The sequence below is a fragment of the Microcaecilia unicolor genome, chromosome 11, assembly GCF_901765095.1.
Source record: "Microcaecilia unicolor chromosome 11, aMicUni1.1, whole genome shotgun sequence".
Classification (NCBI taxonomy): Eukaryota; Metazoa; Chordata; class Amphibia; order Gymnophiona; family Siphonopidae; genus Microcaecilia; species Microcaecilia unicolor.
The window spans coordinates 51,229,053-51,301,141 of NC_044041.1; the positions used below are offsets into that span (position 1 = coordinate 51,229,053).

Sequence of the window (72,089 nt, forward strand, 5' to 3'; positions counted from 1 at the left end):
TTCAGATATAGTAGCACGGGCGGCCTCTTATCCGGAGTACCAGATGATCCTAGGAGGGGATTTTAATACCATGGCAGACCCCACCATCGACTGTAAACCAGCCAAAACAAAAACTAAGGGATGGCATCAAAGGGGGATAAATTTTTTGGTGCACCAAATAGGGCTAGTGGATATATGGAGAACATTACACCCCCAGGATGTGGAATTTACTTTCTTTTCCAATCCACACAACTCATATTCCAGATTAGACTACTTCCTAGTATCACAGTCACTGTTCACAGTGGCAAAGGCGGCGCATATAATAGATAACACACTTTCTGACCATTCGGCTATATCACTATCGATAGCATACACAGCGGGCGGAAGGGAGAGGGTGTGGAGATTTCCCCCATCATTATACAGAGATAATGAGTTCAGAACTTTTTTGAAAGGAAAATGGGAAGAATATCAGAAGTTTAATGATACCCCGGAGGTGACTCCGGACATATACTGGGAGGCAGCTAAGGTAGTGATGAGGGGACACATACTAGCTTACACGGCGGGGAAAAAGAAAAAGGTGGAAGCGGAGTTGCTGTCGCTCTCCATTGAGTACCAGCGGCTTCGAAGACAACACGTAAGAAGCACGGATACAGAACACAAGGAAAAACTGACAAAGACAAAGACGCGCATTGATCACCTGCTTAACATGAGGGCAGAGCGAGATATATATTACCAGAGATTTAAATTATATCAATGGGGAAATAAAGCAGGGAGGCTCATGGCTAATTTGGTGAGACCCCACAGAAAGAGACAGGTTGTTACCTCCATTAAAGACGGGGAAGGCCGTTTATATAGACAGGAGGCCCAAATAAAGAGCCAATTTGTACACTATTACAAGTCCCTATATGCTGAAAGGGAGGGGGACGAAGCGCAGAGGGAGATTTTCTTTGAAGACCTCCCTATGCCAACTTTCTCAGACGATCAGGTGCAAGGATTGAGTGCCCCTATAACAGCGCAAGAAGTGAGACAAGGGATAAAAGCACTAAAATTAACTAAGGCTCCGGGACCGGATGGTTATGGACCAGAATTTTATAAAATTCTAATAGAGGAGGTCCCTGGCCCCTTGGCGGGTATGTTTAATAACATGACGGAGGGGGGAGATAGGGGACACAACAGGCCAAATTTAGCACATATAATATTATTACCTAAACCGGGAAAGGACCCGGGACAAGTGGGATCTTACCGGCCAATTTCATTATTAAATCAAGATGTTAAGCTCTTGGCAGCCATCTTAGCTAAAAGAATGAATATTTCACTGGCCGGGGTTATCCAAGAAGATCAGGCGGGATTTGTCCCAGGACGGTATGCCTCGATGAATCTCATAAGAGCCTTAGCGGCAATACATACATTTAAAGGGTCTGGGGGGAGGGAAGCAATAGCGGGCTTAGATATGGAAAAAGCCTTTGATAGCATATCGTGGCAGTATTTATTTTGGGTAATGGGGAAATATGGGATACGAGGTAGATTCCTGGATTGGGTGAGAGCTCTATACAACAGACCGAGTGCTAGGCTAATGATAAATGATTCCCTGACAGAAAGCTTTGATCTAAGGAGAGGAACAAGACAGGGGTGCCCGTTATCTCCACTCCTGTTCTTACTGGCAATTGAACCACTGGCAATAAAAATCAGGCAGAGCGACAAGGTTAAGGGGCTCCGGGTAGGGGGGAGGGAGATTAGAATTAATCTATTTGCGGATGACATTCTACTCTATATTCAGGATGCATCTATACATCTAGACCAGGCACTCCTGATAGTACAAGAATTTGGGGGCATTTCAGGCCTGAAAGTAAATTGCGATAAATCGGAATTACTTCTGCTTTCGGATGGTCAGACAAATCCAGGGAAGGGGAACTATCCTATTCCACCAGTGAAACAATCCATGCGCTATCTAGGTATACACTTGAGTACTAATGCAAAGGTGGTGTATAAAAAAAACATACTGGACCACATAGATAAGATCAAACAACTATGCGGGAAGTGGAAAGATCTTCCGTTGTCCCTGTATGGGAGGATAGCTTTGGTTAAGATGGTGTTGCTGCCAAAGCTGCTATATCCAATCCAGGCCATACCTATTTGGATCAAGAGACAAGATGACAGGTCCTTTAGATCAATTATCCGATCCTTTATATGGAAACAAAAAAGGGCACGAATAGGCCATCATGTGTTGATACGTAACAAGGAGAAAGGCGGACTGAACCTGCCAGATATCCGATTGTACAATGTGGCAGCGTTAATGCGACTCATTCAGGAGGGCATTGGAGGTCAGGCGAAATTTATGCCAGCCCAGTGGTGGGAGGGGTGGTGTGCCCCATACACATTCATAAATTTATTGCACTCAGCCCCAGGGAAGGGCACAATTGCAAATAAGCAATATAGCTTCTTGATACCGCTACGATCTGCGTGGAAATGGTGGAGAAGCAGGCAAAACAAGAGTCCGGTGGCATCACCATTTCTGAGGATGGTGGGCTTGGTAGATTTCCAGGCGGGTATGGGACCCTCAGTATTTAAGAGCTGGGCAAGGAATGGGTGCCAGACATGGGGCGACTTGGTATCTCCAGAGGGACATAACTTCCTATCTTTTACACAGGTGAAGGAGAGGTGGGAGATTACCAATAATCATATGCTACAGTATATGCAAGCTAGACACTACTGGCAGGCGATGTGGGGGAAACATGGAGAGTGCTGGACTTATGGTACTCTGGATAAGATGATGTTGAACATGCCTCCAGAGGGAAACAAGCTCTCTAGTTGGTACAAGATGGTGAAGATGACCTTGCCAGAAGGGAATGAGGAGGGGGTGGTCTCCAAGTGGAATAGGGAATTGGGAACACATTTCGATCAGACACAGTTCAATGCTCTATTTGTGACCCTAGCAGAAATGGTCAAGTCTGCGGACTGGCAGGAAACACAGTTTAAAATACTTCACAGGGCATATATCACTAGAGAGAGAGGGAACACAATGAAGCTATGGGACTCGGATAAATGCATAAAATGCCAAGTAAAAGTGGGTACTTTTTTGCACACTTTTTTGGAGTGCTCTAAATTGACTTTGTGGAAAGAAATCTTTCAGATACAGGCTAAGGTACTTCAAACAACAGTAGAATGGTCTTATCAGGCATTATTGCTGGGGGATCAGGGGGCCCTACTTGAACAGGGGCTCTCCCGACCACAAAGGAGATTTCTGTATATGACCACGCTAGCAGCCAAAAAGGTTATATTGCAACTCTGGACACATGAGGAGCCGGTACCGTATGGATGTTGGTTGACAAAAGTGTCAGAATTGGCACAGTATGAAAAAGCAATGTACAAAGATTCCCCGAACATAGAACATAGGCAATATGCTCAATTATGGTACCAATTTGAAGAACATGTTTTTTCTAATGCTCCCGAAGGGGATTAATTCTCTATACAGGCAGGAAGGGGGGGGGAGGATGGGAGGGGGGTACCGGGGGGGAAAGTTTGGGGGATAAGTCTGATATCAGTACCCATTTGGTGGTAGGAGATCCGGGGAATTTAGAGGGGGGAAAAAAATCAAAAATATCAGTGTGGTCATGTGTGAGAGAAAACGAAATGTACCTTTGTGATCAAAACATGCTGACTGTATAAGATAATGGTGCCTTGTATACATAAGTGTAGAATGTAAGCATGTATTACACTGATGCCAATAAAGATAATAAAAAAAAAAAAAAAGACTCTTGAGGAAGGCATGAATGTGCCGAAACATGGTGCCATGTTGAGTCAGCTTAAATAAACACCTATAATTTCACTTTGGAGTCCTGAGCCTCTGGTTGTCTGTCTTCAGGGGCCACGACAGCAGATGGTACCGGCCTGATTGTCAGCAATGTGGTCAGAAATCCCGCTTTCAGGCACACCAATCTTCCTCTTGTGGGGGCAGGAATTTCTCAGTCGGAGCTCCTAATGTTTCCAGAGCTTTGCATTGATGGGTGGCTGGTCCACTCTTGTCTTCCTATGATGAGCAGACATCTTTAGGAGTTTCGTGAGGAATGGGCCAAAATCACATCAAGAGAAGTGGGTTTTGGGTATTCTTGCAGAAGGCTACAGGTTGGAGTTCCCCCGCCTGATTGCTTTTCTGCAGTCTCCTTGTCGAAAGAACCAAGGCGGTTGAGGTTCAGGCAACCATAGATTCCTTTCTGGCACTCTGGGCCATTGTTCCAGTTCCCCAGGCTGAACGGGGACAAGGCAGATACTCTGTCTACTTACTACTACTACTACTATTTAGCTTTTCTACTTCATTGTCCCAATGAAGGAAGGCACCTTTCATCCGGTCTTAGATATCAAAGGTCTAAACCGCTGCCTCAGAGTGTCCCACTTTAGCATGGAAACATTAAGAGCACTCGTAGATTCAGTTCAAGCGGGAGAATTTCTCACCACCCTCGATCTCAAGGAGGCATACTTGTATATACCCATATGGCCATCACATCAGAAGTATCCACATTTTGTGGTTCTAGGTCATCACTTCCAGTTCAGGACTTTGCCCTTTGGTCTTGCCATGACACCAAGAACATTTACCAAGGTTATGGTGGTGGTAGCAGCAGCAGCAGCCTTCTTTGGTCCCAGTGAATTAGAGTTCACCCATATGTCAGTAACTGGCTCACTTTTGTGTCGTCCTATTTGGGTAGAATGGAGACAACGGACAAAGTTGCCTGTCTTGTGCAGTTGTTTGGGTGATCGGTTTTGAGAAGTGCAGACTAACTCCTTCGCAGACACTGGAGTATCTGGGTGTTCTATTCAACACAGCAAGGGTAAGGATCTTCCTCACAGAACACAGGAGGTTGAAGCTGGTTCAACAGATTGTCTTCTCAATCAAGGCAGGCTCAGGGTCTGGGACTACGTCCAGGTTCTGGGGTTATAGGGCTAATACGCCGACATAGTACTATATAGCACTACAATACAGAGTCTGGCTAATTAAAACTTCTGTGCAAGAGCCTATTGCACTATATACTGTAGATTTTGACTAAAATTGACTGCCCCCATCGTATCGTCTACTCACTTGTCCTTTAGATTGTAAGCTCTTTGAGCAGGGCCTGTCCTTTTATGTTAAATTGTACAGTGCTGCGTAACCCTAGTAGCGCTTTAGAAATGTTAAGTAGTAGTAGTAGTAGATTTTGACTAATGTCAAAATGACTTGGCAAGATTTTGCCAAGGTCTGTGGGAAGGTCCCCTGCATACTTGGCTGATGCAGTAGATGGGCAGTTGTAACAATATCTGTGTATTGTTTATTGGTACAATGACTCTGGGTCGAGTTGACCTTCTTCCAGAGTGACGTAAAAAGGACGGTCTTGTGGTTCGTCAAGTCTATAACGTCTGAAACAGAGACTGTTATGATAACCTTTCAAGTCACTTTCTTACCCAAGAACTGAATATAAGAAGTCTCTTGGGAAGCAAGATGTTATCTAAAGATCTGTTGAGCCTGTGACCAGATGGCAACTGAACTCGCAGATCCAAGCTGCCCGTGCCTTGGAGATCTACACAGTTCGTTAAACCACGGCACTGCCTTGCATCATCCCCAAGAAGAACCCTTCACAACATGCCAGCTGGCCTATACCTACTGCACGTCCAGGTCTCGAGAGAAAGCTGAACTACACAGCTCCTTGCTAGCTCCTCTGTCAGCTCTCCTACTACAGCATCTGAGGGAGGACCATGCTCCAGGCTGTAACTGTTACTATTTTTGTAATGCTAGGGAAGAGAGGTGGCACGAATGGTTATTGGGCCTATGGTGCAGGGTGTGTATTCCCTCTAAGCTATCTGATAGGTACTCATTGCTTTTCCCTAGGTAATCTAGCATTTGTGCATTATTTTCCCATTTATATTAATTTTACCTGCTGCTAGCTTGTCTATTTTTATAATATTTGGGCCTTGTGTCAGTTACTTTTCAGTATAGCTGGGGTTGTGGACTTGGATCCACAGATAAAGGAATGCATAATTGTTTTTCTAATCCTAGAGTGCTAATTTATACTGAGTCCTCGTTCGTAATTGCACTGTCCCAGGTGTGATATGTTTTACCCATACAGGGTCAATGGCGGCAGTAACAGAAGTGGTGCTACGGGCAAGGGCTCATATGAGGCCATAACAGGAGTCTTTTCTCAGTTGCTGGTCTTCGGTGTCACAGAAGTACAAGCTTATCTTCCTTGAACGCTGATTGCCAGACAGAGTATGCAGTAGTAGTTGTTGCCCAGGAATTTGACTGTCGGAGCGCCTTTTCTGATAACACAATGGGAGGTGGTAACAACGGACACCAGCAAGTCGAGTTGGGGAGCTCATTTTTCAAGTTTCATCTGGTACAGAGCACCTGGACATAACAGGAGAGCCTCTGGTCGATAATTGCTTGGAGCTCAGGGCAGTGTGGAATGCCTTACACTCCCTTTCTGGTGGAGGGCCCTGGTCCAAATTTTCTCCAACAATGCAAAGGCGGTGGCTTATATCAACGAGCAAGGCAAGACCAGCAGCTGTCCAGTGGTAGAGGAGGTTTCTGCCTTCATGAGTTGGGTAGAGAAAATCTTCTCTGCTTGTCGGCAGCTCACATCACTGGGTCCCTGGAATGTGCAGGTGGACATTCTCAGGAGGCACTCCTTGGAACTGGGAGAATGGCAACTATCCAGCCCAGGGTTTTCAGCTGATAGTGGACCGATAGGGTTCTCCGCTTCTGGACGTGATGACGATGAAAAGGAATGCCAAAGTGCCCAAGTTCTTCAGCCGTTGGAAAGAACCAGGCTCAATGGGGATCGATGCCCTACTGCAACCTTGACCAGAGACATCTATTGTCATCCCTCCATTAGCTCATGGTAGACTGCATGTTGAAAAATATCGCATTGCACCGGGATCCAATAATTCTTGTAGCTCCAGATTGGCTGCATAAGCTGTAGCATGTAGACCTGATTCAATTGCTGGATAGGGATCCTCTCTGTCTTCCGCAGAATCATGGCCTACTGAAGCAAGGGTATGAAAGGAGCAGATCACACAGGGAAAGGTCCTTTGAAAAATACTTTATTCATTTGAGCTCTATAAAAAAAAAAAAAAAAGCCTGACACTGGCCATGTTTCACCCACATAAGGACTGCGTCAGAAGCTAAAGTAACCAAGTGGTGTTTACAAGGCACTTCACCTCCTTGGTAAAAAGCAATCTGTGCCAAAAGATGGCAGCCTCACACAGCATTTCAGTAATGCAACTAGCATTAGCCAGTGTTTGGCTTTTTTTTAGATCTCACATGAATAAAATATTTCTCAAAGGACCTTTTCCTTTGTGATCTACTTCCTTCATACCACTGTTTTGGATCGCGTGGATCGCTTGCCCTGTTGTTTCCTTGGACCTGTTAAAGCAAGGTCCAGTGTTCATGGAGGATCCATGCCCCTTTGGTCTTATGGCTTGACCATTGAAAGGTCTCACTTGAGATGAAAAGGTTATTCTGATTCGGTCATTGCTGCATTGCTTCAGGCTCAGAAATGTTCTACATCCATGGCGTATGCAAGGGTGTGGAAGATGTTTGAGGGCTGGGGTTCTGAGTGTGGATTTTCTTGTTGTATAACCACACCTCTTCCAGCTCTCCGCCACCCAGCCTACCTTTGCAAGCTCCGTTAAGTCAGTCAGCAGACCCGTTGGCTGAGATTTTGGCAGGCTCCACAGTGCTTCAGATGGCGTGCTCATCCGTGGCCGTCATCTTTGAGGTGCCAGTGCATGGTTCTCCCACTGAATCATTGCAAGGCCCCACAGGTGGAGACAGCTTCTTCCGCTGGCTGTGCAGAGGTTAGATCTGGCCTCCTTAGACACCCCCTTCAGAGTTTTGTGCTTCTCGTGCACCAACTGTTTCTGCTTAAGAGGCCTCTTCCCTTACAGCCTGCCTTTGCAGAAGTGGGGGGGAGGGGGGGTTGCCTGCACAGCAGCCCAAATGGACTCAGGTGGATTTTCAGAGAGAGCTTGATGAGATTTCTTTGCTCTCTGACAGCACGTCTGAGATTTCACTCTCTGGGGCCCCTGACCACTCTTTGCCTGAGCTTTTAGAGGAAGGGGTACTTCCTCCAGAGGAGAAGGATGATTCGATGGCTGCTAGACTCTTCTGTAAGGAAGAGCTGCCTTCGCTCATTTAATTAAAAAAAGCCTTGGAGGTTCTTAATATTTCTTCCCAGAGTCTCCTTTCGAAGGCTACTTCTCACCCAATGATGTCTGGCACCAAAAAGCCACCCAGAACCTTTCACATTCATGCAGCTATATGGGTGCTAATTTCCATGCATTGGGATACCTGATACAGCCTTGAAGGTGGCCAGAGCTATGTCTGTGCTGTATCCTCTGCAAGCTGATTGCTAGGCCCCAGGGGCAGCTCTCCGCTAGCAGAGCAGGACTCCAGATAGGATAGGAGTGGAGGAATAGCCTAGTGGTTAGTGCAGCGGACTTTGATCCTGGGGAACTGGGTTCGATTCCTACTGCAGCTCCTTGTGACTGTGGGCAAGTCACTTAACCCTCCATTGCCCCAGGTAGAAAATAAGTACCTGTATACATGTAAACCGCTTTGAATGTAGTTGCAAAATACCACAGAGAGGCAGTATATCAAGTCTCATTTCCGTTTCCCTTCCCTCTGACGGGGAGGGAGCAGAGTCCATGGCTCCCAGGACAAGAGTCTGTGGGCTGATTCCCTTGGCAGGGACCAGGTGCTGCTAAGCTTTCTAGCTTAGATGAAATGCTGTGCCCAGAGTAAGTTTTGTGAGTTTTCTAACCAGTTTTATTTTATCCTAACTGGGGTGTCACAGTGCCATCACTAACATTTCTACAGCCCTTTGGCAATATTTTGAAATTAACACATTGCCATTTTGGTCCTTTTTTAGTTGCCCACCAGCCTATACAAAAAGGTGCTTGTCATTCTGCATGATTCCATACTGCCTCACATGAGCAAGCCTGTCCTCATGATTGACTTCCTCACCGCAGCATATGAAATAGGTAAGGAGGGTACATTAAGGATTCTTATACCTTCATCCTCTGCAGCTTATAATTTCTAGGCCTTTTCAAACTTGTATTAAAATTCTAGGAGTAATTTTAGATTGTACTCTGAGTATGGAGAGACATATAAATAGTTTGGAAAGTTTTTTTTTTAATTTAAGTTACTTCATAGAATAAAACTATTTTTGGATATTTTTCATTTGAGAACTGCTTCAGGCAATGATTACAAATCAGTTAGACTATTATAACATTGTTCTGCTGAGCCTACCTGACTCATAAATTTGACGTTTACAGCATGTGCAAAATGTGGCAGTTAAATGATCATGCCACCCACTTTTGATTTAATTGCACTGGCTGTCGGTTCAAGCGAGAATTCAATTTAAGCTATTGCAGTTTGTTTTTAAAATTATTAGCGCCAGACTATCTCCATAATATGGTCTCTCTTTACTCAACAGCTAGAACATTTGTGAGGTTGAATATACTGCCAGTTTCAGGGTGTTGAAAGGCTGTTACTAGACAGATGTTTAGTAAGAAGAGATCCGGAGTTATAGAGCAAATTACCAAAAGATATGCAACATATTACCTGTTCTGTATTTAGGAGGGCAGTTAAGGTTTGTTTGACCAATATTTGAAGGGCCCTTGAGTATGGAGTTAATGCAATTCAATGGGTTCTGTCCCATTTTTATTTTGATTGTGATCCACCTTGAGCCTTTTTAGGTAAAGTGGAATAAACACGTCCATATTAGATTAGAATGTCAGCACTCGCAGGCCAGCAACAAGATGCTGGAGAGCAGATCTTATCTTACCATCACTGCCTCATCTGAGTGATTCCTGCTCTGATGGCAGGTTAATGTACAGTGACAATGATGCAGTGCAATTTTATTTCATTACATTTTATTTATTGTGTTTATAGATTGTATATCACAGAGCCTCCCAAACTTGAGTTGTGATCCCAAGTGGGTCATGAAATCTGTGTTTAGGGTTGTGACCTGGATGGGCCCTCCATGAACACACCCACCCAGGTTGCTTTCTGTGGCTGCGTAAATGGGGTCATGGCCACAGAAAGATTGATAAGTACTGGCATGCCATGTTTTCTGTAATACGCTTGAATGTGATACTACATTAATAACGAAACACTTGAATGTGATACTACATTAATAACGAAACATAAAACCAAACTCCCTTGCTGGTGTGGTTCAGCCCCTCACTTCCTTCCTAGATTTAAGAGTGACACATCATTGCCCATAATGACAGAAATTTTGTGCAGAGAACTACAAGTTTTATTTGCTCTACTGTTGATGCATCAGATTGACTTCACATGGTGCACATTTACTAAAGGGCAGTAGGACATCTGTGCAGCTAGCATGGGGCAAAATAACAATACATTGCGCCGATTCCCACGCTAAATAGAAATTATTTCCTAGTGTGGAGAGTAGGCATGCCCTGCGGTAAATCAGGCAGTGCACGGCCATTGCTGCCCAATTACAGCAGGATTAGTGCATAATCCCTTGTTGCCAACTAAATAGGTGGTGGTAAGGACTTAGTTGGGGATGGCTGTGCATCAGTTGTGAAATTATTGCACGTTCATTACTGGTATTAATAACAATGGCATTTTTCCGCTGCACCTGAAAGTGGCTGGAGCATGCGGCAAACCCACACGCGGTTTGGTAAAAGGACCCCATAGTTTTTAACAGCTGGTTATCTTTTGAAAACTGCTGTTAAGGCAGTTTTAAATGATATCATTTCTGGTGAAATTGGCTTTCAGTATTTTAAAGGGCTCTGTATTTGGGATATTTTCTGCCTTTATTGTACTTAATGGGGTACATTTTAAACTGCCTGTGGGCTTCAAGCAGCTTCCTTTGAAAATTTGAGGCAAGCAGTGCTACAGATATTGAAGTAACTGCAGATTTCACATATGCTTTAGAGCAGGTGCGAAGTCTGTGCCATAAAATAACACATTTATTCTGCCCCAACTGTACCTCTTTGCAGGGGGAGGTAATTTTCAGCCACCACGACAGCTGTAGGAAAATTACTTCTCCTTGTCTTGCACTAGAAAGAGGAATTTCTTTTAATGATTTGCAATATTCTCTTGCCTAGGTGGCGCAATAAGTCTTCTGGCTTTGAATGGATTGTTTGTCCTGATTCATCAGCACAATCTGTACGTAAAACTTCTCTCTGTCTTTCTAGCTCAGCTTTTCCTGGGCTTCTGTGACACTGTCCCTTTCCATACAGATTCTCAGATAATGAACAAAACCAGATTTAAGCTTATTTCCTGACAATTTGTGAGCTCTGTGTTTTGTGAAATTAATGGTTAAAGTAAGAAAGACTTGAGTTTTAGGAGACGTTTATAAAAAAATGACCCAAAGCTTTCTGAATTACTCCAGAGGATTTGATTTTGGATGTTTCAGTCCGTGTCAGGTCAAGCTTTGAGTGATGGCCTTGCATTTATGTTTCAGAACTTTGTAAATTATGAGGGTCTGATTCTGAAAACTGCATCTGTTTAAAAGAAAAATTAGTCTTAAAAAAAAAAAAAAACATTTTTACAGCTCTGTTGGTAGTGAATTTAAATAGTATGGTGAGAGTGGGAACTAGGCTGACCATGTGGGCATGGAACTGTAGCAGACTTTCCACAGAAATATGGCTGGAATGTCCTATCTAAAACAAGCCAAATTCCCACTGTTGCAGTCAAATTTTTTTTTTTTAAATTATATAAGTTACCTTTCATGAGTATATATCTTGAAATAAACTCTGCGTAGATGAGACTGCACTTGACTCTTATAAGTCATTTTGGTATGTGAGTGGAACAAGTGATAAAAATATCTCTGAACATAGCAATGGAATAGGAGGAATATAGTAGAATGTCTTAATTAATGACAGGGAACAGTGACTAATGCTATCTGGTGTTGAAAACCCTAGAGGCTGCTCAGATATCTTCCAGCCCACCCTGGAGCTGAGTTGTCAGAGTGAAAGAATATTAAGACCTCAGTTCCTTTGCCAGTTGGGGCCATCATACGTCCTCTGTTCACCTTTTGCAGAATTTGGCCAGCCTCAAACTTTAGATGCATTTTTTTTAAAAAAAAACCTTTGGAGTAATTATTCATTCAGTGTCAGCGTTTGTTTAAAGGCTGGCTGCTGCTAGATAAAGTAAATCTGGATATTCAGTAGCAGCTGCTATGCAGGAACCAGCACTGAGTAGGTGGAGACAGATCAGATCAGACAAGCAAACTTTATTAATAAGGTAAAAACACCTCAGTAAAATGTGCCCTGACACAGGCTGTGTTTCTCTGACGTTGCCTGCATGCTGGGTTTTTTGCCTGCAATTGTTCGTCGTCATATTTTCCCATTTGCTGTTTATGAAGACATTTTTATAGAGCCCTTGACGCAGTCCCTTTGGGCAAAACACAGCCTGTCGGGCACTTTTTATTGAGTTGTTTACCTTATTAATAAAGTTTACTTGTCTGATCTGCTCTGTTTGTTTCCACGTTGGATTTTGTGGATCGTCTGCCTTATTGTTTTCTGGGACCAGCACTGAATATCCAGGTATTTAGCAGCCTGCTGGGAGTTACACGGGTATCACCAATATTCAGCTATCTGGTTGAACTAGAACAGTGGCTTGCTGTCCTACATTAACCGGATAGTTATCCGGAAATCACTTCTGAATATCGGTGATGTCCAGGTAACTCCAGGATAGTGCAGTGGCGGTTTGCTTGAATATTCACCAGCACTCTCTAGGTATGTTCCTGCTGAATATCCAGGTTTGTCCTGGTCAATACTATCTTAACTTGGCAGGAGCCTCTCATGTCCAGTTTAATTGCTTTGAATATTGACCCATTTATTTTTAAAGTAATCATTCAGTATACACCATAGTAAGGAAAAAAAGGCATATTTTAGACACAGGAGTTCATATTTACAAAACAAAAAAAACAAAAAGGCACACAACTGCTTACAAAACAGTAGATAAAAAACAACAAAGCAGTGGAATCAAATGCATTTATTGGAACAATACCCGACGTGGCCACATTTCGCCCTCAGGCTGCGTCAGGGGTATAAACTATAAAAAGTGTATGTAAATATATCATACACACTAGTAGTTCCAAAAATCTAGTTCCATTTATTTGCTACTTCCAACTGAACTGATATGCATTTGATTCCACTGCTGCTTTGTTCATATTTACAATACATCATCAAAGATATCAATTTCACAGGACACACCTACCATCAGAAATCAATTCAGCCCTTCCATTCTGCTTCTTCAGTCCAGGTGGAAGCTTGCCATCATAGCCAAATGGATGCATTTTTAAATTGCATTAATCTGTTGGGTGGTATTTTTTACTGTAAGTAAATTCTGTTTTTTTTTTTTTTACAGGGAATATCCAGACTTTTACAAAAAGTTATACAATCTTTTGGACCCATCTATATTCCATGTGAAATACCAAGCCAGATTTTTCCATTTAACAAATTTATTTTTGTCTTCTACGTAAGTTGAACATTATATTTGTTGATAACTCCTGGAGGCAGGGCAATGTTTTGATCTGTGTACAGGTGGGGAGAGATGTATGTAAGTGAGATTGAGAATGAGTTTACCCCTTACTGTAGTGAACTTCAAAAGTAGTTAATTCTTTGCTCAGAAGTTTTAGTACCACTGTTTAAGAGCTGCAGTCTGGCAAGTTACTTCATTCTGCAGATTTCCTTCCATTCAGTTTCTTTCTCTCTCTTTCTAGTCATTTGCCCCTATATCTGGTGTCTGCCTTTGCAAAGCGTCTCTCACGCTTGTCCCTCTCAGCTCCTCCCCAGGCTCTGCTCATGGTTATTCCATTCATCTGTAATCTCATTCGGCGGCATCCAGCATGTCGTCCTCTCATCCATAGACCTCATGGACCTCATGGTAAGAGATGCTTGCAACAAGATGTACTTTTATTAATCAGACTCTGTATACTAAGCTGCATTTCAGCATACTAATGTGTGTGCCAGAGAGATTCCAGGTGTACATTATCATGGTAGTTGTAGGATGCAGATTTTGGTTGGGTGCATGTCTTTCGTCCCATTGTGTATATAGAGTGTGACACTTAAACACATGAGCCGCCTCTGCTCAGCAGCACAGAGGACATGTGGTATGAGTGTGGACTGTGGAGCCTGGGCAAGTCTTGCTGTGTGCTAGAACAGTAATTGATAAAGTGAATGTTGTCCAGTACCTGGAACCAAGGTGATTCTTGGGTAGTTCAGATAGTAAAGAGGAATGACTCAAGAAGGCTGTTGCAGCATTGAAGAGTGCAAATATTTCTCTGAATTTCATGACTATGAAATGTGAGATGTGACTGGAATGTCATCCATTTTGTGATTAATTAACTGCCCAGAACAGCTGAACTTACAGGAAAATCTCCTCTCCATGTCTATAAAGAAAAGTGAAACCTAGCAATGGTACAGCTACTCATGGCTCCCACAGTTTCCAGGCTGTAAGGCTGCACTGCCTTAATTTGCCATGGTTCATAGACTCTGCTAGCGAAGTCACTTGAGAAGCCAGTCTGCCCATGAGTGCACCAGTGGGAGCCCCTGCTCTGCCTTTGGACTTGTGTGTGTGTATCTAAGAATATAAAGCCTTTTGACATTGGAGAGTTTGGTGCTCTTCCCATGTTTTTTTGTATCTCTGCTTTGCTTGTAGATCTCAGAGACGATCCATACATAATGGAAGAGGAAGATCCTTCTAAAAGCAGAGCTGTGGAGAGCTCTCTGTGGGAACTGCAAGTAAGTTTAAAAAAATCTTTTCATCGTCCGATACCATAAATCTTGTGAGAGTTGTATCATTTCATTTTGCAATCAGTTTTCTCCAGCGAATCATAGAGATTACCTTATACTTCCTGTAGACTATTTTATAATTGTATTTATTTATTTTGTGAATTGAAAGGCACTCCAAAAGCATTATCACCCTGATGTGGCTAAAGAAGCAGAGCTCATCAATCACCCTTTGTCTGACCTGGAAACAGATGTGTCGAAACTGCTGGAGATGTCATGTTATGAGGCAGGTATCGCTATGCAAACATTTATGTGTGTGTTTACAGCACAGTGTGTGAGGGTGGTGTTTAGTGAAAGTGTCATTAGAGGACAACTGAAACCAGGGTTCTCAGTTTTAACTGAATCAGCAGCTGAAATTTGTTGCTTGGTTAAAACGATGTATGCGCTCCCACCCCCACCTGAAAACTCCCTGGGTCTACATTTAAATACCCTGCTGGTCTAGTGGCCTCTTCCAGGCAGGAGTGATGCCCAGTCGCTCCTGCCACTACCAGTTCCTTAGCCAAAATGGCTCCTGAGACTTCCTGCGGCAGTCTTGCAGCCATTTTGACTGAGGAATTGATGGAGGGAGGAGTGACTACTGGGGATCGTCCTCCTTGGAAGAATCAACTAGACCACCTGGGTATTTAAAGGATAGGCCTAGGGAGGGCAGAGGGATTGGGTTAGGATGCCTGGCCTGGTGGGACATGCTCTGTTGTGTTCCTTGTGTGGGGAGGGAGAGCAGGTAGAGTGTGTGTGTGGGGGGGAGGGTTGATTTCAGATGAGGAATGCCAAAACCCAGAATTTGGGTCAGTTTTGGTGCTGAAACGGAAATTTGATTGACCTCTGTGTCGCTTGGAACTCAGGGCAGTTTAGAATGCCTTACATGACTTTGTTCCCTTTCTGGCGGCGACCTCAGTCTGAGTTTTCTTTGACAATGCAATGGCGGTGGCATATATCAACAAGCAAGGCAGGACCCATCTGATGGGGGCGGAGGCAGCCTTCCTCATGAGTTGGGCGAGAAAAATCTTCTCTGCTTGTCAGCAGCTCACATCTCTGGGTCTTTAAATGTGGAGGCTGATAATGGACCAATGGAGTTCTCTGCTTCTGGACTTGATGGGTACTTTGGCATTCCTTTTCATTGCCAAGTTCTTCATCTGTTGGAAAGAACCAGGCTTAATGGGGATCTATGCCCTAGTGCAGCCCTGGCCTGAGATACATCTACTGCATGTCTTCCCTCGGCCCATGGTTGGCCGCTTGTTGAAATGGATCATGTTGTTGAAGTGACGTCACGCTCCACAATGGAGGTCTAGAAGCGGAGCTCCTGAACACCAGCCGAGAAAAACAGAATATACAGCGATAATCTGAACCCTCGAACAATCTGAAACGGCGCATTAATAAGGCGAGAAATTAGTGCTCACGGAAATGTCGAGTGCTAAAACGAAAACGCCAGATTTAAATGCGTTTGCCTACAGCCAGCGGGACTCGGCGCCAACAATGCAGGCCGCAGATCCAGTCACGAGCAAAGATGGCACGCGATCACGGTCCCCGCCGCCAAGGAACGAACGTGGGGAAGAAGGGAATAGTGATATCCCCCCAGATAAATGGGAACAACTGAAAAGCTGGTTCCAAGATATTAATTCAGAGATGAAAGAGATGCGCTTCGAGGAGAAATAACCGAGTTGGGAAATAGTTGCCGAAACCGACACAGGACTAGAGGAATACGCGGACTCCTTAAATAGCATTGAAAACCGCATACTGGAACAGCAAACAGATATACGTTTTCTCACCGACAAAGTCGAAGATCTGGAGAACAGGAGTCGCAGGTCTAATATCAGAATATGGGGGCTTCCGGAACTTCCAGAGCATAACAACTGTGAGCAGGTGGTAAAGGCCCTGGCGGCTCAGATTTAACCACGCCGGAGCGAACAGTGTCGCCCGGCGGCATACAAATAGAACGCGCACACCGGACGCTGGGGCCACGCCAGACCAATGTGCCCAAGGACATCATAGCATGTTTCTCTGACTTCAAAGTAAAGGAAGACCTTATGCACAAAGCAAGGATGAACGGCCCGATCATATGGAATACCTACCCACTGGACCTGTTTCAAGACATATCAACTACAACCCTAAAACGTAGAAGAGTGCTAAGACCACTCACTGAAAGCTTGCGAGCGGAGGGGATCAAATATAAATGGCAGCACCCCTTTGCCCTGATGTTTTACAAAGCAGGCAAACAATGCAGGATAACTTCAATGGAAGAGGCGCGAGAACACATGGAGCAGGGAACATCGGCAGAAGCAACACGCCCTAACCACCCACCAAACGCTCCAAAGTCCAACAAAGCGAAATGGCAGCGGGCCTCGCAGGGGCGAGGGCGTCTAAGAAGATAGTAATCAGGACACGCAGGGACCGATCCCCGCTGATGGATTACCACAGATGGAGTTCGCAAACTGAGGAGAGCGCCAACACCTGACATGGTTGCTATATTCTAGGACAGAGGGACAGACGAGCATAAACGGCTGGTAATGTTCATGGGTTACGTATCGCCTCCCTGCCAGACATGCCACATCTGGCGAGAGGGGCATGTCTAATATGGTTACTGGCGGGGAGGGGGATGGGCAACAGAGGATAGAGGGGGGCGAATATCAGAGGTACTACTGCATGCAGAGATATAATTGAACATGGCCGTTAAAGAATTGAACTGTGTCACACTGAATGTAAGAGGGCTCAATTCACCCATAAAGTGAAAACTTATGTTTAAAGATATGCTACGCTTAAATGCTGATGTGATTTTGTATACAAGAAACCCATTTGAAAAAAATGTCATGAGAAACTAGTTTGCCACCGACGATACCCCATTATAAAATTCTCCTCTTGTATAGAAACACCCAAGAAGAGGGGGGTACTGATTGCGCTTTCGGCATCTAGTCCTTGGCAAATTATAAAAACCATAAGTGATAAAGAAGGCAGATTTGTGTTGATGGTGGTCTCTCTCTGTAATAGCCAATATACCATCCTAAATGTATATGCTCCTAATCAAGGCCAGGGGTCATTCTGGGAAAGGATAGAGCAGCTGCTGCAACAACACCAACAGGGACACTTACTCGTGGGAGGCGACTTCAATGTCACACTCCATCCGCCCATAGACAACTCGACAGGCTCAGCGACATATGCAAAAGCAGATAGGAAACTGCTGAAAATGTTCATAGCCTGATGGGGGTTGATAGATATTTGGAGGGAAAAAACATGGAACTGAGACTACACATATTACTCCCCCAAATTTAAGTCATACTCCAGAATAGACGGCTTGGAGATGTCACTATAGCGAATAAGACTCAGGTAGTACATATAGAACCACGTACATGGGCCGACCATTCCCCAGTAGTATTGGCAATTAACGTGGGGCATATATTTGTAGGCCCGAGATACTGGCGCCTGGATGAAGCCCTACTACATGATGAGAAAAATATCCTGGAGATAGAAAAATATATTACTGAATATCTCCAGTTTAATGATGTAGGGGGGATCTGGGCAGCAAGCCTATGGGAGGGTCTCAAGGTAGTGGTTAGAGGACAGTGCGTAGTGCTATTAACTAGGAGAGGCTCAAGAGATCCCGCAGTCGTGGAGACTGGCAGCAATCACTCTACTCTTAAAGCCAGGAAAGGACCCCAAACAATGCGGTTCCTACCGCCCGATATCCCTGCTTAACGTAGACTATAAACTCTTCACAAAAATACTGGCCCTTAGATTACAAAAGCAGATACCCCATCTAGTACATGCAGACCAAGCAGGATTCATAATCGGGCAACAAACGTTTGACAACATTCGAACTCTTATCCATGCTATTCAATACGCGCGGGATGACCAAATACCAGCACTGCTGCTTTCCATTGATGCAGAAAAAGCATTTGACCGAGTCGACTGGTCATTCCTGTTTGCAGTTTTGCGGCAGGTGGGGATATCGGGAAGATATGTCATGGCTACAGCTAATATACAAACGCCCTCTAGCGACATTAAAAATTAATGGGTCATATACAAATACATTTCCGCTAGGAAGGGGAACTCGGCAGGGATGCGCCCTCTCACCGCTACTTTTTGCCCTATCCCTTGAACCACTAGCATGCATACTGAGGAGCGATGGGGAAGTACAGGGAATAGTGAGGGGACAAAAAGAACAAAAACTAATGGGGATTGGTGGGTGGGAACTGACCTAGAACCAAAATAAGTACCTGTATGTAATTTTTTTAATGCATTGTGAGACGCCTAGATAGTACTGCTGGTTAGCGGATTAGTACATCTGAATAAACTTGAAACTAAACTGCCTTAATTATAACGACAGGCCGTATATCAAATCCAATTCCCCTTCCCTTTCCTAAAGGACTGATAATCTCCCTCTATACCACCCTCAGATCCATCCTTTTTTTTTTCTTCTTTCCCTTCCTCTCTTTTCCTAGATCCATTCTCGCTCTCCCATTGTCCAGCACCACTCCCTTCTCTCCACCCATTGGAGCCGACGCTGTGGGTGCTTGAGCACCCCCAATATTGAGAAAATTCCTTGTATTTGTCCAGGGAGGGGTTATTTTCATTGGGCTTAGCACCCCCAATAATTTTGAAAAGTTGGCTCCTATGTCTCCACCTCCATGAGCAGTGACAAACTTTGTGGTGAGTAGCACCAAGCTCTTCTCATGGCTGCTGGAGCTCACTGCCTTGGCCAAAGCTTCCATCAGTGCCCCCCCCCCCCCCCCCCGCGCAGTTCTTCTTTCAGGTCTGCAGTACAGAGCTGCACATGAATGGAGACTGTGGGAATCCTGTGGAATTCCTGTGTGTGTATGGAAGAAGTTACTGAGGGATTCCTGTGGGAGTGTAGTCAAAATCTCTGGTGACTCCAGAATGAGGCATTGAATGCACTAAGAGAGGCAACTGGAGCACCAGAATGAAGCTTGTAATGTACAGAGAGAGACAGGAATGCAAGAATGAGACTTGAAATGCCCAGAGTCAGCTGCAACACCAGCCTGAAGCTTGGAACTACTACTACTTATTTCTATAGCGCTACTAGACGTACGCAGCGCTGTACACTTGAACAGGAAGAGACAGTCCCTGCTCGACAGAGCTTACAATCTAATTAGGACAGGCAAACAGGACAAACAAGAGATAAGGGAATATTAAAGTGAGGATAATAAAATAAGGGTTATGAACAAGTGAACAAGGGTTAGAAGTTAAAAGCAGCATCAAAAAGGTGGGCTTTTAGTTTAGATTTGAAGACAGAGAAGGAGCTTGAAGTACTGGCTTAGGACGTCTATTCCAGGCATATGGTGCAGCAAGATAAAAGGAACGGAGTCTGGAATTAACGGTGGAGGAGAAGGGTGCAGATAAGAGAGACTTACCCAGTGAACAGAGTTCCCTGGGAGGAATGTAGGGAGAGATGAGAGTGGAGAGGTACTGAGGAGCTGCAGAGTGAATGCACTTATAGGTCAATAAGAGGAGTTTGAACTGTATGCGGAAACGGATAGGAAGCCAGTGAAGTGACTTGAGGAGAGGGCTAATATGAGCATAATGACACTGGCGGAATATTAGTGTGCAGCAGAATTTTGAACAGATTGAACTCGGCGCGGAGCTTCGAGGAGAAATAACCGAGTTGGGAAATAGTTGCCGAAACCGACACAGGACTAGAGGAATACGCGGACTCCTTAAATAGCATTGAAAACCGCATACTGGAACAGCAAACAGATATACGTTTTCTCACCGACAAAGTCGAAGATCTGGAGAACAGGAGTCGCAGGTCTAATATCAGAATATGGGGGCTTCCGGAACTTCCAGAGCATAACAACTGTGAGCAGGTGGTAAAGGCCCTGGCGGCTCAGATTTTAACCACGCCGGAGCGAACAGTGTCGCCCGGCGGCATACAAATAGAACGCGCACACCGGACGCTGGGGCCACGCCAGACCAATGTGCCCAAGGACATCATAGCATGTTTCTCTGACTTCAAAGTAAAGGAAGACCTTATGCACAAAGCAAGGATGAACGGCCCGATCATATGGAATACCTACCCACTGGACCTGTTTCAAGACATATCAACTACAACCCTAAAACGTAGAAGAGTGCTAAGACCACTCACTGAAAGCTTGCGAGCGGAGGGGATCAAATATAAATGGCAGCACCCCTTTGCCCTGATGTTTTACAAAGCAGGCAAACAATGCAGGATAACTTCAATGGAAGAGGCGCGAGAACACATGGAGCAGGGAACATCGGCAGAAGCAACACGCCCTAACCACCCACCAAACGCTCCAAAGTCCAACAAAGCGAAATGGCAGCGGGCCTCGCAGGGGCGAGGGCGTCTAAGAAGATAGTAATCAGGACACGCAGGGACCGATCCCCGCTGATGGATTACCACAGATGGAGTTCGCAAACTGAGGAGAGCGCCAACACCTGACATGGTTGCTATATTCTAGGACAGAGGGACAGACGAGCATAAACGGCTGGTAATGTTCATGGGTTACGTATCGCCTCCCTGCCAGACATGCCACATCTGGCGAGAGGGGCATGTCTAATATGGTTACTGGCGGGGAGGGGGATGGGCAACAGAGGATAGAGGGGGGCGAATATCAGAGGTACTACTGCATGCAGAGATATAATTGAACATGGCCGTTAAAGAATTGAACTGTGTCACACTGAATGTAAGAGGGCTCAATTCACCCATAAAGTGAAAACTTATGTTTAAAGATATGCTACGCTTAAATGCTGATGTGATTTTGTATACAAGAAACCCATTTGAAAAAAATGTCATGAGAAACTAGTTTGCCACCGACGATACCCCATTATAAAATTCTCCTCTTGTATAGAAACACCCAAGAAGAGGGGGGTACTGATTGCGCTTTCGGCATCTAGTCCTTGGCAAATTATAAAAACCATAAGTGATAAAGAAGGCAGATTTGTGTTGATGGTGGTCTCTCTCTGTAATAGCCAATATACCATCCTAAATGTATATGCTCCTAATCAAGGCCAGGGGTCATTCTGGGAAAGGATAGAGCAGCTGCTGCAACAACACCAACAGGGACACTTACTCGTGGGAGGCGACTTCAATGTCACACTCCATCCGCCCATAGACAACTCGACAGGCTCAGCGACATATGCAAAAGCAGATAGGAAACTGCTGAAAATGTTCATAGCCTGATGGGGGTTGATAGATATTTGGAGGGAAAAACATGGAACTGAGACTACACATATTACTCCCCCAAATTTAAGTCATACTCCAGAATAGACGGCTTGGAGATGTCACTATAGCGAATAAGACTCAGGTAGTACATATAGAACCACGTACATGGGCCGACCATTCCCCAGTAGTATTGGCAATTAACGTGGGGCCTATATTTGTAGGCCCGAGATACTGGCGCCTGGATGAAGCCCTACTACATGATGAGAAAAATATCCTGGAGATAGAAAAATATATTACTGAATATCTCCAGTTTAATGATGTAGGGGGGATCTGGGCAGCAAGCCTATGGGAGGGTCTCAAGGTAGTGGTTAGAGGACAGTGCGTAGTGCTATTAACTAGGAGAGGCTCAAGAGATCCCGCAGTCGTGGAGACTGGCAGCAATCACTCTACTCTTAAAGCCAGGAAAGGACCCCAAACAATGCGGTTCCTACCGCCCGATATCCCTGCTTAACGTAGACTATAAACTCTTCACAAAAATACTGGCCCTTAGATTACAAAAGCAGATACCCCATCTAGTACATGCAGACCAAGCAGGATTCATAATCGGGCAACAAACGTTTGACAACATTCGAACTCTTATCCATGCTATTCAATACGCGCGGGATGACCAAATACCAGCACTGCTGCTTTCCATTGATGCAGAAAAAGCATTTGACCGAGTCGACTGGTCATTCCTGTTTGCAGTTTTGCGGCAGGTGGGGATATCGGGAAGATATGTCATGGCTACAGCTAATATACAAACGCCCTCTAGCGACATTAAAAATTAATGGGTCATATACAAATACATTTCCGCTAGGAAGGGGAACTCGGCAGGGATGCGCCCTCTCACCGCTACTTTTTGCCCTATCCCTTGAACCACTAGCATGCATACTGAGGAGCGATGGGGAAGTACAGGGAATAGTGAGGGGACAAAAAGAACAAAAACTAATGGGGATTGGTGGGTGGGAACTGACCTAGAACCAAAATAAGTACCTGTATGTAATTTTTTTAATGCATTGTGAGACGCCTAGATAGTACTGCTGGTTAGCGGATTAGTACATCTGAATAAACTTGAAACTAAACTGCCTTAATTATAACGACAGGCCGTATATCAAATCCAATTCCCCTTCCCTTTCCTAAAGGACTGATAATCTCCCTCTATACCACCCTCAGATCCATCCTTTTTTTTTTCTTCTTTCCCTTCCTCTCTTTTCCTAGATCCATTCTCGCTCTCCCATTGTCCAGCACCACTCCCTTCTCTCCACCCATTGGAGCCGACGCTGTGGGTGCTTGAGCACCCCCAATATTGAGAAAATTCCTTGTATTTGTCCAGGGAGGGGTTATTTTCATTGGGCTTAGCACCCCCAATAATTTTGAAAAGTTGGCTCCTATGTCTCCACCTCCATGAGCAGTGACAAACTTTGTGGTGAGTAGCACCAAGCTCTTCTCATGGCTGCTGGAGCTCACTGCCTTGGCCAAAGCTTCCATCAGTGCCCCCCCCCCCCCCCCCCCCCCCCCGCGCAGTTCTTCTTTCAGGTCTGCAGTACAGAGCTGCACATGAATGGAGACTGTGGGAATCCTGTGGAATTCCTGTGTGTGTATGGAAGAAGTTACTGAGGGATTCCTGTGGGAGTGTAGTCAAAATCTCTGGTGACTCCAGAATGAGGCATTGAATGCACTAAGAGAGGCAACTGGAGCACCAGAATGAAGCTTGTAATGTACAGAGAGAGACAGGAATGCAAGAATGAGACTTGAAATGCCCAGAGTCAGCTGCAACACCAGCCTGAAGCTTGGAACTACTACTACTTATTTCTATAGCGCTACTAGACGTACGCAGCGCTGTACACTTGAACAGGAAGAGACAGTCCCTGCTCGACAGAGCTTACAATCTAATTAGGACAGGCAAACAGGACAAACAAGAGATAAGGGAATATTAAAGTGAGGATAATAAAATAAGGGTTATGAACAAGTGAACAAGGGTTAGAAGTTAAAAGCAGCATCAAAAAGGTGGGCTTTTAGTTTAGATTTGAAGACAGAGAAGGAGCTTGAAGTACTGGCTTAGGACGTCTATTCCAGGCATATGGTGCAGCAAGATAAAAGGAACGGAGTCTGGAGTTAACGGTGGAGGAGAAGGGTGCAGATAAGAGAGACTTACCCAGTGAACAGAGTTCCCTGGGAGGAATGTAGGGAGAGATGAGAGTGGAGAGGTACTGAGGAGCTGCAGAGTGAATGCACTTATAGGTCAATAAGAGGAGTTTGAACTGTATGCGGAAACGGATAGGAAGCCAGTGAAGTGACTTGAGGAGAGGGCTAATATGAGCATAATGACACTGGCGGAATATTAGTGTGCAGCAGAATTTTGAACAGATTGAACTCGGCGCGGAGCTTCGAGGAGAAATAACCGAGTTGGGAAATAGTTGCCGAAACCGACACAGGACTAGAGGAATACGCGGACTCCTTAAATAGCATTGAAAACCGCATACTGGAACAGCAAACAGATATACGTTTTCTCACCGACAAAGTCGAAGATCTGGAGAACAGGAGTCGCAGGTCTAATATCAGAATATGGGGGCTTCCGGAACTTCCAGAGCATAACAACTGTGAGCAGGTGGTAAAGGCCCTGGCGGCTCAGATTTTAACCACGCCGGAGCGAACAGTGTCGCCCGGCGGCATACAAATAGAACGCGCACACCGGACGCTGGGGCCACGCCAGACCAATGTGCCCAAGGACATCATAGCATGTTTCTCTGACTTCAAAGTAAAGGAAGACCTTATGCACAAAGCAAGGATGAACGGCCCGATCATATGGAATACCTACCCACTGGACCTGTTTCAAGACATATCAACTACAACCCTAAAACGTAGAAGAGTGCTAAGACCACTCACTGAAAGCTTGCGAGCGGAGGGGATCAAATATAAATGGCAGCACCCCTTTGCCCTGATGTTTTACAAAGCAGGCAAACAATGCAGGATAACTTCAATGGAAGAGGCGCGAGAACACATGGAGCAGGGAACATCGGCAGAAGCAACACGCCCTAACCACCCACCAAACGCTCCAAAGTCCAACAAAGCGAAATGGCAGCGGGCCTCGCAGGGGCGAGGGCGTCTAAGAAGATAGTAATCAGGACACGCAGGGACCGATCCCCGCTGATGGATTACCACAGATGGAGTTCGCAAACTGAGGAGAGCGCCAACACCTGACATGGTTGCTATATTCTAGGACAGAGGGACAGACGAGCATAAACGGCTGGTAATGTTCATGGGTTACGTATCGCCTCCCTGCCAGACATGCCACATCTGGCGAGAGGGGCATGTCTAATATGGTTACTGGCGGGGAGGGGGATGGGCAACAGAGGATAGAGGGGGGCGAATATCAGAGGTACTACTGCATGCAGAGATATAATTGAACATGGCCGTTAAAGAATTGAACTGTGTCACACTGAATGTAAGAGGGCTCAATTCACCCATAAAGTGAAAACTTATGTTTAAAGATATGCTACGCTTAAATGCTGATGTGATTTTGTATACAAGAAACCCATTTGAAAAAAATGTCATGAGAAACTAGTTTGCCACCGACGATACCCCATTATAAAATTCTCCTCTTGTATAGAAACACCCAAGAAGAGGGGGGTACTGATTGCGCTTTCGGCATCTAGTCCTTGGCAAATTATAAAAACCATAAGTGATAAAGAAGGCAGATTTGTGTTGATGGTGGTCTCTCTCTGTAATAGCCAATATACCATCCTAAATGTATATGCTCCTAATCAAGGCCAGGGGTCATTCTGGGAAAGGATAGAGCAGCTGCTGCAACAACACCAACAGGGACACTTACTCGTGGGAGGCGACTTCAATGTCACACTCCATCCGCCCATAGACAACTCGACAGGCTCAGCGACATATGCAAAAGCAGATAGGAAACTGCTGAAAATGTTCATAGCCTGATGGGGGTTGATAGATATTTGGAGGGAAAAACATGGAACTGAGACTACACATATTACTCCCCCAAATTTAAGTCATACTCCAGAATAGACGGCTTGGAGATGTCACTATAGCGAATAAGACTCAGGTAGTACATATAGAACCACGTACATGGGCCGACCATTCCCCAGTAGTATTGGCAATTAACGTGGGGCCTATATTTGTAGGCCCGAGATACTGGCGCCTGGATGAAGCCCTACTACATGATGAGAAAAATATCCTGGAGATAGAAAAATATATTACTGAATATCTCCAGTTTAATGATGTAGGGGGGATCTGGGCAGCAAGCCTATGGGAGGGTCTCAAGGTAGTGGTTAGAGGACAGTGCGTAGTGCTATTAACTAGGAGAGGCTCAAGAGATCCCGCAGTCGTGGAGACTGGCAGCAATCACTCTACTCTTAAAGCCAGGAAAGGACCCCAAACAATGCGGTTCCTACCGCCCGATATCCCTGCTTAACGTAGACTATAAACTCTTCACAAAAATACTGGCCCTTAGATTACAAAAGCAGATACCCCATCTAGTACATGCAGACCAAGCAGGATTCATAATCGGGCAACAAACGTTTGACAACATTCGAACTCTTATCCATGCTATTCAATACGCGCGGGATGACCAAATACCAGCACTGCTGCTTTCCATTGATGCAGAAAAAGCATTTGACCGAGTCGACTGGTCATTCCTGTTTGCAGTTTTGCGGCAGGTGGGGATATCGGGAAGATATGTCATGGCTACAGCTAATATACAAACGCCCTCTAGCGACATTAAAAATTAATGGGTCATATACAAATACATTTCCGCTAGGAAGGGGAACTCGGCAGGGATGCGCCCTCTCACCGCTACTTTTTGCCCTATCCCTTGAACCACTAGCATGCATACTGAGGAGCGATGGGGAAGTACAGGGAATAGTGAGGGGACAAAAAGAACAAAAACTAATGCTATTTGCAGATGACATACTGCTAACCCTTACACAGCCCGCGATATTGGTACAAAAGGTGATAGACCATATGACATACTATGGGGTGATGTCAGGATTAATCCCAATCTAGCCAAGTCTATTCTGCTAAATCTTACAGTACCTGAGGCAGAGCTACCAAGCTTGCAGGCAACGTTTCCCTTCATATGGGCACAAAAATCCATCAAGTATTTGGGAATACAGATAACTCCTGAGGTGGAGGGGCTTTTTCAGGCTAACTTTCCCCAAAAGATAGATGAACTCTTTCAAGACCTGGATAGATGGGAAGGCCTTAACACGTCATGGAAAGGTCGCATACATGCCATTAAAATGATATTACTTCCCAAGCTCCTATACCTGTTCCTGGCCTTACCTATCCCAATTCCTAGATCCTTCTTCACACGAATACATAAAAAGATGTTTAGATATATCTGGAGGAAACGCCCACCACGAGTGCGAAGAAATATGATGTATCACACAAGTGAGCGGGGAGGTATGGGAGTGCCCAATCTCTATCTGTACTACCAAGCAGCGCAATTAAGAAACTTGGCGGAGTGGGGCCCTGGGGCATTGAAGAAATGGATACATTGGGAGAGAGCATGGATAGGCAGTTACGCGTTAGAAGACATTTTATGGATACCGGGAAAAGAGCTGACACACATATTACAGAGATTACCTCTGGCCCTAAAACACCCGCTCCAGACATGGCTGCAAATCAGAAGGCGCATGTTTCCCGAAAGGACACATTACCGACAAACGGCAATAAGATGGGCGATGGGCTTCCCATTAGGGAGATCAGAAAAGGTTTTTGACCAATGGGCTAAAGCAGGCCTACGTACGTTAGGCCAAGTCTGGGTGGAGGGGACTATGATCAGCTTCTCTGAACTCCAAGAAGAATATGGGCTAACAGAGAGAGACCTTGTATATTACTGTTGCTTGCGCAGCTTCATTAGAAAGCGCGCGCAAGATGAATTAGATCTAGAAGAAACAACCTTAGAATCAGCGATGCGGAGGGGAGGGGGCAGAGGGAGCATATCCCGGATATATCTGGCACTGTTGGGAAGGACTGATCCCCAGGTGACCTATCACACGAAATGGGAGAAGGTGGTACAAACCACATATCCTAGATCAACATGGATGAGTAACTATAAGTATCTCCTTAAAGCATCTCCAGCGCAATCGATAAACGAAAATGGGTTCAAAATATTCTACTGGTGCTATTACACCCCAGACAGGCTACAAAGGATATATCCGGGATTCTCAGGACAATGTTGGAGAGAGTGTGGCCATAGGGGCACATTCTACCATATATGGTGGGAGTGTGAGAAGGTACAAACATTCTGGGATAGGGTAGTGGAGCGGGTAACTATTGTACTGCAGCAGCCATATCCAAAAAGAGCAGAGCACTGCCTACTCCACTTCAGACCTCGGACAATGCCCAGTGGACAGCATAGACTGGCTACTCAATACTTTGCAGCAGCTAAACTAGCGTTGGCACGAGCCTGGAAGCAAGCACAAGTACCAGCATTACATACAGTGACTCAAAAAGTAGACTTTATATATCCGATGTCGAAACTAACGGCCAAGAGGAAAGGCTCCATAACGACCTTTACAAAAATATGGTCGTTATATGAACAATATAAAGAACAAGAATCATCACCTCTGGACTGAGGGGGGGAGGGAGGGAGGATGGGACTGGGGTTCAAGGGGAAGCAGTAATTAAGAGATATATGTAATTGGCTTGATAAATATGTACACTGTTATACTTTCAATAAAATATATTTAAAAAAAAAATGGATTATGTTGCGCCAGGGTCAAATAATTCTCATAGCCTCAGATTAGCCACGAAGGCAGTGGTACTCGGACCTGATTCAACTGCTGGACGGGGATTCTCGCCATCTTCTGTGGCTTTGGTGCTCATGGAGGATCTGTGCCCCTTTGGTCTTAGGCTTGGCCATTGAAAGGGCTCAGTTGAGACAAAAAGATTATTCTGATTCATTCATTGCTACCTTGCTTTAGGCTTAGGTTCTGAATCCATGGCAGATGCGAGGGTGTGGGTGATAAGTGCTATATGCTCAAATTTAACCATAAATGCTATATATAAATCAGACATTACTTGTTTAAATACAAAACATAAATATAAACTATAAAGACTAAAAGAAAAATTGGAGGTGTTTTAAGCCAATGAAGAGTCTACCCTGTGAGTCATATAAAAGTTAAAATATTGACCGGGGATACAGAGGCTTTTTTTTCCTCCATTATTTACACACAATCACCACAATTAAAAAAAACCAAAACAAAACACATTCTAAGACATAGGAGCCAACTTTTCAAAGTGATTGGGGGTGCTGAAAATGTATTTATTTTTTACAGGTGCTGCATTCCCCCCTCCCACCCCCCATTCCCCCTCCAACTTCAGAATTACCACCAGGCGCCTGCGCTACCCCAGCAGTAGTGATAATTTGGCACGCAGTACCCACACGTTAGCTCTACTGCTGTTTAGTAAAAGGGCCCCTTAAGTGCTGTCTCATAAAATTGCACACAAAAGTACCCTTTAAAGCACCACTTAAACGTGCAAGATGTGCATAACTACACACACCCATTTTTATAATTGCCCTGAATCATGTGTCTGGGACAGTTTTTTTTTTTCTTCCCATTAGTTTTTAGCTCTGGGGCAAGCTTCTTTTCAAATTCACTTTTTGATTGCCTTAGCAATTCTTTTTCTATTTTTTTGTTTTCATTTGGGTCCACTTTCTATTGTTTGAAAAATATTCTTTTTGGCTATAATAGACTCTTTCACCTCATCTATTATCCATCCCAGCAACCATTTGGCCTTCCTTCAGCCTTTTTCAATGCACTGATATTTTGGGCCTGGGCTTCCAAGATGATATTTTTAAACAATATTGAAAACTGGTATAAACTCCTAACCTTTTGCAGCTGTTCCTTTTTAGGTGGTTTTATTTTTGTTCTATTTCCTTCAGTTGTTAAGTCAAACTTGATCACATAATGACTTTTGTACCTTGTGCTCTCTGGCTCACTCTGTCTCTGCCCTTCCATCAGTGTGATCCGGGCCGCCGGTAAACACACCACATAGCTGCCTTCGCACTCTCGAGCTCTCCCTCCGCTGCCTGCAGCATCCCGCAATTCCCGCCTATGCGCTACAGGAAACTGCTGCACACTTGGGCCCGGAAGTTGAAATAATGAAGCTGTGCAGGGCAGGCCATGGCAGGGAGCATGCAGGGACTGGAGCGGGAGCCGGCCCAGGACTCGGGAGGGTCGGGACGGGACAGGAGGACCGAGGACATGATGCACTCACGCGCGGCGCCACCGGCCCACCCCACCAGTTCGGGCTTCTTCGGCGACAGCGGCTCCACTCCGGGACCGGAAGCTCCTCTGTGCTCTGCCTCTCTGTTGCAGCATGTTGCCGGAAACTGAACAGAGCAGAGCCAAAGGGAAAGCTTCCGACGGCGACAGCGAAGGCAGTGTCTGCACATGGAGACAGAGTCATTCCGGAACATTGAAGGAGCCAGGTAGGAGGCGGAGCGAGCGGGTGGACGGACGGACAGCACAGCGGTGCAGCAGGGAAAGGAGTCGGGACGGACGGTGCAGGGAGGGAGCGGTCACATCACGTGCCACTGCCAAATTATTGGGGGTGCTTGAGCACCCACAGCACCCACGGAGTCGGCGCCTATGTTCTAAGATGGTCATAACCCACAGTCTCTGGATTCATCTGCTGTGACTAAAGGAAAGAAAATTATCAGGTAAGCCATAATTTTTCCAATCATCTCATAAGGTTGGCACAAAAAGAGAAAAAAAAGTGTAAATAACTTACCAGGGAAAGTATATAGCTCTGTAGGCATGTGCACTTTTCACTAGGAATGGTGGCTCATTATCAATGTGTGTTTTTGTTTTAAATTTTTTTTAATTTCTTATTTTCCTCTCTGTAACAGCTGTTTGAAAGAGAAGTGAAGAAAAAATTCAAGAGTGTTCCATTGGAATTTGAGCCTGTGCGAGGATTGTTTGGAAAGAAGAAGGATATTTGTGTGGAACACTTTGAGCTGTTATAGGGCTGACAAATGTCCTTTCTAAAACAAAATACAGAAGAAAAAAAAAACAGCTACTTGTTTGAAAATTGGTTTATTTGCTTTTTTAATTTAGATTTTAGCAACCAATTTGAAGACATTTACCTTTGTTCTTATCCAAGGTGCTTTGTAATATTACAGTGGTACAAATAAAACATATTGTTTGGTTTTAATTAAAGGTTTGTACAATGTGCAAAGAACTCCAGGATGCTTTGGGGAAAGAGGAAACAACTTACTAAGGGGATCATTTACCAGCAGCCTCCATTAAAGCCGCTAATGCACGTTATTTGCCATATTTATTGCCCAGTGGGCCCTGCAGCAAATAGCGTGATAATAGCATTAGCTTGTACTTTTTGTAAATGACCCTGTAAATTAAATTAAAACAATACAATGGAGTAAAAATTGTTGTGACCAACAGTTTCATAGGTGAAAGATGAGCAGGTTGAAAGAAAACAACATCCTTTCAGCCTTTTCTTAAATTGCAGGAAAATAAGAGTAGAATACAGTGACAGGGGCAAGGCCTTCATGTTGTTGGAGCCATATATGAAAGAATACTAGCAGTTCAAGGAGTACGAAGAAGGAAGGCATCAAGATAATGTAAAACCCTGGTTGCAACAGAAGGGTGAATCACAGCTGAATGATCTAAAATGCATCGGAAAATATTTTACATATTTTAAGATGATACAAGCCCTCATCCTGTCACCTTGAGATTACTGCAATGCACTACATTTTGGCTACTCATATTATTAAAGTATCTCCAATCACTGCAAAATACAACAGCTAGATTAATCTATAATGCAGAGAAATCAGATCGTGTGACCGCCCCCCCACTTCTAAACAAATGTATTTATAACATTTGTATCACACATTTTCCCACCTATTTGCAGGCTCAGTGTGGCTTACATAGTTCCACAAGTGGTGATTACCAGTTCCGGGTAGGAGAAATACATAGTTGAGGTAGAGGGACAGATTGGGTTAGGTTACAGGAGGAAAGTTCGTCTTATGATAAGAGCTAAAGGTAATAGGTTAAACTTCATTTATGACAAAAATTAGCTTGAACAATTGGTAACATTAAAATGGAAATCAAGATAATTTAGCAAAAACAGTTAAGATCTAGAGAATACATGTTGTATAGATGTGTTTTGTTAATTGCATTTAGGATGAATTGTTATTGTATGCTTTCTTAAATAAGTTTTCAATAGTTTACGGAAGGTCACTGTGTCGTGTGTTATTTTTATGGATTTTGGTAATTCATTCCAAATTTGCGTGCATATGTAGGAGAAGCTGGATGCATATGTTAATTTATATTTCAATCCCTTACAGTTTGGATAGTGGAGATTCAGTTATGTACGTGATGAGCTGGTAGAGTTCCTGGTTGGTAGGTCAATAAGGTCTGCTAGTCTAGGCCCGTATAAATTATGGCTGCTTCCCCCCTGGACAATTCCTACCCAGGACTATTCCCCTATGACCAATTCCCACTCAAGGGGACAATTCCCCCCCGGGACTATTTCCTCCTGGCTATTTCCCCCCCTGCAAAGCTTTTTTCTTACCAGGATCTAGTTATTTTTTCATTAGTGTTGTAATATTGGGTCTTTTTTTTTTTTTTTTTTTTGCTCCATCTGAGCTCCCATAAGCAGCATTGTGTTGTGTGGTATGGGATCGCGCAGCATCAAGAGGAACGGTAATGAAGCTCTTTGAGTCGCTGCCAAGAAGATGGGCAGTGGTGACGCTTTGGATCGCTGACAGGCAGCAAGGTTGTTACAAAAGCTTGTTTTGTAGGTTTGGTTTCTGGTGGGACTTGTATGTCGGGGAGTTGAAAAAACTAATGGATTGTTTTTTTAATTTACTTAATGAGTCAGTCTCTGGTGGGAATTTTTTAATGGATTTCGGGGGGGGGGGGGGGGGTTCCAAATGCTTTTTTGGGGGGTTGGTTTTTTTTTTTTTTTTTTTTTTGGGTATTGCAAATTTATTATTAGGATTTATTTACTGCCTTTTTGAAAGAATTCACTCAAGGGGTGTACAGGAATCTCACTGGTTCAGTGTTGGGGAGTGGTGTGACAAAACCATAGGTTTTAAGCCTGTAAACTGTACTGATTATTTCTTAAAGTGTATTTTAGTTTGGCCAACAGGTGGTGCATGTTTGTTTAAAACTGTTACAGAGAACTGATTTGTTCTTCTTTAACACAGATAAGAGGTAACCTGCAATGATGTGGCCAACTATTTTTTTTTTAAACTACTTGTTCTGGCCTCTGATTGGCCCAGGAGCTCAAAATTCAGCTAGGATGTACTGGCTTTTTTTCCAGTCCCAGCTTGGAAGTAGAGAAAGATCTCTTTACTGAGATCCTGTTAGCAGTTACAGTATATTTCATGACCTGTGAGCAGCTACATTTCCTGTACTTTCCAGGTACTATTTAGATAGTAAACAAATGTTTAGATAGTGTTATAATTGATCCATATTTCAGTTACCTGTTATTGTTCTGCTGATTGCACCTTTTCTGTTCATTATTCTAATTTTTCATGACAAACATTTTTAGTTTATTGCCTCTGCTTTTCTGGACTGACTAAGAATCCTGGTGGTTTGTGTATTGGGTCTGTGAGTTCTTTCTGGGAACTGTGGGACCACTGAGAGTGTGGTCCTGAATAAACTAGAAATCACGGGGGATAATTTGAGAGCAGGAGACTTGCTCAGAGGCGCTTGGGACCCAGTCGGTGGGAGGAGGGTGCTAGTGTAGAGCACAAGCGGCAGGTACAGATTGACCTGAGCTGTACTGGGGATAGACCCTCTAAGTGACCGCGAGTTAACCCCAGGTGAGGGGCTAGGTGTTTCGTGACAAGTGGTACGTTTTTTTTTTGTTTGTTTGTTTTTTTTTTTTTGGGGGGGGGGGGTGACGTGCATGTCATATGAAAGGTAATGATCTGGAAGGGGAAAGAGAAGATTGTCTTAGTGTGTTTTGCATTTTTTGGGTTATGGGTGGGAATTGTCCTCCCTGCTGTCGTGGGAATTGGTTCATTGGTGTTTGTCTTGGGTGGGAATAATTCAGATGGGGATTGGTGGGTGGGAACTGACCTAGAACCAAAATAAGTACCTGTATGTAATTTTTTTAATGCATTGTGAGACGCCTAGATAGTACTGCTGGTTAGCGGATTAGTACATCTGAATAAACTTGAAACTAAACTGCCTTAATTATAACGACAGGCCGTATATCAAATCCAATTCCCCTTCCCTTTCCTAAAGGACTGATAATCTCCCTCTATACCACCCTCAGATCCATCCTTTTTTTTTTCTTCTTTCCCTTCCTCTCTTTTCCTAGATCCATTCTCGCTCTCCCATTGTCCAGCACCACTCCCTTCTCTCCACCCATTGGAGCCGACGCTGTGGGTGCTTGAGCACCCCCAATATTGAGAAAATTCCTTGTATTTGTCCAGGGAGGGGTTATTTTCATTGGGCTTAGCACCCCCAATAATTTTGAAAAGTTGGCTCCTATGTCTCCACCTCCATGAGCAGTGACAAACTTTGTGGTGAGTAGCACCAAGCTCTTCTCATGGCTGCTGGAGCTCACTGCCTTGGCCAAAGCTTCCATCAGTGCCCCCCCCCCCCCCCCCCCCCCCCCCCCCCGCGCAGTTCTTCTTTCAGGTCTGCAGTACAGAGCTGCACATGAATGGAGACTGTGGGAATCCTGTGGAATTCCTGTGTGTGTATGGAAGAAGTTACTGAGGGATTCCTGTGGGAGTGTAGTCAAAATCTCTGGTGACTCCAGAATGAGGCATTGAATGCACTAAGAGAGGCAACTGGAGCACCAGAATGAAGCTTGTAATGTACAGAGAGAGACAGGAATGCAAGAATGAGACTTGAAATGCCCAGAGTCAGCTGCAACACCAGCCTGAAGCTTGGAACTACTACTACTTATTTCTATAGCGCTACTAGACGTACGCAGCGCTGTACACTTGAACAGGAAGAGACAGTCCCTGCTCGACAGAGCTTACAATCTAATTAGGACAGGCAAACAGGACAAACAAGAGATAAGGGAATATTAAAGTGAGGATAATAAAATAAGGGTTATGAACAAGTGAACAAGGGTTAGAAGTTAAAAGCAGCATCAAAAAGGTGGGCTTTTAGTTTAGATTTGAAGACAGAGAAGGAGCTTGAAGTACTGGCTTAGGACGTCTATTCCAGGCATATGGTGCAGCAAGATAAAAGGAACGGAGTCTGGAGTTAACGGTGGAGGAGAAGGGTGCAGATAAGAGAGACTTACCCAGTGAACAGAGTTCCCTGGGAGGAATGTAGGGAGAGATGAGAGTGGAGAGGTACTGAGGAGCTGCAGAGTGAATGCACTTATAGGTCAATAAGAGGAGTTTGAACTGTATGCGGAAACGGATAGGAAGCCAGTGAAGTGACTTGAGGAGAGGGCTAATATGAGCATAATGACACTGGCGGAATATTAGTGTGCAGCAGAATTTTGAACAGATTGAACACTGGTTGAATAATGAATACCATTCAAAAAACCACAGGAGGCTGTTTGGATTGGGAGGAAACAGAAGACTGCAAGCAAGTAAATGATAGCATGGACTCTGGTGGGGATGGAATGGATCTTAGCGGGTATGGGTGGGGATGGATTAGATTCCATTGGATATGGGTGACATTTCTGTCCCTGTGCACCTCTGTAGTCTGCAGATCAATCCCCAGCCCCCCACCAGGGGTTCACATCTTTTTCCTTCTCAATTCCCTATGCCAGTCTATCTTAAAGGTGATCTTCTGTTGGTCCCTGGAAGTGGCAGTATTGCACATGTACTGCCTGCAGCCTGGTCCAAAGCTTTCCCTCTGGCCTTCCCTGCCTCCTCTGACATCAGTACTTCTTTCTGCATGATTGGGATGAGTCAGAGGGAAAGCTTTGGACCAGGCTGCAGGCAATATATATGCAATGCTGCTGCTGTCAAGGATCAACAGAAGATCATCTTTAAGGTAGACTGGCACAGGGTGAATGATGTTGAAACATGGTATGTATTGCACCAAGGACAGCGGTTGGTAGTGGAAGAGAGTAGAAGAGATGTTTGGAGGAGATGAGACGCTGCAATGTTGATTAATTTTTAAAATCATGATTAATGCATTAATCGCAGAGTTAACTACAATTAAAATGCAGCCCTAATATAAATTTTAAGTTATGTGCTTGATTCATTGAATTTTGTATGGGGTGATTCCATCATGCATGGCACACCAGGTAGAAAGACCTTCCATGTATAAATTCTCTCGTTCTCAAGACTAGCTCCTAGTGAACTTTCCTTCTGTGAAGAATTTAAAATACATTTTGATGACTTGGTGGCTAAATTGTGAGATATTTTACTTCTGGTTATTAGATACAAACCAAATTATATGATACTCTGCTGAAAATTAAAAACTCTATTCTGAATTTCTAGATTAGTTCATAACCAAGAACTTACCCATATATCTCATTAAGTTGATCCACAGTCTGACATCCTAGAAATGACTGGTTATCTTTTTATTGTGAATCTGTTATGAACTAGTCTTCTGGTTATCGTGGTATAGAAGTAACCATGTTGAAGGTGCAGAAAAATGAAAAGCAGAACTCAATCAAAGGACAGGAAGACAAGGGAGTGGCATTAACCAGCATAATTACAAAGTAAATTAAAAATAAGCTGCAATTTTTTTTAGAAAGAATCTGAAAGAGTAGAAAGAATAAGACAGTGTGTGATAGCATCAGTGAAATTCAATCTAGAAATACAGGTGAATGGTATAGTAAGAAAAAATATACTTGCCAAATATTTGCAACATAAATGATGGCAGGTAGAGACCTGCATGGTTCATCCAGTCTGCCCATCAATGTGGCCAGAGCCACAGGTTACACTCCATGATTAATTCTGTCATCGCAAACATGGAAGTTGGCAGTTCATCACAATGCCAACTACATAAAGGCATTTAGATATGATGCAATCTTGGAAGAGTGATTTTTGTATTTTGTTTGCAAAATTAGTCACATTATCGGTATCCATCCAACAATGTTGATAACTATCAACATTTTATTTGCTAATTTTAACCTTAAGATGTCTCCCCCTCCCCCACTGAGATTATCACCTGCACTCATAGCATGTGACAGGCGTAAGCATCATGCTTGTGGCAGTCGTCTGGGTTTTGCCATGTCTGAGTAAGTGGAACTGACATTTCAGCCACTGTGCTTTGGCTTTCTTTCAGGGTAGTCTGCCCAGTACTGGCCTTACTTCCCTACTGTTTGAGTTGCCCAAGCTGAAGTGGTCTGTCATGCTTTATTCAAGATGCAGACCGTAGAAGACAGCCTGGCACTGGCCTTCTTAACTACTGGAGTTGGTATCTAAGCACTGCGTTTTGGAGGTAAAGGTAATATTGATAGACATGGCATCAATCTAAGGAAGAAAAGTGAGTTTCAAGTCAACAAATAGACCAGTGCAAGCCGTTTTAGCACCTTATTCCCACAGTAGTTGTATAAATTCTGCAAAGATTTCGATCTTCCTTTTGTTGATAAAACGAGGGAGACCTTGTAAAAAAACGTTTTTATTAATAGATTAAAAATCTCCCAGAAATGTAACAAAGTGCCCGACATGGCCATGTTTCGCCAGTATAAAATGGGATCCCAGAATCTAGTTTGCATGTGTTTTAACAATTACACCAGCCAAGCTCTTTTTGGAATTTTATATCAGCTGGTGACCCACTGCCCCTGATGCAGCCATTTTATACTGGTGAAACATGGCTATGTTGGGCATTTTATGTTAAATTGCTGGGAGCTTTTAATCTTATTAATAAAAATGGGGGGGGGGGGGGGGTACAAGGTCTGCCTTGTTTTATCATCCAGGTCTCAGTGCAGAACCTGTATGTGTAGTCTGAAAAGGTCACAGACATTCCCTTTGAATAATTCTTATACCTGAGCCTAGTCATTTTAGCACTGTACTCCCACACTAGTTGTAGAAATGCTGCAAAGATTTCTAGCATCCTTTTGTCTACATTAGGTAGATGGTTATTCTTAATGGGCAAGTTGATGAAGATGATTTCAGTCCAGAACATGTTTGTGTAGTCTGAAAAGCTCACAGACATGATTCCCTTTGACTAATTTTTATACTTGAGCCTATTAAAAGTTTATTTGCTGCCCATAGTGAGCTCTTAATTCTTGAAACACTACTAGCAAAGCGCTGATAAGAAAGGCTAAGAGGGGCTTAGAAAAAAAGATTGTGTTGGAGGCAAAAACACATAGTAAAAATTTTTTTAGGTATACTAAAAGCAGGAAGCCGGCAAAAGAATCGGACCGCTAGATGACCGAGGAGTAAAAGGGATTATCAGGGAAGACAAAGCCGTAGCAGAGATTAAATGAATTCTTTGCTTCGATCTTCAATGAGGAAGATTTTGGTGGGATACCGGTGCCGGAAATGGTATTCGAAGCTGACGAGTCAGAGAAACTTAACAAATTCTCTGTAAACCTGCAGGATGTAATGGGGCAGTTCCACAAACTGAAGAGTAGCAAATCTCCTGGACCAGATGGTATTCATCCCAAAGTACTGATAGAACTGAAAAATGAGCTTGCGGAGCAGTTGTTAGTAATATGTAATTTATCCTTAAAATCGAGCGTGGTACTGGAAGATTGGAGAGTGGCCAATGTAACGCCGATTTTTAAAAAAGGTTCCAGAGGAGATCTGTGAAATTATAGACCGGTGAGTCTGACGTCGGTGCCGGGCAAAATGGTAGAGACTATTATTAAGAACAAAATTACAGAGCATATTCAAAAGCATGGATTAATGAGACAAAGTCAGCATGGATGTAGTGAAGGGAAATCTTGCCTCACCAATCTACTACATTTCTTTGAAGGGGTGAACAAACACGTGGTTAAAGGTGAGCTGGTTGATATTGTGTATCTGGATTTTCAGAAGGCGTTTGACAAAGTACCTCATGAAAGACTCCAGAGGAAATTGGAGAGTCATGGGATAGGAGGTAGTGTTCTACTGTGGATTAAAAACTGGTTAAAAGATAGAAAACAGAGAGTAGGATTAAATGGTCAGTATTCTCAATGGAGAAGGGTAGTTAGTGGGGTTCCCCAGGGGTCTGTGCTGGGACCGCTGCTTTTTAACATATTTATAAATGACCTAGAGATGGGAGTAACTAGTGAGGTAATTAAATTTGCTGATGACACAAAGTTATTCAAAGTCGTTAAATCATGGGAGGATTGTGAAAAATTACAAGAGGACTTTACAAGACTGGGCGTCTAAATGGCAGATGACGTTTAATGTGAGCAAGTGCAAAATGATGCATGTGGGAAAGAAGAACCCGAATTATAGCTACGTCATGCAAGGTTCCACGTTAGGAGTCACGGACCAAGAAAGGGATCTAAGTGTCGTCATCAATGATACGTTGAAACCTTCTGCTCAGTGTGCTGCTGCGGCTAAGAAAGCAAATAGAATGTTAGATATTATTAGGAAAGGAATGGAAAACAAAAATAATGCCATTGTATCGCTCCATGGTGCGACCGCACCTCGAATATTGTGTTCAATTCTGGTCACCGCATCTCAAAAAAGATATAGTGGAATTAGAAAAGGTGCAGAGAAGGGCGACGAAAATGATAAAGGGGACGGGATGACTTCCCTATGAGGAAAGGCTAAAGCGGCTAGGGCTCTTCAGCTTGGAGAAAAGGCGGCTGAGTGGAGATATGATAGAGGTCTATAAAATAATGAGTGGAGTTGAACGGGTAGATGTGAAGCATCTGTTTAAGCTTTCCAAAGGTACTAGGACTAGGGGGCATGCGATGAAGCTACAATGTAGTAAATTTAAAATGAATCGGAGAAATTTTTCTTTACTCAACGTGTAATTAAACTCTGGAATTCTTTGCCAGAGAATGTGGTAAAGGCGGTTAGCATAGTGGAGTTTAAAAAAGGTTTGGATGGCTTCCTAAAGGAAAAGTCCATAGACCATTATTAAATGGATTTGGGGGAAAATCCACTATTTCTGGGATAAGCAGTATAAAATGTTTTGTACTTTTTTTGGGATTGTGCCACGTATTTGTGACCTGGATTGGCCACTGTTGGAAACAGGATGCTGGGCTTGATGGACCTTTGGTCTTTCCCAGTATGGCAATATTTATGTACTTATGGTTCTGACATTGTCTCCCAGCGAAGACTACTGAGATATTTTAAAGATGTTGGCATGTGGGAGGTAGCTGTCTTGTTGAAATACATATTGGTATAGGCAGAACAGAGTCAATACAGTTTATCCCTGTGTAGGTTGCATTGAAAATGAATTGATAGCATTGTCAGTGACATATTTGGAGCTCTCTGAAGGAAGCAGAGCATGATGGACTGGTCTTTTCTTCTGCATCTTATAAACAAAATACCAGAATTATTTAGAGCTGGGTGAACGACACTTTAGAAGTGGAATCTATTTCCTCTGTTGGCATTCTAATTTTGTTTGATAAACGAACTGCCTGAACTTTATCAAAGGAAGTAGCCTGCAGCCCTGCCACCACCAGTAACTGATGCTTTAATAACGCAGCATATTAACAGGGAATGGGAGTGAAGTGTTTTGCGTAGGGAGAGCCATGAATCATTTTCATTTTTATTTAATTTTATCAAATAGTTTTGTTTCTGCTTGGGCAGGTTTTGGTGCTCTGGATTAGAAAGGTGAGCAATGATCTTGGATTAAAAAAAAATCCTCAACCGCTGCTTTCAATCTTGTATAGGTAGAAATAAAACAGAGAAAATAAGATACCTTTTTTTATTGGACTAACAATATATTTCTTGATTAGCTTTAGAAGGTAACCCATCTTCAGATCAGAAATGAGCAAATGTTGACGTATCAGAATATAAATGTGAAACAAAAGCATTCCAATGACAGTCACAGGACCGATGGTGGGGTGAGTTAGATGAGAAACAGGGAGAGCTGGGTGAGTGAGAGACAAGAAGAAATGGATAGGTGATGAGAATGACAGAAAAAAAGCCAGATGCTAAAGCTGCGAATCAATTTACATAGACATCATATTAAACATCACAATGTCAACCAGGATGTCACAGCTGTGGGACAGCACTTTACAAAACCAGAACACTGCATCAATGATTTTATGATGCGAATACTAAAAGGAAATTTTAAGATAATCCAGGAACGTAAGACCTTTTGAAGTCAAAGTGATGAAATATTTTGACACCCACTAGACAGGGCTTGATATTATCTGGGTTTTCTAGCCCATATGTAAACCATAAAATTCTGCTTTATCACTTTCTTATCAGCTGTCCATCTCTCCCTCTTACCCAGCCAGCTCTCCCTGTTTCTCACCTAACCCACCCCACCCTCTGCCTGTGAGACTGTCATTGGAATGTTTTTGTGTTTCACTTCTATATTCTGATATTTGTCTACATTTGCATATTTCCAATCTGAAGAAGGGTTGCCTTCTAAAGCTAATCAAAAAGTGTATTAAGTTAGTCCAATATCAATTTCTATGTTTTGTTTTATTTCTATTTATTACATTTAAAGTGGACTAACATGGCTACCACATTACTTAACCTTGCACAAGAAATCAATTTTTCATTAATCCTGCAAGGAGAAATTCTTTTTATTTTTTTTCTCTCAAGCGCCCAACTTTGGGAACGACTGTTGCACAGGTTCCGTATTTCATTCCTTGTGGACACCAGAATACCCACCATAAAACCATCTGTCGAAATCAAAATCATATTCTGTGTTGAACATTGGAGCACTATTCCAGGAGAAGAAAGGCAAGAGCTTTAGGTTTGAGAAAGAAAGGAGGCAAGCAACTTGTGAGGCTGGGGAAAAGTCATTTTATCAACGTCAGGATTCAGAATTGTGCTGTCTGAATGTGCTTTTCCTTGTACATGCTTATTTTTTCAATTTAATTTTAAATAAAGTTTGCGTATGTTTGTTGCCACATACATAGCAGCCTGGAATTCAGAAAACACGCTGGCTTTGTACCTTGCTTAAACTCCTGTAGCCATTTTGAACAGAGATATTATGTACTTGCAGTCTGAGTGTATATGACCTTGAGAGGTTAAACTATCTATCCCTTACAATATATCACGAAGAAAAATAAGATGTTAATCCCAGTACCATGGCCAAATTTATAGGCCCTGCTGTTGTGCTTGGTGAAGAAGGTGGCAGGCTCAAAGAGCTACTGTGTGGACGTGTAATGAATTTTTAATGCTTCATTAAGCTGGACAATTTGCATGGTAATTGCAGTGTAAGTAACATGTGGAGTGTGCTGCTCACTTGTTAACTATCAAGTTTTCATGCCTCCTTTTTACATTAGGTTGATGAGTTATTTGTGATGCCATCTCTGGGAACTGTAGCCTGGCAAGGCAAAATCAAAATTTTGTCAGAAAGATTGTTCAACAGTGGCCCTCTCCAGGAAAATTAATGGGGCTTAAGGGTTCAGTGATATTTTGAGGGCAATTGAAAGGAAGTTCTGGAGTGAGGGGGCATAGGATGAAGGTGAAAGGGGACAGATTAAAGAGTAACCTTAACAGAAAGGGGAGGTGAATGCATGGAATAGCCTCCTGATGTAGGTGGTGGAGAATGAAGATAGTATCTGAATTCAAGAAAGATTGAGACAAGTACACAATCTCTAAGGGGCAGGAGGGGATGTTAGATGGCATGAATGGGCAGACTGGCTAGACCATGTCTTTATCTGCCTTCATTTTTCTCTTTTTCCGTTGTAAGAATTTCAGCTTTCTTTCTGGTTTGTTTGGTTTTTTTTTTTTTTTTTGGGGGGGGGGGGGGGGGGGTTAATGTTGAAAAGTGGATGGTTGGTCTTAATGTTTGCTGCATCCTAGAGTGCCTTGCTGTAGTTTTGAAGTAGTAAACAAACACATTTTACAGCGTTTGGATCCATTCAAATGGTGGAGAGTATATAATAACATAGTAGATGACGGCAGAAAAAAAGACCTGCACGTTCCATCCAGTCTGCCCAACAAGATAAACTCATGTGTATACCGTACCTTGATTTGTACCTGTCTTTTTCAGGGCACAGACCGTATAAGTCTGCCCAGCACTATCCCCTCCTCCCAACCACCAGTCCCGCCTCCCACCACCAGATCTGGCACGGACTGTATAAGTCTGCCCACCACTATCTTCGCCTCCCAACCACCAACCCCTCTTCCCCCCACCCGCTCCACCACCCAATTTCAGCTAAGCTTCTGAGGATCCATTCCTTCTGCACAGGATTCTTTTATGTATATCCCACGCATGTTTGAATTCCGTTACCGTTTTCTTCTCCACCACCTCCCGCGGAGGGCATTCCAAGTATCCACCACTTTCTCTGTGAAAAAATACTTCCTGACATCTTTTTTGAGTCTGCCCCCCTTCAATCTCATTTCATGTCCTCTTGTTCTACTGCCTTCCCATCTCCGGAAAAGATTTGTTTGCGGATTAATACCTTTCAAATATTTGAACGTCTGTATCATATCACCCCTGTTCCTCCTTTCCTTCAGGGTATACATGTTCAGGTCAGCAAGTCTCTCCTCATACATCTTGGAATGCAAATCCCATACCATTCTTTGCACCGCTTCCATTTTTTTTTACATCCTTAGCAAGGTACGGCCTCCAAAACTGAACACAATACTCCAGGTGGGGCCTGACCAACGACTTGTACAGGGGCATCAACACTTCCTTTTTTCTGCTGGTCACACCTCTCTCTATACAGCCTAGCAACCTTCTCGCTACGGCCACCGCCTTGTCACACTGTTTCGTTGCCTTCAGATCCTCGGATACTATCACCCCAAGATCCCTCTCCCCCTCAGTACATATCAGACTCTCACCGCCTAACACATACATCTCTCGTGGGTTTCTACTCCCTAGGTGCATCACTTTGCATTTCTTCGCATTGAATTTAATTTTGAGGTGCTCTTGGGGCAATTTCTCCAACTGAGTTAGTTCTGCACATACCATGACAGGAATGAATTTCAGTCCTCAGCCCCAGGGTATGTGGACTATAATCTCACTCTCTCAAATTTACTGCTAATGCTGGCCAATATTACTTGCATTGTGCCAAAGAGAGCTTCTTTCTAGAGTTCATAAGATGTAACTTGTATAGGCAACTTATATAGGTGCACTTGCAAGTTCTTTTTGATCAAGCCTGTGGTACCCAAAATGTTGGGAAATATTTCTGTATCTTTCTGCCACATTTTCTTGGTCTCTGTATTTCTTAGTCCTTGAAGGATCTTCTGTACACAATTCACTGAGTAATTGCTTAGGACTGACACCTCTGTAATCAGTCAAGTGTTTTTTACCACTATATCTGGCTTTCTGGCATCCAGCTTTTTATCAGTCAGGATGGGGATGTCCCAAGTGATCATAACCTTTTTGTTTTCCACAATTCTCTTAGGTCATCATCCCAATGCTTTTCTGGTATGCAGATGATGTAATGCTTACAGAGTTTCCAGTGATTGAGACTTGCCACCTTGTTGTGGCTTTCTGTATACAAATTTTCTGCCATCAGCACTTTGAACCCAGCCACAAGATGAGTGTTTCCAGCTCTTTCTTATGTGATCTACAGATGTCTGTTGCACCAGTTTTTTCAATGCTTGCTCTAAACCATCTTGTCCATAATTCGCTGTCCTGGGCTGCAACAATCGCTCATACTTAGGTTTAAGTTCACCTCTCCTTAACCATTCATGTTGATCCATGAATGGTTCCTGGAGTAACATTTTGTATTTCTCACTGTACTTATGCATTTGTCATTTTTGGTTTCTCCCCTGCTGATCTAATTCCTTGAAGAATTTCTTTTCCTCTTCTTTTGTAAATTCTGTTGCTTCCTTCCTTTTTGATACAGATTGATTTTCAACCACTCCTTCTAGTCATCAGAATGCTTGTCCAAGTTTAATTAAGGAACTGGATTCTGGAAGTTTTCTTTTTTCATATTTCAGCACCTTTTCTGCACTGAGATCTGATGTTGCCATTAGGGTAAGTCTGAATCTAGAAATGTACACTCTACACTGATTCTTATAGATGACATTGTGAGCATGGAGGAGTTTCCTTGTTTGCACATCTAGTTTTTCAAGGTCTTTAAGAAGCCAGTCTACAATACCAAAGCTATATGGGAATGCAGGAAGTGCCAATTGATTAATAGCCTGTGTCATCTTCTGTGATGTTAATGCACTCTTCAATATCAGTTTTAGTCTCCTATAATATTCTTTACTGATTTTTTTTCTCTCGGTAATTTCTGCTTGATAGTTGTTCCTTTTTCCACTCCTACATATTTATATACACCTTCCTGTTCAAGTTCCTTTATTTCACAGTCATCAGCTAGAGAGATGTTTTCAGTTTTGCTCAGCTTTCTTCTAAGGAATGTCACCTTAGCACATTTGTCCAGTCCAGCAGTCATCTTGATGTCACCTGAAAAGCTTTTCACAATTCAGAGTTGTTCCGCTCATTGATGGTCACTCTTCTGTTAGCAGATTGGCTTCATTATTTTTGCCACTTTTAGTTCATAAAATGTAAGAAGTAAGGGGAGTGGAACCCCTGCATATGAACCTATATAAATATTTAAGATTGTTTTTACAGTACTCGGATAACCTTTTGAGGGCAATATGTCACCAGAAATTTACTGCCTTAGAGACAACTCAGAAATTTAGTACTTTGGTAAAACAGCAGTTGTGAAATAGAAATAGTTCAGAATCTGACGTTTATGGCTGAAATATTGTGGTTGCTGTATTTGTCCAATAAACTCAGCATGGAGGGATTCTGTTCTGGTTATCAAATTTATTTTCTGGGCAGATAAGAAAACTGCTGTGTGGCATCTCATTTCCTTGTTTCATGCATTGATGTGTGGAGAAGAGTCTGATATTTCATTTCTAGAAAGTATGATTTGATTATTTTCTTCCTACAGAGAATAGTACAAAGTAAACACAAATGGGTCAGTGCAGACCTGCACTAAATTAAAACTGGACTTTTCCAAGGTGAGATTGAGTTGGTGGATTTTTGAGCCTTGGCATTTGAAATCTCAGTAATCCTCTAGGATGGGTAAAAGGAAAAGCTAAGGTGCAGGTTTATTTGTTTGAACCTTCCTGCTTACCAGATAGTTTCCTGTTGTTTGAGTTTTTGGATCAGAAAGGTGGCTGCAAAGCTAATTGAAGCCTGCCTTATGTGTGAAAAATCTTCTGCGGTCTGAAAAGCCCTGCTCTGTTAGTTGACCCAATGCAGTTCTGTTGCTCTAAGAGGTTATACTTTCCTTGTCTGATAGAGGAAATCCAGGAAGCTATTTCAGGATCAGTGGTGAGACCAAGAACCTTGCTTGGGAGAAGACCTTTGAAGTTGCAAGCTTCTTGAGATATACCCAAGATCTGGGGGGGAGGAGTATTTCTATGTTCCAGCATTGCATATGAGAGTTCCAGGATGCACCCCCCCCCCCCTCCTCCCTCCCTTGGTGTCCCAGGGCAGCAGTTGGAGAGAGTAAAATGCTGCTTTGGAAGGGAAATTGGGTGAAGGGATTCCCCTGTGGAAGGTAGCATTTGCAACCATGTGATAGACAATTGTTTAATTGGAAACATATGTTTCTAAGCATTATTTAAAATGTTTATTTTTAAGAAATTTAAGATTTACAATCACTTAAAAATCTAGGATTTAGGGGAAAAAAGGCAAAAATATTTGGAAATACAACCAACCGAAAGGTAATCTTTATAATACCAAACCACAATAATATATCCAAGATCAGGAAATAGTGTGAAGAATAAGGGGCTGTCCTATCCTGGGTAGGCCACTAGGTGGTGCTGTTCCCATAGGAATGGGGGGAAATGCTTATGCTTAGGATGAGTCACTAGAGGGAGCCAGTAGGGGGAAGGTCCAGGTGGAGGTCGCTAGGACCTGGGAGAGTCCTGGGTTTGGAAACAGGTGAAGGTTGTTATGGGCTGGGACCTGCCTGGAATTAGGGGGAAGAGCCTAAAGGGGTGTAGAAGCTAGCACCCATTTTATACCTGCCTGAGTGTGGAAAGGAGAAGAGAAAGGAACTGGAGAGCTGGCAGCTGATTCCCTGAAGGTACTGGCTGGGCTCTAGAGAGACTGTTGTGTTATTCTGTTGTATATAGAACTGGGTAAGAAGACCAAGGAACTAGCAGCCAGGGGCTGGAGGACAGAAGATCGGTGAAAGTGTTCGAAGCTTGTGATAATGTTTTAAGCTGGAAGAAGTGTGCCCCTGGGGGCTGGAATAAAGAGCTGATTGATGAATATGCTGTATTGGACTTGAGTAATTTGCATTTAATCTGCCTATTCCCTAGAGCTCACCCTGAGTGAAAAAGGGGCCCAGGATCTTGGGGTTAGAGTGTTCAGGATACTGGGAAGAGACTGGCTGGAGTCCTGCTTGGGAGCCAGAGGCCAGTGAGGCCTGCTGGAGAGCGGATGGAGAAGCCTTGTCTTCACAATAGATAATTAAGGGAAAAAAAAGAATGAGATAATATAGCCAAGATCAGGTAATTGGGGGGGGGGGGGGGGGTGGAAATGATGAGAGAACATTAACACTTTGTACCGGGGGGGGGGGGGGGGGGGGGTGGAAATGATGAGAGAACATTAACACTTTGTACCCATCTCAGCCCACCTTACTAACAGTAGGAACCGCAGGCCTGAAACAATTGTATAATAGTTCCTCTTCTGCAGAAATAAACCCCAAAAGCTGTTTAGGGTCAAAGAAATTGTAAGTCACACCTTCAAAAACTACCGCACAAGGAAAATTCAGCACAAAACTGGCTCACAGTGCTATCACTCTTGGCCAATAGGTCAAGAATACCTGGTGCCTCTTCTGTGTATTTTGAGAAAATTCAGGAAAAAAACTATTTGAACCCATAAATTGCTGATTATTATTGCCAATCTGATTGAAAATTAATATGGTTGCTTTGCTTATCTGAATACTTCACAATTCAATAATAGCAAGCAATTTCTATTTTACTTTTTACACTAATTATGTTGTAATGTGGGAGGAAAAGACCTCAGAAGCTCAGCCTGTGGAGTCTGTATTTCATCACAGTAGCTGGGCGAACTTCCTCATAGGTCTAAAAAAAACCTCCTTATTAAATTTTTCCCCTCTTATTTTTTCTTTCCAAATATTTATTATGTTTAACTTAAGCTTTATTTCTTTTCTTCAATAATATTGTCTTTAGACATTAAATGGCACTTATCTAAATGTATAGCTGCTTTTACAGTTAGCTCAACAGAGCGCTCCTAAATGCAAAAGAATTTGTGAGTAAAATCAGGAGTTACAAGGACTTCTTTGCTAACTGCATTCTAAATGTGGTTTACAAATTTACCTGCTGAAAGTGCCTCTGTGGTTCTGCTTCAAGAATGACAACTGCAAAAATGGCGCACTCCCTTTAAAGAAAAAAAAACACCAATCAACCTTAACCAATCAAAAATCCTCCCTGAGTTAATTGATCTTAAAGGGCTAGAGGGAGGACTGTGTTTGTGCAGAATGCCCTAGATTAATTGAGGGGACTAAGAAGACCATTATAAAAATACTTTCCACTTGATTCTGTTATTTAATCCCTTTGGGATTGTAACCTAAATCCCCACATATATCTAGTAATGTTAAGAATGCCTTATGTCATTGTCATTCCACTACCATGCAACCAAAATACTTCTGTAACACTAAATGTCAATTCTCCTCTCCTTTCCAATATCCCTGATATATTGTACGCCACATTGAGCCTGCAAAGAGGTGGGATACAAATGCAATAAATAATAATAATAAATATCCATTTTTGCTCTAATTGAAGTAACTTGTGATGCCTATCGCCTCCTCTAATTGTGGGTATTACTTGATCAATTACTGTACACCGATAATCTGCAAATGTATGCTGTTGATCGATGGTTATTTGAAAGTTGATATTTTGGGAACTGCTCAGAGGAGAATCTGCAGATTTTGAACTTTTCTAAGAATCCCTTATTTCTTCCTGGGGCTATGTTCAGGGGATATTTATTAGAACATCTGAGAGCTTCAATGGAGGTACTTACCCTGTTGAGCACTTGTATTATGTAGCTTTTAGGAGAGTCAAATGGGAGAAGTGAGTCAACATGGAGCCAAGTTTTGGATGGCTGAGAGATATCTCACATCCTGGAAGCCTAGGTACATGTTGGAAATATGGCTACAACTTTACTTGTGATCTTTACTTTAGAAATGGCTAGAGACTTTCTGTTGAAGATGGTTTTTGCCATAGGGACAAATCTCTTTTGGGGGGCGGGGGTGGGGAGATCCAATCCCTCCATTTTTGCAAATGTCTCTAGGAGGAGGGTAGTCCTAATTCTTCAGTTTCAGGCTACATCTGTCAACACCTAATTCCTTTTAAGTTTCCTTGTAAATGTTTTAAGGTGTTAGGTATGTGTTCCAGGCCCCAGAGTATTTGAAGTCCTTTCAAGTAAAAGGCCTTTCTTAGAGAATCCTCCAGCTCTGTTGAAAACCCAGAATAGTAACCCGTGAATATGTAACATATCTGACTAGTGGCTTTTGTTTCTTGGCTATTGTACACCTTTTCAATTGTTTGTATTGGGTCTCCCAAGATACTTAACTTTACAGGTTATTCAGAATTTGATTATACCACCATTAGATTTACAATAATCTAAAAATAGGTCAGCAGAGACAAAATAGAAATCACTTCAGTGGTGTGCTGGAGCAGGCTCTCATGGGCTCGCGAGAGCCGTTTAAGTTTTTAAGAATTTTGGGAGCCGGTTGTTAAAAGTAGGCCTCCCCATGGCTACTTTAACAACTGACTCCCAAAATGTGGGCTTGGGCCCCCCTCCTGAATTCTCTTTTACTTTGCTGGCAGTGATGCTGGCCCTACCAGCCAAGTAAATAGACTGCTGCTGCTCCCTGCTCCTTGTTTCTGACTCTGAGCATCAGGCTGGGACTTTTCATGCAAGCGCAAGAAGGTTCCATCATGCTGCTCAGAGCCAGAAACAAGCAGCAGAGAATGGTTGCAGTCCATTTATTGGCTGGTGGGGCTCGGCAAAGGTATGCCTAGCTTGCCTACACAAGGGAGGGGAGAGAGAGGCATGTATTCCCCCAACCCTCCCAAATTTCAGGGCCGGGTATGCCCGGAGAGAGAGCCCGTTGTTTAAAATTTACCAGCACACCCCTGATTCACTTACAATATAGCAAAAGACTGCTATCGTGTCTCAATATCTCATTTAGTTCCACCGACCTCCACTGCTGCCGTGCCATGACCAAGTTCCAAATGTGTCCCCAAGTGGGAATGCCTGTAGATTTTAATTAAAGACCTGATGTGATGGTTCTATTTAAAAAATGAAAAAAAATCTTGGCGAATTGTTCTATAAAGAGCAATGATGAATTGTATGTAAATGAATGAACCTAAATCTAAGGGACCTGGGCATATGATTTCCTGTTTAATTTTTTTTATTGGTTTACTTGATTAGAATGGTAATGGCATAGCTATTTTTCTTTTTTGGTTGTATTAACATCAATTGTAATCTTTGAAATTATAAATAATGTTTTAAAAAGTTGATCTAGACTAGGTGTGAAAAATCCTGCCCCACGGAGTGGTCTAAATGCATGTTGCAAAATTGTTGCAGTGCATACATTTACAGGACTACAATGTTGGTGGATAAAATGTGGAAATTTGTGAATAAATTGGTATTGAAGTACAATAAAATTTACTGTGTTCCTTGTCTGTAACCATGAATAGGAAGAGAGCTATAATGAGATGCTGTCAAACTGAGCTACTGTGAGGGAGTAGAAGCCAAGATTTCAATAACAACATGGATGGGCCTGCCTTAGCAAGTATTTAGTCCTCTGCTCTTCCAGTGGGACCCATCAATGCCTGTTTTGTTTGATACCAGCAGGCTATTACAGAAATACTCTCATGTGTGCTGATTCTTTCACTTCTAATGTTAAACAAAGCATTTGAAAAAGTTGGGCAGATGTTACCACAGTTAATGCCATGGAAATTACAGGCTCCACTGGAATCATCAAGCTATCTAAATTCTTCTGGCATCAAAAACGTGGCATGTTTTTGAAAGCCAAAGTATCACCTAAGTAGCAGTAGTTTTTGTAAGTCAGTTCCTATGTTGTGGTGTCTTTTTTGCACTTAGAAAAACAAAGAGGGAAAGCTCTGACAATTCTGCGAAGACACACAAAGGTGAAAATAAATTGTCACTCTGTAATAAGTGGGTTTCAGTTAGGGTTAAATGCCGGTGCAACCTTTTGCTGAAGTCTGGTACGAAAGCAGCTCATTCTAAAAAGCATTTCTGAGGTTAAGGTACTGCTTTAGCTGTGGAAATGTCCTTTTATAGAATTAACCTCCTGAAGTGCACAAGCTTTTTATTCACGTGCAGGGAGCAGGGTCTTGGCAGGTTTTGTTTACATTCATTCTTGTAGATTTTAAGAAGCCGATGTGTAGATTTTCATGGCAAATTGTCCACACCAGATAGCAAGTGTAATTGTGTACTGGTAGTTTGGGTAGGCTTGAAAGCAAATTTACACATGTAAGTTTGGTTGAATATTGGTGTATCTTATGCATGTACAAAATTACTCTCAAGTACTCTGGATATTTCTTAATCTGTGACAGTGGTCCCTTCTTTCAGGGCATATACGCAGTGGCATTCCTAAGGGGGGGCGGTGGGTGCGGTCCGCCCCGGGTGCACGACGCTGGGGGGGGTGCCAGCGCGCCTGTCCTCTGTTCATTCCATGCTTCTTCTCTGCCCCGGAACAGGTTACTTCCTGTTCCAGGGCAGAGAAGAAGCATGGAACGAACGGAGGACAGGCGCGCGCGGCACTCCCCCCCCCCCCCCAGCGGTGTGCACTCGGGGGGGGGGTTCTTTTGCGGGGGATGTCACGCTGCATCCGGGGGGTGGGGCGCATCGGCGATCCGCCCTGGGTGTCAGCCCCCCCTAGGAACGCCACTGCATATACGTTATCTGACTTAGAACAATAAGAATACAATCTACCAATCTAGCATTCAACAGTGGGGAAGGGTCATACAGTTCCTTCTTCTAACCCGTTCTAAGGGGGTTAATATACTAAAGTGTAATAATGTGCAATATTTGCCTCAGTGTGTTAAAAAGCAAACTCAGGTGTTACAGTTCCATGATGCACTTTAAGATAATAAGATGCATGCAAAACACCTCATATGTAAGTTCAGCAGTGCATCTTGAGGTGAATTTCAGAAGCGGCTTTGTAGAAAAAAAATAACACCAGCTCAAAGCATTTTTAGGATAAGCATTGTGGGTACCTAAATGAAGGTGCCCCTTTCTATAATTACCTTTGTGGGAGTAATTCTCTAAAAGGTGCTGAAAGTTAGGTGCCAAGCTGCGGAGCACTGAGTGCAAATTCTGTAAGAGCATCAAGGCACATAGATTCTGTTATAGAATATTAGCCTAAGTTGGCATTTATGTTGTAAAAGTTACGCTCACCCACTTAGTTCATATCAATAATCGCCGTAAGTGCCCGCGCCTAAATGCGGTAGTTTAGTGCCTAACTAGCAGTCTTCTACATTATCTGTATAATTGTTGGACATGGCCATGTCCCGCCCCCCCCCCCCCCCCCCCTTGACTTGTAAGATTATCCAGCTTATTTTCGAAAGAGAAAGACGCCCATATTTCGACCCAAATTGTGAGATGGGCGCCTTTCTCTCATGGGCGCCCAAATCAGTATAATCGAAAGCCGATTTTGGGCGCCTCCAACTGCAGTCTGTCGCGGGAACGGACAAAGTTGACGGGGGCATGTCGGAGGCGTGGTGAAGGCAGGACTGGGGCGTGTTTATCGGCCGAGGAGAGATGGGCGTGCTCGGCCTATAATGGAAAAAAGGCACCAGAAGCAAGAATTTGGGTCACTTTTTGGACCCCTTTTTTTCCCACAAACAAGTCCCCAAAAAGTGCCCCAACTGCCCAGATGACCACCGGAGGGAATCGGGGATGACCTCCCCTGACTCCCCCAGTGGTCACTAACCCCCTCCCACCAAAAAAAAAGAACTTTAAAAACTTTCCAGCCTGTATGCCAGCCTCGAATGTCATACCCAGCTCCATCACAGCAGTATGCAGGGCCCTGGAGTAGTTGTTATTGGGTGCAATGGACTTCAGGCAGGTGGACCCAGGCCCACCCCCCCCTACCTGTTACACTTGTGCTGCTAAATGGGAGCACTCCAAACCACCCCCAAAACCCACTGTACCCACATCTAGGTGCCCCCCTTCAGCCATAAGTGCTATGGTAATGGTGTAGAGTTGTGGGGAGTGGATTTTGGGGGGGATTTGGGGGGCTCAGCACCCAAGGTAAGGGAGCTATGGACTTGGGAGATATTTTAATTTTTGTTGTTGTTACAAGTGCCCCCTAGGGTGCCCGGTTGGTGTCCTGGCATGTAAGGGGGACCAGTGCACTATGAATCCTGGCCCCTCCCATGACCAAATGCCTTGGATTTGTTGGTTTTTGAGCTGGGCGCCTTCGGTTTCCATTATCGCTGAAAACCGATACCGCCCAGCTCAAATCCACCCAAATGCGATGCATTTGCCCGGCACAAACCGTATTATCGAAACAAAAGATGTACGCCCATCTTTTTTGAAAATACGGTCTGGCCTGCCCCTTTCCGGACCCGTCCTCGGAGATAAACGCCCATGGAGATGGGCGTTCGCGTTCGATTATGCCTCTCTATGTCAACGCTTCCTTGCATTTACATGCTGAATTAGATGCTAAAGTTATAAAATACCACTTATACGCAGGACTGTAATAGTCATACATGTTAACTAGGGAATTGTACACAGAATTATTCTTGAATTTTTACCTCCTTACATTATTATAACAATAATAGTAATCATATACTTTTCTTCACCAAGACCAAAGCACAACACAACAGAAACCACATGGCAAACAAAAGTGGATACTCTTTTGAGTACTCTGTATTGCTGTGTTAGCAGTTGGGTAATATGTTTATTTACTTACCACTCGTATGGTGAACACCAATACATTTAAAATGTAGCAAATAAAATGGAATAGCCTAATGGTTGTAGCTGTAGGCTGAGAACCAGGAAAACCTGGTTCAAATCTCAGTGCAGCTCCTTGAGACCTTGGGCAAGTCACTTAACCCTCCATTACTTCAAGTACAAATTTAGACTGTGAGAGACAAGGAAACAGCTACAGTACCTGACTGTGACTCACCTTCAACTTCTACTGAAAAAAGCACAAGCCTAAATAAAACAAATACTATACACATAGGGCCCTGTTTACTAAGCCGCACTAACTTTTTAGCCTATTGCTAAAAATTAGCGTGTTCTAATTTTTAGTGCGCCTACAATGCAGCTTGTTAAACAGGGCCCATGATGATGACAACAAAATAAACATGGTCCATGATATTAGATAAAACATCTATGTCTAAACAATCCATCACAGAGGACTAGTATCGAAGGCAAGTAACAAGTAGATGACAGCAGATAAAGACCTGCATGGCCCATCCACTCTGCCCAATGTATGCAGACTAAACTTAGTCTTTTGGCTGTCCTTCCCAATTTTTTAGGGTATAGATTGTAGAAGTCTGCCCGGCACTGGCCTAATTTTCAACTACGTGAGATGCTGTTGAGACTTGCTGCAGCTCAGCTGGGTCTATTTATCCATAATTGGGACACAGACCATAGCAGTCTACCCAGCACTAGCCTTAATTCCAAACTACTGGATTTGCCGTTTAAGCACAGTTAAGCAGGGGCATAGCCAGACCTCGTGGTGGGAGGGGGCCAGAGCCTGAGGTGGGGGGGCACATTTTGATCTGACACCCTGCCGCTACCCCCCCCCCCACCTCAGTGCCCTGCTTTGTCTTCCCCTCGTGACCTGCACGCTCCTTTTAGTGAAATTGAGCATGCTCAGTTTCACTAAAAGGAGCGTGCTGGACATGAGAAGACAGAGCAGGGTAGGCCACGCAGTGGCGTCGGAGACAGGCGCTGAACAATGCTTCAGCTGGCGGGCGTTGGGACCCTTGCCAGAAAAACCAGGGGCCCAGAAGAAATTTTTTTTGGGGGGGGCAGGCCCCCATGGCCCCACCTAGCTATGCCACTGCGTTAAGCCTTTTTAATTTCATTCTCTTTCAATTTAGGAATTCTTTGTGCTTATCCCATGTGTTCTTGAGTTTTAGTATCAGGTATAAACAAAAAGGTTTTAATATTATTTTCTAAAGGACAATAAACCCATTTAAGCATTAATCATCATAGACAATGAATTCCGGGGCCAGTACCAGTAAACACCTGCATGTGAGTGGTAGTCATATGTACAACTTTCAAAAACAGAATTCTAAATCTGCTGATTTGAGTGAAGATTACAACTGTAGCATTGTTGCAAACTGATCAGCTGAAACAATCTCCAAAGCCTTGATAAAGATACCTGGATCTGATAAAATATTTGGAAACCAATGCAACGCCATCAAGCGTGAAGTAATGGGCTCATAACTTTTATGGCCTTTTTGTAAACCAGCCTGTGGCATTTTGAGCTTTCTGAAGGTTTTCAGTGAGGATGAACCCAGTGTTTCGCAAACCTGGTCCTGGAGGCACCCCGGCCAGTCAGGTTTTTCAGGATATCCACAATGAATATTCATGAGAGAGATTTGCATGCAATGGAGGCAGTGCATGCAAATATCTCTGATCAATATTCATTGTGGATATCCTGAAAAGTTGACTGGGTGGGGTGCCTCTAGGACCAGGTTTGGGAGTAACTGGGGTAACCCAATCTAGAGTGAATTACAATCAAACATTATAAACGGCGCGTGACCGAACTCACTCGCAAATGCGCAGTAAAGACCCTCTCTGTCCCGCCCCCGTGTCAATACGTGATGACGGGGGCAGGACAGAGAGGGTCTCTAGTGCGCAAGGGGAGGGACGAAACCGCCATCGCTACTGCTTCCCCCCCCCCCCCCCAAGGTCGCCGCCGCCGCCGCCACCCACTCTCCACCCGGGCCAGGCATTCGCTCCGCTATACAAACAGCGCGGGAACGAAGCACACAGCTCAGCTGAGCTGCTGTCGGCCTTCCTTCCCTGCCTGTGTCCCGCCCTTGCCCACGAGGGCGGGACACAGGCAGAGAAGAAGGACGGCAGCTCATCTGAGCTGTGTGCTGCATTCCCGCGCTGTTTCAATAGCGAAGCGAGGACCCGGCCCGGGTGGAGGGGTGGCGGCGACTCCGGGGGGGGGGCGTAGCGGTGACCTCGGAGGGGCAGCAGTGTGCTCGGCGGTGGGGGGGGGGGGCCTTTCAACCCCCCGTCCTATACTAGCCCGTTTTTACGGGCTCAACGGCTAGTAGAAGTAGAAAAGAGATTGAAGGACTGTCTGGAAATCAGGGGGCCTCAAGCAGGGTGTTCAGTGCAGCAGTAGATCTAGTTTACAAGAACCATTTTTTTAACCACAGTCTTAGGGGGTCACTTTTTAGAGTGTGATTTTTCTGCTTACTTTTATAGATCCTTTTAGAGTGTACTAGGAGGGCCCAACAAGGGAACATGAAGAGAATTTGCTATTCCTTCAATTCCTTCACACTTGTAAGATGATGTCAAATCCTTTAAAAGTAATTCCCTGTCTGGGACATAAAAGCTGTTTCTCAGTATTGGAGCTGGAGCAGGAGTTAAGAACTCCATTCAAACTTTCACCCTGAAATATGGAACACGAGTGCTGATAAATTTCAATTTGTATGCCTGCTCTGAAGATATTGCTTGACTTAATTAAAATGAATTATTTTTGCAGAAGATATGCTCCGTGCACGGGGAAAAGAACATTAGTTTCTGTGGAATCAGCACACAGCCTTTTCATAAAAGGTTTCATCTGGGCCGATCTAGACATTAAGGCATATTTATGACAAAGAATAAAGTTCCTGAATCAAAGTCTTCAATCTTGATATCTTTCCTAAAATTCCTAGTAAAATCTCTTTAAGCTACTGGGTGATAAATCTAGTCAGGGCTTTTTTTTGAGGGGATACTTGGGGGTACTGAGTACCGGCACCTTTTCCTTTGCTAAAATTGACCCATGGTCCTCCTATTTTAATGAAAGAGCTCAAGCTCTACATACAAATTCTGCCTTGTCACAGGGGCGTAGCCAGACACCCAATTTTGGGTGGGCCTGGGCCCAAGATGGGTGGGCAGAACTCCGCCCCATCCCACAGGTGATTTGGTCTCTCCTGCATGCCATATGGTCTCTCAAACATCCCTCCTCTCTCACATCTTTTAAATAGCAGATTTTCACTAGCGGCGAGCAGCAAGTAATGTAATGTATGCTGCTCATGTTGCCCCCACAGCCTTCCTAGTGATGCAACTTCCTGTTTCCGCATAGGTGGGAGTACATCAGAGGGAAGGCTGTAGGGGCGGTGCGAGCAGTATGTATCAGTCACTGCTTGCTGCAGGCGAAGATCTGCTATTTACAAGGTATGCAGGAGGAACAGTTGTTGGGAGTTTTCAGCTGGTGGGACTTGGGAATCTCTGCCAGCCACATCATAAGTGTGCTGCTACTGGGTGGGCCTGAGCCCACCTAGGCCCACCCTTGGCTACGCCACTGCCTTGTCATAGATTCTGTGACTGTTTGCGGGGGGCTTGGCTATTGTGGGGTGGGTCCCTCAATGATCATCCCACCCCTGAAGGGTGCCCTGGCGTTTGAGTACTGACACCTTTTTCGCTAGAAAAAAACGTGCTGAATCTAGTCCTTCTCTGTGGCACACTTCCCTATATTTTTAGGGTTCAAGGAGCCTCTCTGTGAAGGGTAATGGCTATCCTGGAAGAATGGATAGATAGTTCTTAATTCTGAGAAGTGAGATTGTGTAAAACTCCAGACAAAAGACCACACCATGAAACTGATCTTCCTTAGTAGTTTATGCTGATGTGAAGGGCTATGGTGTATGCAGGAGGGTCATTTCCAGCCTCTGCTAATTCATCTGACTTTGAATGGAGATGGTGTCTGCTCTCTCTCTCTTAATTGTATTGTACTGATACTAACCAACTGTGATGGCTTTAAACATAGCGGGTTCAAGACGGTGTGACATAAGTACATAAGTACATAAGTAGTGCCATACTGGGAAAGACCAAAGGTCCATCTAGCCCAGCATCCTGTCACCGACAGTGGCCAATCCAGGTCAAGGGCACCTGGCACGCTCCCCAAACGTAAAAACATTCCAGACAAGTTATACCTAAAAATGCGGAATTTTTCCAAGTCCATTTAATAGCGGTCTATGGACTTGTCCTTTAGGAATCTATCTAACCCCTTTTTAAACTCCGTCAAGCTAACCGCCCGTACCACGTTCTCCGGCAACGAATTCCAGAGTCTAATTACACGTTGGGTGACCGCAGTCATAAATCATCGGCAGGGTGAGAAATTCCCCTGATGAAGCCTGGGAGGTGAAATGGGTTCCTGCTGCTGAAGCTAACTTTTTTCACTATTAATGTTTGCAGTAATTGATAAACATGAAAAATAATGATAATTAAGGGTAATTGAAGATTCTTTATTATGCATGAGTGAGCAGTGCAACTGATATTTGAAAAATTTAAAGGAGGTTTTTGACCAATGATTGAATCTGTAAGACGTGTATGAAGGAAGTGGCAGCGAACATATTGTCAAGGATTGATCACAGCTAACTGAAGTCTTTTTTTTTTTCCCCCTCCACTTTATGCTCCGCTTGCATATTTATTGATTTTAAGGTTTCTGGTAGAAGAGATATTTATTCCACTATTTTTTGGTTTGGCAAGAAGAGACGCCTAGGAGATGCTTAAAGGCATTTATAAGTTTCCCCTCTATCTTCCCCGTAGTAAATGAATGAATGTACTCTTTCCTGTTAATTATAGTGTTCCTTTCCCTGGATTTCACTTTATTTGATATTTGTTAACCGTGTATATCAAGCCTTAAATAAACCTAAACAAGAGTGTCTTAGATGACATGAGGGAAGGATAATGTCATTTCCATAGGGGAGGGGAGATGGAAGGACTTTATTCTGTGGGGGTTGGTGATGGAGTTACACTTCAGGATGGTTAGAGAAGGAAATTCCTCTTTTATTTTATTATTTTTGTTACATTTGTACCCCGCGCTTTCCCACTCATGGCAGGCTCAATGCGGCTTACATGGGGCAATGGAGGGTTAAGTGACTTGCCCAGAGTCACAAGGAGCTGCCTGTGCCTGAAGTGGGAATCAAACTTAGTTCCTCAGTTCCCCAGGACCAAAGTCCACCACCCTAACCACTAGGCCACTCCTCCACTGTTGCTACTATTTGAGATTCTACATGGAATGTTGCTATTCCACTAGCAACTAGCAACATTCCGTGTACAAGTCAGGCCTTGCAGATCACCAATATGGCCGCGCAGGCTTCTGCGAGTCCAGACTCACAGAAACAGAAGCCTGCGCAGCCTTCTACATGGAATGTTGCTAGTGGAATAGCAACATTCAATGTAGAATCTCCAATAGTATCTATTTTATTTTTGTTACATTTGTACCCTGCGCTTTCCCACTCATGGTAGGCTCAATGCGGCTTACATGGGGCAATGGAGGGTTAAGTGACTTGCCCAGAGTAACAAGGAGCTGCCTGTGCCTGAAGTGGGAATCGAACTCAGTTCCCCAGGACCAAAGTCCACCACCCTAACCACTAGGCCACTCCTTTTGAAGTGTGTGAAATGTTGACACTATATTATAATACCTTGTTTTTATTTTTTTCATCTGAGAACCTCAGGGTTTCAAGTCATAACTTCCCAGCTTTCTCTGCATTCATAGAGTTGCTAATCCTGACAAAGCCAGTAGGAAAACCCTATCTGATTGCTTTGGCCTGGCTGTTCATTTGTATTCCCTTCTAACTCCATCCTGTCACATTACTGTACAAGAGGGAAACAGTTTTCCCAGTGACCCCCTCCCCCATCTTCTAACCTATCCAGCAATGGATTCAGGATCCCACTCCTGGAGCAAAGAATAGTGAATTTTCTAGAATCCAACAGGTTGCAAGAACCAAGACAGCAGTTTTACCAAAGGAAAATCCTGCCAAATGAATCTGATAGATTTCGTTGACTGGGTGATCAGAGAATTGGATAAAGGACATGCACTAGATGTAATCTGCTCACAATAGACTACATAGCAAATGTGAAAAAGAAAATCTCATTACTGTGATACATAGCAAAGCACAAATATATGTCATTTAAACATATTCTTTTCAAAGCCCTGGAAGGCTGCTGCTAACTGAAGCCTCCTGGGTTTGAATACACAGACCACAGCAGAATTCTTTATTGCATATTTTATTTATTTATTTTTGTTACATTTGTACCCCGCGCTTTCCCACTCATGGCAGGCTCAATGCGGCTTACATGGGGCAATGGAGGGTTAAATGACTTGCCCAGAGTCACAAGGAGCTGCCTGTGCCTGAAGTGGGAATCGAACTCAGTTCCTCAGGACCAAAGTCTACCACCATAACCGCTAGGCCACTCCTCCACTCCATATGCTATAATTCTCTTTTTCTTGCTTTTGCAAGAAATGTGCTGTAGCTGGTGCTTTTCAATGATATCCTGCAACCAGTGCCATTCTACGGCTGGCAGCTAAGGTATGTCCTGGCAGTATCCACCAAAATAGTTGGAAAGACTGCACAATCTGATTGGTCTTTTCCCGCTGTCATCTCCTTTCTCACTTGCCTTCTGTGCACCAAGTGCTGATTGGCTCTGCAGACTCCTAGCACAGAAGTTATTCCAGTGCAGTATTTCCTCAGTAAAATCTGCATAAATATAATCTGGGAAACATAACAGACTGCTGCAAGGTTATTTAATTAACCCAGAGAGACTTTCATTATCCAGAATCCTAATCACTTAGTACTTCTTGCCTACTTTCCTTTGGAGTTACTTTAATTTTCAAAGCTTTCTCTTGTCTCTGAGACTGGAATATAAATCACAAAAATAAGAATAATTATAGAATACTGTCACTTCCATCTTGCAGCCTCTTATAAACATCACAAGACAATTTGAAAATTGCTTTCTTAATTTTAAAACACATCTGTATTGCTCCATGGTGTGACCTCACCTTGAGTATTGCGTTCAATTCTGGTTACCATGTCTCAAAAAAGATATAGTGGAATTAGAAAAGGTTCAAAGAAGAGAGACCAAAATGGTAAAAGGAATGGAACTCCTCCCATATAAGGAAAGGTTAGGCCTCTTCAGCTTGGAAAAGAGATGGCTGATGGGGGATATGATTGAGGTCTACAAAATCCTGAATGGATAGAAGTGAATTGATTTTTCAGTCTTTCAAAAAGTACAAGGACCAGGGGACACTCAATGAAATTACATGGAAATACTTTTAAAACAAAAAAGAGGAAATATTTTTTCACTCAAAGAATAGTTAAGCTCTGGAATTCGTTGCTGGAGGATGTAGTAACAGCGGTTAGCGTATCTGGGTTTAAAAAAATTCTTTGGACAAGTTCCTGGAGGAAAAATCCGTAGTCTGTTATTGAGATGGACATGGGGGAAGCCACTGCTTGCCCTGGGATTGGTAGCATGGAATGTTGCTACTCCTTGGGATTCCAGAATGTTGCTACTCTTTGGGGTTCTGGAATGTTGCTACTATTTGGGTTTCGGCCAGGTACTTGTGACCTGGATTGGCCACTGTTGGAAGCAGGATACTGTGCTAAATGGACCATTGGTCTGACCCAGTATAGCTATTCTTATCTAATTATCTGAATATCTGTAGTTAAGAGATACAGTTTACCTGTGTACGTCGCACTAATATTCTAAGGAATATTACCTACCATATATGTACCTTATTCTACCACAATATCGCTTTGAATTAACCTAAACCATGTATTTGTTCAGAACAGAATCGGCTAACACCGTTTACGGTAATATGTAAGCCACATTGAGCCTGCAAAATGGTGGGAAATGTGGGATACAAATGCTAGAAATAATAATAAAAATAAAAGTGCACATGTATTCTTTTTCTTTGAAAATCTCTTATGAAAAAAGTACCTGCACTCTGCACACAATTGTGCATCCTTTTCGTAAGTGTACTTTTGATACTAAAATAATGTATTTCCATGCCTAACTTATTTTATTAAACAGCAGCTTTTGGATGAATGAAACAATAATCAATTCAAGTTCTTGTTATTCTGAGCATGATCACTTTTAAAGAAACAGGAAAGCCCTCAATATCTGCAGACATTATAAGACAGTTGTTTATTGTAATATAAATGTTAATAATAAATAAATAAATCGACATCCATCATAAAACATGATGAAGAAACAAAAACACAACTAGAAGTTAAGTCACTATGGTCAGGTAATTTAACAGTTTCACCCAATGACTTTCTAAAGACAGAAGAAGAAAAAAAGCAGATAAGGATCATGCATCCAGTTTGCAGGTAAGTCTCTTAAAAAGATTGTGTTTTCCAAGGTTGTATGTTATTGTGGGATAGGGACAGAAGCATCTATAATGATTCATTGATGTGCATGATCTTGGCCAGTCATTCGCTGTAATCTGCTTTAGAGATATTTGGAAAGACTGCTGTGCCTTCAAAAGACAACTGTAACAAAAGGTTTTCTTAAGAGAAAGCCGGCAGTTCATAACCTCGAGTCAAGCTCATCTTGTTGGCCAATAACAGGGAAATATGAAAAAAAGAGAGAGACAGGAGCACAAAAAGAGTAAATAAAGGAAAGTAAAGATATTTCTAATGGGGTTAATAGATTTACTCTTATGTACTTCCTGACTCATCATGCTGTTCATACAGGGCAGCCTCAATATCTTGCTTCCATACTTTGCTTGCCTGGTGAGATCAATGCATGCTTGTGTGTTATGACTGCCTTTACCATTGGCGATTCATAGTGAGGCCATATGTAACTCTTTTTCATTGATGGTCCCCTCTTATGAAATGGACTTCTACCAGATATTAGAACCAAGAGCTGTTTCCTGAAATTTAAGAATGCTTTCAAGACCTGTTGCTTTCCTTGTGCATATGGAAGGACACCTAGGAGGGGAATTCTAGAAATGGCACCAGTGGTGTGCTGGAGCGGGCTCTGACGGGCTCGCGAGAGCTGTTTGTTAAGTTTTTAAGAATTTTGGGAGCCGGTTGTTAAAAGTAGGCCTCCCCATGGCTACTTTAACAACTGACTTCCAAAATGTGGGCTTAGGCCCCCTCCTGAATTCTTTTTTACTTTGCTGGCAGTGATGCTGGCCCTACCAGCCAAGTAAATAGACTGCTGCTGCTCCCTGCTCCTTGTTTCTGACTCTGAGCATCAGGCTGGGACTTTTCATGCAAGCGCAAGAAGGTTCCATCATGCTGCTCAGAGCCAGAAACAAGCAGCAGAGAATGGTGGCAGTCCATTTATTGACTGGTGGGGTCGGCAAAGGTATGCCTAGCTTGCCTACACAAGGGAGGGGAGAGAGAGGCATGTATTCCTTCCACCCCCCCCCCCCAAATTTCAGGGCCGGGTATGCCCGGAGAGAGAGCCCGTTAAAACTTTACCAGCACACCCCTGAATGGCACCCAGTTAGGCGCTGGGAAGATCCACTCTAAATTGCAAAGGATGCTTTGCACAGAGTGCCCTTTGCAGAATACCAGTTTCGAGTGGATCTCGTGCCTACCGTTGGATGTGGCACATGCCAACTGAAACCCAGTGCACCACTAATTGCAGTTGGATTCATATATGACCCTAATCTACAACATCATGCTTAATTTCTGGAAACACCCCTGACCCGCCCATGCCTCCTCTTGAGTTGTACATTATAAAATTTAGATTTGTACTTTATAGAATAGGGCAGGGGTAGGCAACTCTGGTCCTCGAGCGCCGCAGGCAGGTCAGGTTTTCAGGATATCCACAATGAATATGCAGGAGATAGATTTGCATACCATGGAGGCAGTGCTTGCAAGTCTATCTCCTGCATATTCATTGTGGATATCCTGAAAACCTGACCTGCCTGTGGCTCTCGAGGACTGGAGTTGCCAACCATAGGGTGCAGGGCAGATCTGCACTGTAAACCTGAATAAGTGCCAATTAACACCAGTTATTGATAATGGCTTATTTTCACGTGGATCTGTGTCCAAATTAGTGTGACCTGTATAGAATCCAGGGGCTAGAGGGTGCTCGAGTGGAGTCTTCAGTTTTCCATTATAGAACATTAGTGTAACTAGGTATATACACACAAGCATTTAGGTGTGAGCACATTCAGTATGCCACCCATAGAGCTGGGAAGAATGTTCCAGCCTAGATGCTGGAGATGTATTTATTTATTTAGATTTTCCTCACACCTTTTTCAGTAGTACACTGGATATTTCTCTGTCCCAGGAGGGCTCACAATCTAAGTTTGTACCTGAGGCAATTGAGGGTTAAGTGATTTGCCCAAGATCACAAGGAGCAGCAGTGGGATTTGAACCAGCCACCTCTGGATTGCAAGACCGGTGCTCTAACCACTAGGCCAATCCTCCACTTAGGCAATTTACAGAATACTATAGGTGTGAACTGCACCCATGCTCCTCCCAGAATCCACCCATGTATCTGCCCACCTGAACAGCATATAGCTAGGTTTTTGGTAGTTACACACATAGGTGCACAGATACGCATGTATATGCTGGTATTTTAATCATTTATGTGTGCAATTACTACATAAATGTTGGTACCTTCTTTTTAGAATTTATCCCCAATTTATGACTATTTGATACTTACCTGACAGAGTCAGACGAAGGCTTTTTAATTATGCAGTTGTGAAACTGACATCATTCTCTCTTCTTTTTGTGTTGAGGTGGGTTTAATTTGATTCTAGTAGTTAGTATATTCTACTAGATTCCCCCATTGTATGTCGTCTCCTTTGTTGTTATGGGTTTAGTTTGATTCTACTAGTCCGGTCTTTCCCCCCTCCCCGCAGGTCCGGCACTACTCCCTTACTTCTCTCACTCCCCCACAGTCCTGCACCGTTTACAGTGGTCGCCAGCAGCTGCAGCTGCTGCCGGCCTCTGATTCTTTCATCTGCTGCAATTTTCTGTGGGTGAGATGTGGCAGAGGAAAGACCCAGCCTGCCATGCTGCTGCCAGCGGTGACAGAAGTAGGCTTTACAGGACCACTGGGACATGAGCTAGGTGAGGAAGCAGTACTGGACTCACTGGGAAGGGGGAAATAGGCTGGTTGTGGGGAGAGGGGCAGGATCGCTGCTAAAGCTAGTTGGCTCAGGATGCCACCATCCGTTCAGCCAACCCCGTATTCACCCTCTAGTAGCTCCCATACAAGAGACTGACTGCAAAATGGTGGTGTGGTAGGCTTCTGTTCTGGGATTCAGTGGGTGGAAATCTGCTGGCCAAGGGATTGATCCAGCTCTTTTTATCATCCGCCACAGCCTGGCTCCAGGCTGAAAAGTAAACAATGCAGTTCTTCATTATCCTCAAACTGAAACAATTATATTGTTTTCATTTGAAAATGAAATGTAACAAGCTTTTTGTTGCATTTTTCATTTTGTTTTCTAACATGTGTACATTCCTACACAATACTATCCATCCGAGCTTCAGCAATCTTCCTGGAAAAAAAAAAACTGTGATTTGCTGGTGCTTCATCAGCTCAAGTCTTTCTTCCAGTTCCCTCTTTAAAAAAAAAAAAAAAAAAAGGTTGAGAAAATTAAAATTTCCGTTGAATAACACACTACTTGATAGAACATTCTAGTGTTTTGGCTGTTGTCCCAATAAATTCTGTCTCTTGTCAGCCTGCTTCGCTAGGGCAGTGACAGGATTGGGGATCAATGGAAGCTAGGCAGCCATAAAACACAGTCCTGTTCACATCCCAAAAATAATGATCCCTGTAGCTAGAAATCTGACTTGTGCAACCAACGCTAATAAAACATAAGTTGAAAGAACTATAGTCTTATCCTATTCCCTCTGCAGTGCTATCGACGTGTCCTCCTGAGAAATCCTACTGTGAGACAAATGGCCACCAGGCAGCTCAGGTAGTGCCAGAAAGTGTTGTAGTCTCATAGACAAGGCAATGCAGCAAGGGAAATACATTGGCAATCACCAGAAGCCCTGAAGTGCCACCAAACTCACCGAGGCAGATAATGGAAATGACACTACCCTGCAGTAATAGAGAAGCTTCTTTTGCTTGCACGTCACTTTAATTATTTTTCTGTGCAGCTGTACAAATGGCTGGCAGGGAGAGCCATGATGGCGCACTTCCTTGCTTTATCTTGTTCCTGATAATTATTGCTGCTGAAATGGCTCAATGACATTTCTACAAAATAATATTCCTTGCACTTTTTCTTGTCCCAGAAGCTGGTATGCACAATTCTATCCACAGGCTTATATACCACCTTATTTCCCAGCAAGGGCCCCCAATGTGGTTCATTTTATATTCAATGCATCAGTACTGCATAGTATGACACATGGTTTTTGAATGTAGCTCAAGGTGAGTTATATACAAATATACTGGGTGTTATTTCCCTATCCAGAGAGATTAAGGTCAGGCTTTGGAGATTTAACCCTCCCCCCCCCCCCCCCTGGATTCTAAATAGTTTGCCCAAAGGTGGGCGTGGATCATAGATCCGTGTATGGACTGATTAAACTGATTAGCTAATTAGGTACTAATGATCAATAATTGGTGTTAAGCACTTATTTGCAATAATTAGGAGTTACTCACACATCTGCCCTACACCCTTTTTTCTATTACATGCACACCTATAATTCATAGCACACAACTCCAGAGGGGTGTGGCCACAGGAGGGGCATGGATGGGTCAGAAGCGTTCCCAGAAATTAGATGCAATATTATAGAATACCTGCATTTGTGCGTCTAAACACCATGAGCTATTGGACAGAAAACAGAGGATAGGATTAAATGACCATTCCTCTCAGTGGAGGAGGGTGACTAGTGGAGTGCCGCAGGGATCATTACTGCGACCGATGCTATTTATATTTATAAATGATATGGAAATCGGAATGACGAGTGAGGTGATTAAATTTGCAGATGACGCAAAACTATTCAAGGTTGTTAAAACACATGCAGACTGTGAAAAATTGAAGGAAGACCTTAGGAAATTGGAATAATGGGCATCCAAAAGGCACCTCTCCCCTCTCCAATCGGTTCAAAACTCTGCTGCCCGTCTCGTCTTCCGCCAGGGTCGCTTTACTCATACTACCCCTCTACTCAAGACCCTTCACTGGCTCCCTATCCATTTTCGCATCTTGTTCAAACTTCTTCTACTAACCTATAAATGTACTCACTCTGCTGCTCCCCAGTATCTCTCCACACTCGTCCTTCCCTACACCCCTTCCCGTGCACTCTGCTCCATGGATAAATCCTTCTTATCTGTTCCCTTCTCCACTACTGCCAACTCCAGACTTCGCGCCTTCTGTCTCGCTGCACCCTACGCCTGGAATAAACTTCCTGAGCCCCTACGTCTTGCCCCTTCCTTGGCCACCTTTAAATCTAGACTGAAAGCCCACCTCTTTAACATTGCTTTTGACTCTTAACCACTTGTAACCACCTGCCTTCACCTACCCTCCTCCTTCCTGTACACAATAATTGATTTGATTTGCTTACTTTATTTTTTGTCTATTAGATTGTAAGCTCTTTGAGCAGGGACTGTCTTTCTTCTATGTTTGTGCACCTCTGCGTATGCCTTGTAGCGCTATAGAAATGCTAAATAGTAGTAGTAGTAGTAGTAATGTGGGCAAATGCAAAGTGATGCACAGTGGGAAGAATAATCTGAATCATAGTTACCTGATGCTAGGGTCTACCTTAGGGGGTCAACACCCAAGAAAAAGATCTAGGTGTCGTAGATATGCTGAAATCTGCCCAGTGTTTGGCGGTGGCCAAAAAAGCAAACAGGATGCTAGAAATTATTAGGAAAAGGATGGTAAATAGGACCAAGAATACTATAATGCATCTGTATCGCTCCATGTTGTGACCTCACCTTGAATATTACATTGTTCTGGTCACTGTATCTCAAATAAGATATAGCGGACTTAGAAAAGGATCAAAGAAGAGTGGCCAAAAGGGGATGGAACTCCTCTCATATGAGGAAAGGCTAAAGTATAGTGCTGGCCAGACTTATATGGTCTGTGCCCTGAAAAAGACAGGTACAAATCAAGGTAAGGTATACACATGAGTTTATCTTGTTGGGCAGACTGGATGGACCGTGCTGGTCGTTTTCTGCCGTCATCTACTATGTTATGTTACTATGGTTAGGGCTCTTCAGCTTGGAAAAGAGATAGCTGGAGGGAGATATGATTGAGGTCTACAAAATCGAGAGTGGTGTAGAATGAGTACAAGCGAATCGATTTTTTTTTTACTCTTTCAAAAAGTACAAAGACTAGGGGACACAAGAAAGTTACATGGAAATACTTTTAAAACAAATAAGAGGAAATATTTTTTTCACTCAATGAATAGTTAATTTCTGGAACTCTTTGCCAGAGGATAACAGTAGTTAGCATATCTGGGTTTAAAAAAGGTTTGGACAAGTTTCTGGAGTAAAAAATCCAGAGTCTCCTATTGAGACAGACATGGGGAAGCCACTGCTTGCCCTGGAATTGGTAGCATGGAATGTTGCTACTATTTAGGTTTCTGCCAGGTACTTGTGACCTGGCTTGGCCACTGTTGGAAACAGGATACTGGGCTAGATGGACCATTGGTCTGACCCAGTATAGCTATTATGTTCCTAGTTGGGTGTCAGCATTTAAACCTGCTTGTGCCCATTAGGCATGACATATGTGCTAAACTAGTATTCTGTAATGGTCATCCAATGCAGAGCACCTTTTACAGAATAGTAGTTTAGTGTAATCATTTCAGTGCCTATCGGGGCTATTTACAGAATCTAGCCCTAAGTGACTTGCCCCAAATCACAAGGAGCTGCATTGGGATGTGAATGCTGGCTTCCCCTGGTTCTCAGCCTTCTGCTCTAGCCATTAGGCTCCTCTTCCACTCCACAGAGTAATTGAAAAGTCCCTAATGAAGACGGCCCATCCCCCACTCTAACATTTTTTCTCACCTCTTTCAGGGATCCATTGGTGGACACACTAAGGCTATGCTCTGGGGTGAGTGTGTTGGATATAGGGAGTCCATTCCAGAGGTATAGGCATTTTATCGTAGAATCATCCATTCATGTTAATGTTGCTTTTCATAAAAGATGTGCAAAGGGATAGTTTACTAATTAAGGGCCTAATTCATTAAGCTATTTTTCCATGGGCACAGACTAAGAAAAAAATACTTTGAAAATCAGGCCCTAAGTTCATATTCATTTCACTAGTAGAAACTCACCATTGTTTACATGTAAGGTCAAGAAACTTAAGGCATGGTTGAACAGAATTTTAGAAATAGGACATAGACCTGCTAATAGGTTTATTGTGGTTATTCCCTTTTGGTAATTGTGATTTTTGTTTGCTTTGATTGTGGTTGTATACTATAATTGATTTTCATTTTCTGTATATTGAATTTATTGTAAACCATTTTGAGTATTTATGGTATAAAATGAGATATTAAGAGTGAATGACTGAATAAATTAAGAGTGAGTCATAAATGGTCTGAATTTGAGAATTCCCAAAGAAATCTGAGTAGTCTGAAAGTTAAACCTCACAGCAATATCCCTCACTTTAAGAAGTCACCTTAAACATAGTTTTCTTCTCTTTGCAGAGGTTTAAGGCGATATGGGGGGACGACTGTGATACAGCAGTAGAGTGTTATCTCATCACCCTCATCCTTTTCCACTGCCGCCATCACTGTTACCCTACCTCTTCCATGCCATTCCAAAGGTATTCTGCTAGCATAGGACCTACCAGAAAAAGCCTGCACTCCAGCAGCGGCACCGAGAACCTTTGCAGCAGTGGAGAAGAGGTAGGGGGCAGTAGGAGAAGCGGGGGATGCTAGACATGGATCTGGGGTAAGGAAGGGGAGATGAGATATTAGACTTGGTGGGGGATGTGAAAGGAAGTGTAGATGCTGGACCAGGGGGAGGGGTAGAGAGGGGAAATGGGGTTGCTGGCCACCTGGAGACGCTGGACTATGCAGGGACATGTAGTCTTGCTTCTCTTAGGAAGTGTATGGGGACATCATACTACAAGTCAGAGAGGCTCGGACACTGGATTCTTTTGGGAAGAAAGCTTTTCAGGCCTCAATGCTTATCTCCTGATTCCAGACCTACTGGCTTTACATGAGCATATTTGTGAAGTCTATGGCGTGCAAGGCGCTAGACTTTGCTTACACTCTCTGGAGCAGACCGCTCAGCTTTGCCAGATAGCCAACATGCAGATGGAATGTCGAACATATCTGGCTAGGGAGCATCTTCGAACATGCGTGGGATAAACACAAATCCAGTTTAGAAAGAATGGATCTATGGAATCTTAGCGGAGATTGGGTGGTGACGCCGGTAATTAGGGAAACAAAATGGGAGCTGGGCAGACTTCTACGGTCTACGCCCTGATCGTGACTGAATAGATAGGGATGGACTGGAGTGTAAATTTTAAGGGGCTTCGATGTTAGCTTCAGAACGTAGTACAAGAACAGTACTGGGCAGACTTCTACAGTCTGTGCCCTGAGAAAGGCAAGGACAAATCAAACTCGGATATACATATAAAGTAACACATACCATGTAAAATGAGTTTATCTTGTTGGGCAGACTAGATGGACCGTACAGCTCTTTATCTGCTGTTATGAAAACAGTAACGGAATTCAAACATGCATGAGATAAACATAAAGGAATCCTGTTCAGAAGGAATGGATCCTCAGAAGCTTTGCCGAGATTGGGTGGCAGTGCCAGTGGGGGCAGGCGGGGCTTGTGGTTGGGAGGCAGGGCTAGTGCTGGGCAAGACTTCTACGGTCTGTGCCCTGAAAATGGCAGATAGAAATCAAGGAAAGGTATACACAAAAAGTAGCACATATTAGTTTATCTTGTTGGGCAGACTAGATGGACCGTGCAGGTCTTTTTCTGCCGTCATCTACTATGTTACTATGTAAGTCCCTGCATGCAGTGGGGTAAACCCAGGACTGGATCAACCCTATTGGGCGAATCTGAATCCAGTTGGCAATCCTAACATCTGTGAGCTCCAGTCTGCAGGCTTGGAAATAATAGGTTTCAATTGCTATGGGCAAGTGAAAAGGAAGAGTTTCAGGCAAAACACGTTAAAACATGTTGTGGTAGTTTGCTTTTCAGTGCATGCTAGCTTGTGCATTAGCTATTTTAAAAAATATATTTTTTTGCTGGGGATATGTCATGAGCAGAGAGTGGAAGTGTTAACCAGCTAGCACTTTTTTTTTTTTATTATTATTAGCAAGCACTAACTGGTTAACACAGAATTAACCTGGGATCACTTTGCACCTCATAAATAGGAGGCAGTAAGTGTGCCCACATTAACTTTTTTTCTGGTACTGTGCACTAATGTGAACATTATTGAACGACCTGAAAAAAATGTTGAAAAATGCCTACAATATTGTCATGTTAGCAATGGGCTTAGTGTGTGTGTGTGGAAAGTCCCATATTAAAATGCACTAAGACCGTATTCTAATGCAGCAAAAGAGCTCCTTAGTTTGTAAGCATTTTGGGAAAGGTATCAGGGGCCAGGTAGTTTCCTCGTACAACACGTGTTCTGTGGGTGTCTGCAGCTTTTTTTCTCTCCTTTTCCTCACTGTTTGCTGCATTATTTTTATTATTATTATTTTTTTGCTCTTTCCTTTATCACCTGTTTTGAAAATAGTGGAAGTATTATGGAATCTCAAGGGATCCATTGGACAAGGGAGTTCCATAAATAGAGTTTGGGGTCATCAGTTTGCTAAGCAAAGATGTTGATTGTTTAGCAGATCTGAAAACTAAGAGAGAGAAGAAGGGAGTTGTCGTACTTACATAGTATCACAGTAAATGACAGCAGATAAAGACCTGTATGGTCCATCCAGTCTGCTCAACAAGACAAACTCATTTTACATGGTATGTGATACTTTATATGTATACCCGAGTTTGATTTGTCCTTGCCATTCTCAGGGCACAGACTGTAGAAGTCTGCCTAGCACTCTCCTTGTAGTAAAAGTTTTGAAGCTAAGTTCGAAGCCCCTTAAAATTTACACTCAAGCCCATCCATATCTATTCAGTCACAATCAGGGCGTAGACCGTAGAAGTCTGCCCAGCACTGGTTTTGCTTCCCAATTACTGGCATCGCCACCCAATCTCCCCTAAGATTCTGTGGATCCATTCCTTATAAACAGGATTCTTTTGTGTTTATCCTATGCATGTTTGAATTCCATTACCATTTTCAACTCCAC

At 43.4% G+C, this 72,089-nt stretch overlaps 1 protein-coding gene across 1 annotated transcript; it reads left to right on the top strand.

Moving 5' to 3' along the window:
- Positions 1-511: 511 nt before the first annotated feature.
- Positions 512-31,291, top strand: LOC115480032 (nucleolar complex protein 4 homolog). Its single transcript, XM_030218423.1, has 8 exons — positions 512-613; positions 8,874-8,985; positions 11,083-11,143; positions 13,352-13,462; positions 13,707-13,870; positions 14,645-14,727; positions 14,888-15,001; positions 30,828-31,291. The coding sequence occupies exons 1-8, from the start codon at positions 512-514 to the stop codon at positions 30,942-30,944; spliced, it is 864 nt and encodes a 287-aa protein (XP_030074283.1). The 3' UTR covers positions 30,945-31,291.
- Positions 31,292-72,089: the final 40,798 nt, after the last annotated feature.

Bases quoted from the DNA above. Each gene is read 5' to 3' on its own strand.
- LOC115480032 (XM_030218423.1), top strand. From the start codon at position 512: ATGAGGGGACACATACTAGCTTACACGGCGGGGAAAAAGAAAAAGGTG. The intron at 13,463-13,706 runs GTAAGTTGAACA...CTCTCTTTCTAG, and splicing joins AATTTATTTTTGTCTTCTAC to TCATTTGCCCCTATATCTGG. The intron at 15,002-30,827 runs GCAGGTATCGCT...TCTCTGTAACAG, and splicing joins TGGAGATGTCATGTTATGAG to CTGTTTGAAAGAGAAGTGAA.